This window comes from Gavia stellata, chromosome 11 (assembly GCF_030936135.1).
Source record: "Gavia stellata isolate bGavSte3 chromosome 11, bGavSte3.hap2, whole genome shotgun sequence".
Lineage (NCBI taxonomy): Eukaryota > Metazoa > Chordata > Aves > Gaviiformes > Gaviidae > Gavia > Gavia stellata.
Window position 1 is genome coordinate 1918330 of NC_082604.1, and position 60948 is coordinate 1979277.

General features: G+C 51.4%; 2 protein-coding genes across 6 annotated transcripts; one reads left to right on the forward strand and one right to left on the reverse strand.

The window, feature by feature from the left end:
* The first annotated feature begins 11661 nt into the window (after window positions 1–11661).
* Window positions 11662–29826, forward strand: SENP2 (SUMO specific peptidase 2). The gene is made up of 16 exons (XM_059822746.1): window positions 11662–11703; window positions 13365–13498; window positions 14345–14420; window positions 14950–15028; window positions 17051–17195; window positions 18116–18219; window positions 20062–20159; window positions 21388–21445; window positions 23151–23214; window positions 23933–24082; window positions 25448–25579; window positions 25986–26189; window positions 26317–26396; window positions 27705–27789; window positions 28521–28616; window positions 29160–29826. The coding sequence occupies exons 3-16, from the start codon at window positions 14408–14410 to the stop codon at window positions 29220–29222; spliced, it is 1371 nt and encodes a 456-aa protein (XP_059678729.1). The 5' UTR covers window positions 11662–11703; window positions 13365–13498; window positions 14345–14407; the 3' UTR covers window positions 29223–29826.
* Window positions 29827–34022: 4196 nt separating this feature from the next.
* Window positions 34023–59735, reverse strand: IGF2BP2 (insulin like growth factor 2 mRNA binding protein 2). 5 transcript variants are annotated; one of them, XM_059822942.1, is made up of 17 exons: window positions 59545–59735; window positions 58922–58982; window positions 48853–48901; window positions 48424–48475; window positions 47823–47886; window positions 44622–44894; window positions 40387–40521; window positions 39827–39949; window positions 39410–39545; window positions 39088–39216; window positions 38133–38153; window positions 36472–36540; window positions 36189–36305; window positions 35840–35914; window positions 35471–35602; window positions 35051–35164; window positions 34023–34456 (listed from the first exon to the last, which is right to left on the reverse strand). In XM_059822942.1, exons 1-17 carry the CDS (start codon window positions 59732–59734, stop codon window positions 34361–34363), a joined length of 1836 nt encoding a protein of 611 aa, XP_059678925.1. In that variant the 5' UTR covers window position 59735; the 3' UTR covers window positions 34023–34360. The 5 variants fall into 5 exon arrangements, with proteins under 5 accessions (XP_059678925.1, XP_059678924.1, XP_059678928.1 ...); XM_059822941.1 differs by having other exon boundaries at window positions 38133–38156; XM_059822945.1 differs by lacking the exon at window positions 36472–36540 and having other exon boundaries at window positions 36189–36298; window positions 38147–38156.
* Window positions 59736–60948: the final 1213 nt, after the last annotated feature.

Here is a 60948-nt window from a genome sequence, read left to right on the forward strand (position 1 = left end):
GGAGACCTTTCGACAGCTAGCTCACGGCTGGGACATGAACGCATCCTTCAGAAACTGGTTTCGTCCCAGTAAATAGGATTGGCTTTAACGCGTGGCTCTGCATTTCTTCGGCGATCGCATGTGTCAGCGTCTGTGCCCTTCCATCTAGCAGCGGAGTTTACCCCTGCTTCCATGTCAGCTTTCCCAGCAGCATCCTCCCAACACAGCCACGGCTGTGCTGAGCGTGCAGTCCCTTCCCAGGCACCCACCAGCATCTTCCCTTTCCAAGGGCTTTTGCAAGTCCTCTGAGGCTTCTAGCTGGGCAATTTGCATCTGCAAAATTCAGTATCTGCTTAAAAAAAAAAAGCTGGCTGTGTCTAGGAAGTTTAACGTGGCATCGCAGGGACATGAGTCATCATCACCAGCGCTGTTTTCTGCGCCACGGTATTTTTGTTTGCCCTCGACCACAGAAGAATGACACAACTCAGCTCGCCAGACGCCTGCGGCACCTGGCCCACTAGTTGCAGCCCCATTTTGTTAGGAAAAGGTAAATAAAAGTCACACCGTGCAGTCGAGGAGCCTTCCCAAGGGAGAGTGGCTGCTGCTCAGCATCTTGCAGGGACCAGAGGGTCCATGAATCCAGCACTTGCTGATGAAACGTGATAAAGAGTGGTGGATCCGGGAAGCAAGGGCTCAAGTATAATCGCTCACTTGCGCTAGAGAGGGTCAGGGGTAGAGCCCGGGGAGTGCCGCGGTCAGGAGGCCTGGTGTCAGGGGGACCGCTGCTGTCACCCACGACAGACGCTGGGCAGGCTGGAGGCCTCGGCTAAGCACGCTGTCTTCACACCAAGACTATCCCAGGTCTCGGTTTGCAGCCCTTTTCCAAACGCGGCTCGGAGCAGAGACGCCTCTGGGCTCTCCCAAAGGCCTCCAGCGCCGGGCTGCCCGCCCTGGGCATCACTGCTGCCCCTCCGGGGCCCGTTTCCTGGCTGGGAACCCATGGGGGTGAGAGGCGGGGAAATATTAGGGCAGGTGGGGCTTCCCATCCTGACCTCAAAATGCGGTTGGGAGACCTGGCCAGGGCGCTTTGGGTGCCCTCTGCCCCGCCTTGCCTGTCTTTACTTTGCCTTCCCATCCCTTGCCTTGCTCTTCCACTTCCCTTAGGCAACATTAAGCACCCGCCCCGAAGACGCGGCAGGATGTGGTTGAGAAGGTCCTATGGCCACCACACCACCAGCTGTGGAGAGCCGAGATCAGACGTGGGCTGGACGCCGGGCCGTTACGCAGCTGGGGTTCGGTGAGATGATGTGCCGCCTCCACGCAAGCCCCTGCCATGGTAACGGTGAGGGAGCCCTTCCCTGCACCTTCTCGGTCCACAAAGTGGTGGAGATGGTGGTGTCCCTTCCAAGCTGAGTGACAAATGACACCACGACAGCCCGTGGGGAAGGAGGAATGTCTGGGAGGTGTCGGTGGGCAGGTGAGAAGATGGGCATGAATTCAGATCTGCCCTTCTCAGCTCAGGCAGGAGCTGAGTTCATGCTCTGCAATTTTATGTCCTGAGTAAGACTGCCCAGACCGACGCTTGGGTGTCTGCCTCCTGGAGAGGCCATTTTAGGGTGGGAAGCAGGGACAAGGCATGAGGTCCTCAAAGGAAAGCCACCTCTGCTCCCACGACGTGCTGTTAGGCGCCACGTTCGCATCTGCGTGAGGTTACCCAGCCAGGCACGCTGGAGACGCGGGCGCTTGGGTGAAATATGCCCCACCAGCTACGATGCTCCATAAACAAGGGCTTAAACGGGCTGCTGGACCGAGATGTGCTGAGAACTATTCCTGTCCCCAGCAGGAAACTGAAAGGGATCATACACCGCGAAGCCATGAACTTAACCTTCAGCTATGTAAATTACAGGGAATGAAAAATGCAACCGATGCGAACCAGTATTATAAATGCACCTCAACTACAGGCACTGCATTATAACGCGTAACCTTGCTGAACTGGGGCAGTGGGAAAGAGTGAGCAAGTTTCAGCCTCAGAGCTATCCGAGGTGAAATTTAAGCTATTTTTTCCAACCGCTTCTGCTGTCGCATGCGAACCCGCTTGATAGAGAGTGACTGTACAAAATGGGCTGACCGGCTAAACACACACGAGTCATAAGGCAGCTATGTTGACAAATTGAATCGTATTTAGTGGGATGATACCCAAGGCAAAGAATCGCGAAGATTAGCGAGCGAGCGATGTGAAAGCATCGGCAAACGCGCGCCGCTGAGACTCGTGGTGCTGGTTTGGGAGCGCTGAGCTCCAAACCCCCAGGCCAAGCCCCTGTCTGTAGGCAGTAAGCGGCAGCTTTTGCAGGCTGCAGTGCCCAGGGCCGCGCGACCACAAGGATTGTAGCCGCTGAGCGAACCTGGGCCCTCTTGGTGTGAGACCGGGGCTGCGGTGGGGGGGGAACGGGGAAACATCTGTTTGGCAAACACCTCTTTGGTATAGCGCTGTGCCACCTGGACATCATCCTGAACATGTGTAAAATAAAGAGATTTAAATGACAAATTAAGTATATTATGCTTTATATACCTAAAATTTAGGTGTATACCTAAAATTAGCAATCATTCCTCTAGCCCCCAAATTAATTATTCAGTGGAATTACTTTGTTATCCCACTAATTTGAAACACGCTGCTTTAGCATCCAGGTACGTGAACAACATTGCTTTCACGCTGAAGCTGCTCTAAAGGGAGAGAGCCTTTGGGTAATGCACAATTAATGAGCCCGGATTCTGTGATTATCTGCATTCGCTATCGGATCGGAGATGGGACACAGGTAATCCAGGTGTATTTAAATGGCCAGTAACAGGATTCTGGATTTACATGCACCAAATGTCATAATTTTGAGTCATTACACATCAATGTACTGAGCAAGAAGCTCAAAGGCATAGTAAGGAATTAAGTCATGAAGTTAACCATCAGCTGCATAAATTACAGGGATTGAGAAATGTAACCGAAGTAAAACTGCACTGTAAAGACACGCCAGGAGTTACAACATATAGCCTCTTGTACATGTAGCTATTGTTATATTTTCCTTTACGGAAAAAAAAAAGGAAATTTTTGCCCTATACATGAGAGAGATTGAAAATAAAGCATTTCATGTAAGTTATGACAAGACACCCAACTCCAGGAAGAAAGATTCTCAGTCTGGTGGCATTCATTTAATGAAATTCTAATTTATTTATGTATTTGGTTATTGATGTTTTAGAGATCGCAGTATTCTTCATACCAAACACCGTGTAAAAAAAGAATCAGATCACGTAACTCCACATTAACCGTCCTCCCATGCCTGGGACAAAACCTTCAGGCTGCACGGGATGTCAGATAGGCACTGCACTCGCTCTGACACGGCTGTCACAGTCAGGTTCTTCTCCAGCACACGCAAAGCCATTCACACAGACATTTTAAAATCATTTAACAGCACTAAAATTACTGTCCTGGTGAGGACGAGGAAACGGTGTTAGGGAGACACAGAGGAGCTTGTTTAAAATATCAAACGTAAACACCAAGATTTCTCTTTTTTTTTTCTGAGCCCTAAGATTTCTCCTGTGGTGGGTTATACTATGGGGTGGAGGAAACTGCAGCTGGGGGGACATGCCTGTTGCAGGAATCCTGCAGCCCCAGGTCTGGGTCCACACCTGCGCTTGGGGTGGGGGTCCCAGGGCAGGAGACAAGCCTCAGCACCGTCCCTGCTCCCGGCACAGCACCCGCTGACAGAGGAGCGAGGGGTGCAGGGGAACTGTACGAGCCTCATGTGTGCTACATCTGCCTTATGGGCAGAGTAGACCCCTTCCCCAAAAGGCCGTAATTCTTCCTTTCCTAGTTTATAGGATATCATCCGTTGGGTTCAGCGTTCTCGCTCTCTCTCCGTGGATTTAGCCGTGGATGGAAACAGCAGGAGCGTTGCAGATACTGAGAAAACCCTTGCATCTTTCCTCACACAGGAATTCAAACAAACACCCCACTCCCCCCTCCAGCTCCCGGTTGCAGGATTGAGTTAAAAGACGCGGGATGGGGAGATCCCGGTTGCAGGACTGAGTTAAAAGACGCGGGATGGGGAGAACCCGGTTGCAGGACTGAGTTAAAAGACGCGGGATGGGGAGAACCCGGTTGCAGGACTGAGTTAAAAGACGCGGGACGGGGAGATCCCAGTTGCAGGATTGAGTTAAAAGACGCGGGACGGGGAGATCCCAGTTGCGGGATTGAGTTAAAAGACGCGGGACGGGGAGATCCCGGTTGCGGGACTGAGTTAAAAGACGCGGGACGGGGAGATCCCGGTTGCGGGACTGAGTTAAAAGACGCGGGACGGGGAGATCCCGGTTGCGGGACTGAGTTAAAAGACGCGGGACGGGGAGATCCCGGTTGCGGGATTGAGTTAAAAGACGCGGGACGGGGAGATCCCGGTTGCGGGATTGAGTTAAAAGACGCGGGACGGGGAGATCCTGGTTGCAGGATTGAGTTAAAAGACGCGGGACGGGGAGATCCCGGTTGCGGGACTGAGTTAAAAGACGCGGGATGGGGAGATCCCGGTTGCGGGACTGAGTTAAAAGACGCGGGATGGGGAGATCCCGGTTGCGGGACTGAGTTAAAAGACGCGGGATGGGGAGATCCCGGTTGCGGGACTGAGTTAAAAGACGCGGGATGGGGAGATCCCGGTTGCAGGATTGAGTTAAAAGACGCAGGACGGGGAGATCCCGGTTGCAGGATTGAGTTAAAAGACGCGGGACGGGGAGATCCCGGTTGCGGGATTGAGTTAAAAGACGCGGGACGGGGAGATCCCGGTTGCGGGATTGAGTTAAAAGACGCGGGACGGGGAGATCCCGGTTGCAGGACTGAGTTAAAAGACGCGGGACGGGGAGATCCCGGTTGCGGGACTGAGTTAAAAGACGCGGGACGGGGAGATCCCGGTTGCGGGATTGAGTTAAAAGACGCGGGATGGGGAGATCCCGGTTGCAGGACTGAGTTAAAAGACGCGGGACGGGGAGATCCCGGTTGCAGGATTGAGTTAAAAGACGCGGGATGGGGAGATCCCCGTTGCGGGATTGAGTTAAAAGACGCGGGACGGGGAGATCCCGGTTGCAGGATTGAGTTAAAAGACGCGGGACGGGGAGATCCCGGTTGCGGGATTGAGTTAAAAGACGCGGGACGGGGAGATCCCGGTTGCGGGATTGAGTTAAAAGACGCGGGACGGGGAGATCCCGGTTGCGGGATTGAGTTAAAAGACGCGGGACGGGGAGATCCCGGTTGCGGGATTGAGTTAAAAGACGCGGGACGGGGAGATCCCGGTTGCGGGACTGAGTTAAAAGACACGGGACGGGGAGATCCCGGTTGCGGGATTGAGTTAAAAGACACGGGACGGGGAGATCCCGGTTGCGGGACTGAGTTAAAAGACGCGGGACGGGGAGATCCCAGTTGCAGGACTGAGTTAAAAGACGCGGGATGGGGAGATCCCGGTTGCGGGATTGAGTTAAAAGACGCGGGACGGGGAGATCCCGGTTGCGGGATTGAGTTAAAAGACGCGGGACGGGGAGATCCCGGTTGCGGGATTGAGTTAAAAGACGCGGGACGGGGAGATCCTGGTTGCAGGATTGAGTTAAAAGACGCGGGACGGGGAGATCCCGGTTGCGGGACTGAGTTAAAAGACGCGGGATGGGGAGATCCCGGTTGCGGGACTGAGTTAAAAGACGCGGGATGGGGAGATCCCGGTTGCGGGACTGAGTTAAAAGACGCGGGATGGGGAGATCCCGGTTGCAGGATTGAGTTAAAAGACGCAGGACGGGGAGATCCCGGTTGCAGGATTGAGTTAAAAGACGCGGGATGGGGAGATCCCGGTTGCAGGATTGAGTTAAAAGACGCGGGACGGGAAGATCCCGGTTGCGGGATTGAGTTAAAAGACGCGGGACGGGGAGATCCCGGTTGCAGGACTGAGTTAAAAGACGCGGGACGGGGAGATCCCGGTTGCGGGACTGAGTTAAAAGACGCGGGACGGGGAGATCCCGGTTGCGGGATTGAGTTAAAAGACGCGGGATGGGGAGATCCCGGTTGCAGGACTGAGTTAAAAGACGCGGGACGGGGAGATCCCGGTTGCAGGATTGAGTTAAAAGACGCGGGACGGGGAGATCCCCGTTGCGGGATTGAGTTAAAAGACGCGGGACGGGGAGATCCCGGTTGCGGGATTGAGTTAAAAGACGCGGGACGGGGAGATCCCGGTTGCGGGACTGAGTTAAAAGACGCGGGATGGGGAGATCCCGGTTGCAGGACTGAGTTAAAAGACGCGGGACGGGGAGATCCCAGTTGCAGGACTGAGTTAAAAGACGCGGGATGGGGAGATCCCGGTTGCGGGATTGAGTTAAAAGACGCGGGATGGGGAGATCCCGGTTGCGGGACTGAGTTAAAAGACGCGGGACGGGGAGATCCCGGTTGCGGGATTGAGTTAAAAGACGCGGGATGGGGAGATCCCGGTTGCAGGACTGAGTTAAAAGATGTGGGATGGGGAGATCCCGGTTGCAGGACTGAGTTAAAAGACGCGGGATGGGGAGAACCCAGTTGCGGGATTGAGTTAAAAGATGTGGGATGGGGAGATCCCGGTTGCAGGACTGAGTTAAAAGACGCGGGACGGGGAGATCCCGGTTGCGGGACTGAGTTAAAAGACGCGGGACGGGGAGATCCCGGTTGCGGGACTGAGTTAAAAGTCGCGGGACGGGGAGATCCCGGTTGCGGGATTGAGTTAAAAGACGCGGGACGGGGAGATCCCGGTTGCGGGACTGAGTTAAAAGACGCGGGACGGGGAGATCCCGGTTGCGGGACTGAGTTAAAAGACGCGGGACGGGGAGATCCCGGTTGCGGGATTGAGTTAAAAGACGCGGGATGGGGAGACAAAGGGAGAAGGCGGCTGGAGGAGCCGCAGGCTCTGCGCGGGGCTGCCGTGCCCTCTGCCGGGCTACTGCCCCATCCCAGGCCTGGGTCCAGGGCTCAGGCACCTTCCTCAGCCAAAGCCCTAAAGCGCAGGTAGAGTGGTAATTAAGTTTCGAAAGTAAGGAGGAAGGTCGTTTTAATTAACCAAGACACCACCGTCATTTAGCGCGAAAAGCTAGCGGGGCCTCCTGCGACAAGGGCTGCCCCAAAGGGCAATTTCTGCCCCCAGCGCTTTAATCCGTCCGCTTTGCCCCCCGGCTTCCTTCTTCGCCTACCTTCCACTTAATAAAAAAATAAAAAAATAAATGATTTTCACTCCTCCCGCGGTAAAGTCTCTCCAAGGACGCGGCTGCAGCAACACCTGCAGCTTCCCCTGCCGATCCCCACCCCAGAGCTAACAGCTGCTAAAGGATGGTATTAAAAAACCCTCTTAATGGTGGGGCAGGGTGAGGGATTCCCCTCAGCAGCCAGCCAAACCCCGCAGGAGACACACTGCTTCGCCAGCCCCGCAGCAGTCGGTTAAGCGGAGCCGTCCGGTGGGTTTCCTGAGGCGCGCGGTCGGGCGCTCCCGCATCCCGGCTGAAGTCAGAATGGTGGAACGCTGGGCCGACCCGCCCCCCCCCCCCCCGCATTCGAACTCCAGCCATGGCGCAGGCGGCCGCTGCGGAGGGAGCGCTCCGGTGGCGGGGTGGAAAATACCGGTCGCTGAAGCAGGGAAGGGCTTGGTAAGCCCGGGATTTGCATTGCCTCCACACCTGAGGGGAGAGGAAGCAGGAAAGGGCGGGCCAGCGGCCTGAGCCGCCGGTCGGTCTCGCCTGCCTCAGTCACTCGGGACGCGGAGAGGTTTCTCCGGCCCCAGGGGCTTCTCCCGCAGGGGAGAGCGGCCTCTCCCCGTCAGCCAGCCCCGGGGAGGGCCCAGCAGCTCCCCGCCTCCAAGCAGGGCCGGCCCAGCCGGGCGCTCGGCGACGAGCTGCCTACTCGCAGCCCCGCTCGGGCTTTTCTGAGGGGGAAAGCGCCCAGCCCAGCCGCGGGAGGGTGCGGAGGGAGGGCCCGGAGGGAGGGCCGGCCGGGGTGGGTGGGAGGGACGGGGCGGAACGGGGCCGGCCCGGCACGGTGGGGAAGACAGGGACAGGGCGGACCGTTAACGCCCCCCTCAGGTAACGGAAAGATGGCGGTGCGCATGCGCGCGCTGTGCTTCTCCCCCTGCATTTTATGGGCGGTGGGCGGTCCCCAGGCCGACGGCGGCGGGAGCCAATGGGAAGGCGGGGCTGCGCGCGCGCCTGGGCGGGGCGGGCAGGCGTCGCTCGGGATGGGCGCACTTCCGCCGCCGCCGCCGGCGGCCGGGGCCTATGTACCAATGGCTGCTGGGGGCCCTCGGCGCCCTCTTCACCGCCGCCCGCCGCCCCGCGCCGCCCCCGGCCCCGCCGCCGCGCAAGAGGCCGCCCCCCAGGTCAGCGAGCCGCCCCGCCGCCTCACGGCCGCCCGAGGGCCTCGCCCCATCACCAGCCCCCGCGGCCTCCCGGGTTGGGGCCTGCGGGACCCCCAGGGCCTGCTTGCCGGGAGCGGGAGCCCGCCCAGCGCCTCGGCCGCCTTTCCTCGGCCTGAGGTGTTTGAGCCGAGGGCGGGAGCGGCCTTAGTCGCTCTGTTGCATCGTGGGCTCGGGTGCAGAGTGGTGTCTTGCCCTGGGGTTCCCCTCGCTCCGGCTGCCCGCCCCTGGGCTGGGCTCGGCCCCTCTGCCCGCCCAGAACCCCTCTCCAGGGCGGTAGGGCTCGGCATGGGCTTCCCAGGAGATCCGTGCCATCCACCACCCTTGCCCACTTTGGCACGGGAGTGGGTGAAGCAGAGCAAGGCTGCGCCCCTCCTTTTGGCCCGGCTGCTGGCCTGTGTGGGTGGCCGTGGCTCACGCCGCTGTCGGGTCACCCTGAGCCTATGGTCACAGTTGTGATGCTGAGATGATTGTGGCTTCCAGATGCAAACCCACCCCTCGTTCGCTTTCCATCTGCACAGTGGGGGGGGGGGGGTTGAAAAGAAGAAAAGGGGTGGAGACTTGGAGTACATGTGTTGAAGGAGCAGAGAAGAGTATAAATACCTATAGGGATATATGGGATGGGGGAAAGTCATGGCATGGGGATATGGTATGTATGTGGAGTGAAAGAAAGGGGGTTGCCTTCCCAGGCATTAACCATTGCTGGTGCCCCAGAGCTCCCAGTGACAGATGGCTAAGCCATCAGCGAGCCTGTTGCTTCTGTCTCTCTGAAGAGAGGGAGCGTATGGATTACATGCCATGTTTTGGAGAATATGGTTACTCCCTCTGGGAGAAACTTGCTTCAGGAAGCTCTGGTTAGCGTCTCGTGTTCCAGAGTGAATGAGAAAAGTGAATGAGAAAAGTGAACATCTTCTGGAAAGAGCCAGTTGTTGCACAAGTAGTTGTTCACAGCTGCTGTGCAGAGCACAATCCCGAGCTGAAGAATGTGCCTTTGTAGACGCTGCAGGCTCTTGTGTCGTGGTCTGACCAAGAGACCCAGTTTTGCTAAGAGATCACTGGCAATGGCAGGCGAAGCAATTAGGATGAAATGCGAGTGAAACTGCGTTAGGTGGCTTTGGAAGCTGTCCTCCTGAAAATAAGTTTTCCAACAGCGCTCACTGAGATGTGCTGTAAAATGGCAAAGGTGTTCCCAGCTCCCCTGTGTGAGTCTCTTCAAGGAAATCTAAACCACAGGGTGGTTTTGATTTCTGCCACTGCAGGTTTTCCCATGGTAGAAAGATGAAAAACTCTGGGCATGGATGGTGAAACTGGTGGGGAAAGTAGATAAGCATTAGCTACTCTTCTGCTGCACCACTGAAGCGCAGTGTGCAATTTGGGGGAGGGGGGGATTAATCTGTGAAAACTTTACTTTTTTACAAATCTAAATGGTAAATCTTAATGAACTGCCCTCGACGCTGGTGGGGGAGGAAGTTTGGAAAAGAACAGGGCCTGAGCGTATATGGGTGTATGTGGAGTAACTAAGTTTTCCTAATACCTTAATTTTTTCCTGTTGCTGCTAGGAGGCAAGTAAAATGCTGGGCATAAATAGGTGCTGTCTTCTCTAGAGCGTGGAGAAGGGCATGAACGTATCTTTACATGGAGAGCGGTCTCAAATTGCTTTTATTTTCTGGCCCATTTTTTCACCGTGTTTCAAATATTACTCAAGAACCTGTGTGCTTACCTGTTTCTCCCAGGCCCTTGGTAAAACCCCAGTTGTAATGACACAGTTTAACCTTCTCACGGGGTTCTGTATTGCCATCAGAGACAGAGGTAGCTGAGCATAGATTCATTTTTTCCTTGCCTTTTGCCCATCCGTGTTCCCTGGCCGTGCCTGCTTCAGAATGTCAAAGACTTCCCGATTTATTTCTGAATTCCCAAGAAAGAATTCATCTTTTCTTGCAATCAAACTAACTCTAAACCTCCAAGTAGTTGGTAAAGTAAAGGACAAAACAACGCTCTTGCAGGTGTTGGGTGCTCTGCTAAAGCTGGAGAAAGAGGCACTTCTGTTCAAACGCAGTTATTTTAACCGCAGTCAGGTGTTTAAACTGTGCTTATCTCAGAACGTAGCCTTGAGGAGGTTGAATTTTGCTTTATCCCTGCAGAAGACGGGTGCTGGAAAAGTTTTCACTGAAGAGCAGCTCAGAATGAGTTAGCTCTTGTTAAAAGTTCAGCAGGAGGATACAAATATTTTGCCTTCTTCAGTTTTACCTTCTGAAATATCAAATACGCTGAGTAAGAATGCATTTTTATAGGAATGTATTTGCCTTTAACATCTACCCCCCAATATTTTCTGCCTGACTTTAATAGCATAGTACTAGCAAACATTCTTTATATTGTATGAAAGGTGCGTTAAGGATATCAGTTACTTTTTGTGCTCCTGATACAGACAGAAGATAGTCCAGAAGTGATGATAGCAGCAGGGCTTGGGATTGTAACAGTTTAAAAGAAATTATTTTGTGTCAGAAAGACCAAAGAATTCTTCAAAGAACCCTTGCCGTCTGTCATGGCATTTTTGGAGGCAAACAGAAAAAGAAAGAAAAAAAAAATAGGAGCAGCCTTCGCGCTCTGTTCCCAAAGTAAAAATTTTTGCTAGATTTTATCATTGTTATCAACTGATATAATACTTGGACTTACGCTTCGTAAGGAAGGGTGCAGCTAAGAATTATTTCAAGAACTAGTTCACGAGCACTGATTTAGCAGTAAGTTATTTAAGTGGGTGTATGCATGAGTTGCTTTCCCACCTTTTATTTCCTGTCCTACTTAGACTTTTCTTTGCCACTCAGTGTAGCAATTCACGAATTTAGATGGTTTAGTAACCTCCGGTATGCTGCTTTCCTTGGGGAAAGAGGAAAACTTTACATATTAACTTAAGCAATTTTTTGGTGATAGGAACAAATGTAAAACATTAGGAACCATTAACAGAACGAGAAAAAAAGGCCTAATATGCTTTAGTGGGATAATTAGCTCTCTGTGAGCGGTCCGTTGACTGGGCGAGGTGGGGGGTGTTGATGAGAGATGCTCAGCAGTGGCACTTGGGTGGGTGTGTCTGACATGATCCCAGGAGCGCTTGGAGGGGGAGGCCTTTGGGATATGAAAACTAACTTCGGCAGTTTGGGCCCTGTGAAGGGAAGTCAGCCTGTTAGAAGCTTACCCGTGGTTGAAAAACACTGTTCTGTGTGTTCTTTCCTCAGTGTTTGGGCACCTGTGGAGAATGCTGACCAGATTCTACGAAAAAAGCCAAGATCAGGTATTGACATTACAGAAGTATTTAGTATGCCTGATTTTTCTTAGGTTTCACATACCTTAGAAAACTCTGGCTTTTGAACTTTATTAGCATTATTACTGAAACTGCAGCTTTTCAAGCTGTTCTTTCCTTGTGGCCATCTGTGTAGCCAGCGGCCTGAGGGAGTATCATGGGGCCCAGCCCTATATATGATGTTATCTTTGTTGACTGTGGCAGGGCACAATACTTTTAGTGCCAGCAGAAGATATCCCAGGTCTCTCTGGTGGTGAGCCCATGCCTGTCAGCAGAAAGAGTATTTTAAATCAAAGCTGTGTGCTCCCTCCTATCTGTATTCGTGATGTATCTCTGTAGGTTCAAAATACCCCTATGTCTTATGAGAAATCACTTAGAATCTGGGATGTGAAAGAAAGTAACTTTAAACTGATGGCAGGCAGAGAAAGATGGTATTTCTGTGAGCTAGGGAATTTGGTGGGGCGGAGGGGGGGAAAGCTGAATTGAAAACAGGAGAGTCAGTTTAATCTGATTCTGAAAACTTTGGCATGTGCGTTTTGAAAAGATAGAGGAAGGATGAGTAAAGAAGGATGGAGATGCAGCAGAGGCTAAGCATAGGAGAGAACAGCGGGGTAGAGAAGTACTCTCTTCTGTGAGGCTTTCTCTGATACCCCCTTCACAAAGTGTTTGAGGGTAAAATTATGCAGCTGCCTGCAGCCACCTCGGTGCCTCTGGATGCCAGCTGCATTAGTCATGATTTGAGATGGACATTTCCCCTTTTCCATCTTTACTGATAAAGAGGGAGAGATGATGCTTTTTAGGTTGTATGACATTTCCTAGCACAAGTCCTACAGGGAGACGTGGCGCTTCCTAGTTACTGCTTGGCAAACGATGCTGCCCCTTATTTAAATGGTAGGGGCTGCTGAACTGTTAGTGTGCTTTTCAGGCTTAAGAGCATAAAACAATAGAAAAATATGTCAAATTGATATCTTGCTCCCCTATCCCTCCTCCTTTTAGCAACATGACTAGCTCTTGGTAGGAACAATTCCCACATCTTAGTAAGTAGGCCAAATCTGCTTCTAAGAACGTGGGTACCACCTATGCCCTAGTCTGCTAAAATGTCATTCTCTTATCTTCAAACAAATGCTGTTGTCTAATGTGATTTAATCTTTAACACAGCCCCTTATTAGGCAGCCCTGGCTTGTTGATGTTTGGAAATACTGTCTGAGGGCTTGCATGTCGCTGCTTCTTTAATACTGAAAAGAACAGGCATGGGTAGCTTTGGTTTCTAGACCTCAGCGAACAGCTTCTCTCGACTAGGCAAGAGTGACACGTAATAAACTGCAAGAGTACATGCATGTGTGGAGGGGGTGAGGAGGATCAATTGCACCCTGTGCTACTTCTTGGGAAACAGGGAATGTTCCCAAAAGCAGGGTGTTTTTGCAGATCTGGCTGGCAGACTCATGGGTTAGTCTTTGAGCTCCAGCTCCGAAGCACTGCTCAGTGAGCCAATTAATACAAAAATCGCCACTAACTGCTGTTGGCAGGAGAGTGTGTAACGTGAAATGAGTTACGCTGCGTTAGGTGGGATTAAGGAGATGGGCTTCAATGCAAATAGAAATCCTAATCCCCTTTTAAATCATGTTCTTATATAGCCTGTCTTTGTATTTTAGATCATACCATCTCTGAGCTTAAAGAGAAAGTTGAAGAAGTTTCTGCTGTGGTGAAGTTGCCAGCCAAGGCAACAAGTGAAGGCCTGAAGGCTTCAGTCAGCAATGCCGCTCCAATCACACAGTCTGCAGGAGAGGTTAGCAAGGATTTTGAAACTAGGTAGAATCTGTGCAAGATGAAAGAGTAAGCAGCTCTCCCTAATGCATCTTCAAGTTGGGCCTGCTCTGAGCCTGGTACTTCTTTTCCATTCATAGCAGGCAGCTCTTGTGTGCTGGGTTTGCCTTACTCAAGTTTGGCAGACTCTGCTCTAGCACTTGCAGCTGAGGAAGAAACTAGATGTTTGTTGTCTTCCAGATACTTTACCGTTGTTCATGTTTATAGTTTTAGTGTGTTTGTAAACTGTTACTCTTTCTCAAGCTTGTCGTTAGGGAGTCAAAATACATTACCTTACAAGAAAAACTGCATGCTTCCTCCAGATAAACCTCTTTCTGCCAGGTTCGTTATCCACCAGTCCAGGAGAGGACTCCTGTACGACTTTGGCTCTGTAAAAATGAGTCATGAACTGCTCCATAGTTTGGTTCAAAAGTGTAGTGTTATTTTTCTTACTGCCCCATAGGATAAGAGGAATAAGAAACTGTCGTGCTCTAATTATTCGTTCCTGAGAGAGTCATTAACTCTTATTTGTAGAAAACGTATTTTTCAAGGACTAAACTATCACACTTTGGAATGTTTAGGAGCTGACTGAGGAGAACTCTGTGATAAGCTTGTATTGTTTTAATCACTGAACATATGAGAGCCTGTATTAAAAAACTGAAGTATACTTGTCAGAGATCCTGCAAAGATTTACATTCTGCTGCAATCTGAACCAGCAAATCATGGTCCCCAGGTCATAATAGAGCTGACTAAATTTCAGGAAGTTTATGTTTGCTTGATTCACGCTCAGGTTATACTCACGTTGGTATTTTTTTTGTTTTTATTTAAGACTTGGTTCACTTCTTCTAACCGTTCATCTAAAAGACCAGCAGGTTCTGCGCTAGAAACAGAAATGCTACAAATTGGTAAGGCTGACATCAAGTTATGAACTTGTTTCTTTTTCACCCTACCTTGTGTACTGTGCAACTCTACCCCTAGGCTTATGTACAGATTATTGCAGGCACAATATCTAGGTAGCATCTAGGAATACTTGAGTATGAACTCTGTTTCTTCCCTGCATCCTTGTGTGGCTCCTGGACTGGGGCCAGGCATTTATCTTGCCATCTCAGTACAAGAGCTGCTTTGGATGCAGTCCTTCAGTTCTGATATGTCCACCGTTAGCTTGCCAGAAGTAAATTGTTTTAAACGCTAACTTTAGGTGGTAGTTCCCGATAACACTTTTTTATTTCAGCTTTAGGCTGGCAATACCTTGTGTGCACAACTTTCTGTAGTTGCCAATATGAAAATATCCTAAAGTAACATAACACAAATAGTATTACGATGTAAGAGAGAAAATGAAAATCATTTATCTTTGGTGAAGCTCTTTACTGTAAACTCATAAAACTCTTCAGTTTCCTTTCATAGTTACTGATGGCTTATGCTCTTCTCTTGTAGATAAAATGCCTTGTGGAACCTACACTTCCTTGAATAAGGAAACACTACCCCTTTCTCATATGACAATTCCACGCCTGAGGTAAAAATCCTTCCATTTTCTTTGACTTCTCTGAATGGTTTGCTGTCTTTCACTTTCATTCTTGAACTTACTCTGTGTTGCCTAGCATTTGTATTTGTGTCTGCATAGCAATATTTTTCCAAGGTATTCTGGAACTCCTCCAGGCTGCTATACTAAGGGAGGTCTCCAGCTGTGGGTTTTTCTTTTTTCTCCAACCAACTTTAAACTTTTTCTTTAAATCCAGATACTTCATAGACACAGGAGATTAGATAAAGAATAAAGGTCTGTGGTAGGAGGAAGTGTTGAACTTGAGAAGAAGCTGAGACCAGGAATGCTTGTGAAAAGGTCCTAAATAGTTAATTTGACAGGAAAAAAAAAAAGTTGTTATTTTAAAAAAACAAAAATAACCCAACAACCTTCTCTCAAAAAAACCCCTCCTTGATGTTTGGCATAAAATAGTTCCTGATTTGATAAAAGGACTAGCCTTTATATTGCATTTGTTTTGAATTATTGTTTGGGGGCTTGCTGAGGCACTGTTTGTACACTTACCTCCGAGTCAGAAATAGCTGGAAGAAGGAGGGGAAAGGGTCATGACGTGATTTGATGCTACTGTTTGGCTTCCCGTGTCAAAATCGAATTGATAGTCTGGTATGTACCGCAGCTTGGAGGTGCTATGGTGGCCAAGTTACAAAGTCCAGTTGGAGGCCAGTCAGTAGTGGTGTACCCCAGGGATCAGTACTGGGGCCAACACTATTTAAAGTCTTCATTAATGACCTGGACGATGGGACAGAGTGCACCTTCAGCAAGTTCACAGGTGATACAAAACTGGGAGGAGTGGCTGATGCACCCGATGGGTGTGCTGCCATCCAGAGGGACCCGGGGAGCTGGGCAGAGAGTTCATGAAGTTCAATAAGCAGAAATGCAAAGCCCTACAAGTGGGGAGGAACAACTCCAGGCAGCAGTACGTGCTGGGGGCCGACCGACTGGAAAGCAGCTCCGCAGAGAAGGAGGTCCTGATGGGACAACAAGCTGACCATGAACCGGTGATACATCCTCGTGGCAAAGGCCAGCAGCGTCCTGGGCTGCGGTAGGAATGGTGTTGCCAGCTGGTCGAGGGAGGTCATCCATCCTTTCTACTCAGGCCTCCGTTGGAATGCTGTGTCCAGTGCTGGGCTCCCCCCACAAGGAAGATTTGGACTTACTGGAGCGAGTCCAGCAAAGAGCCACGAAGATGATTAAGGGAGTGAAGCATCTTTCATATGAGGAGAGGCTGATAGAGCTGGGACTGTTCAGCCTGGAGAAGAGAAGGCTCAGAGGGGGTTTCATCAATGTGGATAAACATCTGAAGGGAGGGAATGAAGAGGAGGGAGCCAGACTCTTTTCAGCGGTGCTCACTGACAGGACAAGAGGCAATGGGCGCAAATTGAAAACCAGAAAATTCCATCTGAACATCAGGAAACACTTTTTCACTCTGAGGGTGGTCAGGTACTGGCACAGGTTGCCTAGAGAGGTTGTGGAGTCTCTGTCCTTGGAGATGTTTGAAAACCCGACGGGGCACAGTCCTGGGCAGCCTGCTGTGGGTGACCCTGCTTGAGCAGAGGTTTGGACCAGATGGTATCCAGAGGTCTCTACCAGAATGATTCTGTGAGGAAAACAGCAGCTACATTTCGGTGCCAGTGCACTAGATTTTAGAAGGGCTGGGGGCTGGATGGTATGAATAAAACACTTGCATCGTTCTTTAATCTTCTTTATTGGCTCAGGGCTTGGACTGCCATGTCCCTCTGAGCGCAGTTGTGACGTGCAGATCGAACAACAGTGTATATACGAGGCAATCATTCTGATTTTCACTTTTACTTCTCCGTACTTCCCCATTAGCCAGTTGAAGACAGCAGGTCTTCATCTGAAAGTCGTAAACATCTCCTGTCTGTCTCCATCACCATCGGTGTACATGTTTTACAAAACAGTTGGTGGCAGACCTTGAATCAGGAGGTGCATATCTGAATGTTCTCTTGATACTATTTCTTTTGTCGTTGATGTTTTTAGCACAAGCAGGAATGGCAAACACCACATCAAACCAGCTCCAGACAGCATCTTAACACTGAGGCCACCCATTAAGGAGCATGCTGTGCCAGAATCCACAGCTTCTGAAGTCAGCAAAATGGGGAGGCTTTTCTGTGCTGCTGAAGAGGTACGCTGGGTGAGAAAGGTATCTTTTGAAAATAAACAATTTAGCAGTTAGAACAAAGCTGTATGCAAATGCTGAAGTGGCAGTTTAACAGCACAGTGCACGTAGTTAATATTAAGTTGAAGCGATGCTTCTGGAAAATCAGCGTGTAGCGTTTTATTTGCCTTTACACACATCGAGTCTTGGAACAGAGCGGTGCTTTGTTGCCAAAAGATGGAATTTTAAACTATTTTCATGGAAATGGTGTACTGGGGGAGGACCAGCCAGTTTCACTTGTAAGTGGAGCAGTACTGCCTTGTCACTAAGTGTGTATTTGTTGCAGAGTTGTTTCACTTTTTTGTCCTTAACCTAGCTCAACTGTGATCTTTACACAGCAACTTTAAAAGGATAATGTAGGCAAAAACCCACTCAGTTGCTGATAGTCCTGTAAGGAAGGATTATCTGAGAGGTCTTTCTCTGTCCTTTCCTTCCGATATCTGAAGCAACTATTGGAAAATTCCTGATAAACCTACCTTACGTGGGAGAAGAACTTACACCAAAGTACTGGAGAAGCAGGCCATGGCAAGCTGTGGAGTATGATTAAGATACCCTGGGGACTTGTAGCACCCAATCATTATGTATATTGACAGGAATGCATGTTAGCCTGAATTATTATGAAAGAGGTGCAGACCACAGCTGAAGAGAAGAGGCCCTCATTTGAGGAAACAGTTGCAGAAAGAATTTTGAGGTTTATAGTGGGACACAAGTTCCTAGAGCAGGGCTAGCGCAAAATGAAGGTGTAGGAATTCCTGCTAAAGTAAACTCGAATAATGTGCCGGTATTTTTGGGAGCAGCCTGTGCAGTCCGCACTATATCCAGTTTACAAACATTTGCTTCATATGCAGTGGTTCTGATCTGTTTATTTTTTTCCTCCATTCTGCTAGGATGTTCAGCGAGGAGAAAAGGAGAAGTACAAACAGCTCTTGCAACTGGTAAAGGGAAAATATCCTAGAAGCTGCCCTAATCCACCACCCGCGAGCTTCTGCAGGTAATTGTAGGAAAATAACCATTAACTTTTTGGTGATAACTTTGTAGCTGTTGTACATGGAAGAGGAGGGGAATTAATCTTCCCTACTTTCAGGGTTCTGGACAGTGTCCCAGGGCAGGTGTTGGGGCAAACTAATTCTTAAAAGACTGACAGCCCCCTTCAGCTCCCTGCAATGAAGCATGAATATGCTCTGAATGTATACTCTAAAGGTGAAGATGTTCCTCTTTCTGATACTCCTTTCTCATCTCTGTGTTAAGAAAGGTAGTACCTAGTTCTAGTGCTGGCAGTGTAACTGCTAGTATAAAAATCCACAGCACTGGTTATTCTGTAGCACCATTAAAAACAATTTATCTTCTTGTTTGCAATTGATGAGTTTTTCCTTGGTCAGGAATCCTGTTTTATCTGAGAAGGTGAAACTTATGGTAAACACAGGGAATGCCAGAATTTTCTCTGTGCCTTTTCACCTCCCTAAGTTCTTCTCATACAAATTATAGGAGGTTTTCTCTTTGCGGTACACTAAGTTGACAAAATCCCACTTGTGTGTAGAATTCCAGTTCCTAAAGCAACCTGCGAAGGGGAACTTGTGTGTAATTCTGATTCATATACTGCCAGTGATGAGTATATTTGATATCTTATAACTGTGTCAGGAGATTGCATGGAGTTAATGACACAAGTCAAAACCACAAAAATATTAGAAGCCATTATCTTAGTGGAATAGTTACGCTTCAAAGCAGAAGGGGCCTAATTCTTGTAAAATAGTTATGCCAAGATGGTGCTGAAGTCCCAGCATGCCTTTCTATACAGTAAGACTGTAGAAAGTGCCATGCTTTCTTCCAATTTCCTTTAAATGCCGTGAAACATGGGTTGTTACCAAGGCTTAGAAAAATCCCAATCTCTGCTTGGTGGTTCACAGCCAGAAAACGTGTAAACACACGACTTCAAAACAGCGTATCATGTTTAAACATTCTGGTGCATGAAAATGATATGGAAAACAATATCTCATGTAATTTTAGGTGCAGTGGCAATAGCGTTTTAGGGTGGGTCGAGACTCTGCTTTCAGCATCTAATCTCCCAGCCATTGATTATTGTGGTTTGGCTCATATCTCGGAGCAGACCTGGAGCATGTGAAACAGATTCCTTTCAGATGAAGCTACACCAGAGAGTGTTCCTGTGGAATGTGTCTAATGCGCTCCAACTGCTAATGAGCATGTAGTCCCTGAGGTCAGAGTAGAGCAGGTCTGAAGTAAAATGTCCCAAAAGTATGTTTGTTGTGGACATTGCATTCTCAGTGTCAGCAGAATCTTTAATAAATAGATTGAAAAGAATTGGTCAAGGATGGTTGTAATGAATGCTGTCTTGTCCCATAAGATAAAGTGGTCTCTTCAGATAAATCCAGATATTTGTAGGATGTGCAAAAAATACTTTTTCTTTTTAAAGAAAAAACAAAAAAGCCACTGATTTGCTGGTGAAAAGGTAAAGGAATCAAATTTCAGCATTGATTAGTCTCTCAAAATTCTGGAGAAAGAAAATTTGACTCCTGTGTCTTCAGTATGCCCGAGTTGAGAGTAGCCAAGCTGCTGAATGTAAACTCCCTCCTCATGGAAGTGCCCTTTGCATTTTGTCATGAAACCAGTGCAGGAGGCAGGATGCTTCTGTCAAGGGATTAAACAGCCTAATTTCACTTTACATATTTCTATTGCTTTAACTATGGCTTCCAACTCTAATGTAGACAGTTGTGTACAAATAAACTGTATCCTTTCTCGTGAATTTGTATGTACTGACAACAAATACCGTACATACAAAAAATGTGATTCTTCTCCGTTGTTTTTTGCTGCACCAAAGTGTTCAAGCCTACTCCAAGGAACCAGTGATGACTGTGAGTCACCTGGAAGAAGAAAAATACGGAGGAGATGTCTATCCATGTATGACACTAAGGACCAGTGAGTATCCCCGTGATTCATATCTGTTCCACTTTGTAGGTAGACTTCAAATCAAAATAGGTATTTCCTTAAGTCTCGAGGGTATAGATTATGCTAAAAAGATTTGTCAGTGCTAGTGTGTCATTAATCTGTGTCGATTTATAAGGAAATCTAAATCAGCCAGCGTGTTTACGCTAGTATAGCTTACATCAGCTCTTAGAATGAAATGAGCTGTCTCTGGAAAGAAAGGGGGGGGGGGGGGGAAAGAGGGGGGAAACACCACCACCCCCCAAACCGTAGCTAGTTACTGGCTAAAATGGCTTTGTAAGGTTTTTGTTGAAGTGAAAAAGTTTGTTTAAAAGTGGTACTTGAGAGACATTACTGTACCAGTCATGCTTGTAGCTGCAGACGTAACTCTGCACTATACAGGAGAACATTGTAGTATCCCGCTGTTTGTACTAGTGGAGGGTGATACGTTACCGCACGCCCTTAGGCACCCGTTACTTCACTCAGAGTTGCGGTTATGCTTTACGCTTTAATCCCTTTTTCATGCTATACATGACTATTTCTGTGATAGCAGAGCTTTGAAACCAAGTAAGCTAATTGCACAGTACCACTGTTGATATCAAGTTGTCTTCTTTTGTAGATCGTCTTTAGCGAGTTGAAGATAGGTAACTGCCGAAGATGACCTTAGTTGTCTTCTGCAGAGTGGGCTAGTTAAACTGGTTTGCTGACAACCTATTTTCTTTTATACCAGCAGTGTGTTATCATACCACGTGTTCATGAGTATACATTTAATATTGTCCCAGTAATTTTTTTTCCCCCTGTTTATTACTTAAATACTGTTTCATCAATACTTCTTTTTACATACCTGTGACTTTATTATGCAATCATCGTATAGGTTTCGAAATTATTTCTGAGCAGCTGCTAGAATTTGGGGAAAGCTTGTTTTGTCATGGAAAACGACAAGCTATTCTTCTGAGCCTGGAGGAGCATCTGGTTTTGCAAAAATCATTTGTTTAGTCATGTGCAATCTAGGATTTAAAACTTAATAAATGCCCTTATTCAGCTCTCATACACTCGCACATGATATTCAAAGTTCAAACTGTTTGCCAGAGTTCGAACTTCCTAACCGTACAGTTGTCATTGAAAGCTTTTTTGTATTATCACCCAGAAACCGAGAGCTACGTACACCTGATGGTAATTGAAAATCAACTTCTTGTTTTCATATTACTGCTTTTCTATGCAGGTATCAAATGTGCAGATGTTTGCAGCCCACAGTGGTCTCAGAGAAGTGATGTGATCAGGTAGAGTCTCTTTGAATCATGGTTCTTGTTTCTTTTGGCTCTGCGTGCATGTTTCTTTCAGCCTCCAGTAGTGTCCAGAAGAAGACAAATCATATTTATCGTCTCTGTGCTGTGGAAGAGGAGTAGCTAGCTTGTGGCTCTGGAATTGCTCGCAAGCCAGTTGCATCTCAGATACAGCTCCCATGCTAGAGCCGTGCTGTGTGACAAACAGGGTTGTGCTGGTGTGGTGTTTGCTGGGTCCTTTGCTGTGGGAAGAAAGCCAGTGAGGGTGAGAGTGGTGGCCGTACCAAGTTGTCCTTGGATTTGCAGAATCCATTTTTGCTTGTGAGTGTTTTTCTGCCAAACCATTAATGAGCTGACATGTCGTTTCTTTCGCTTTGAAACTAGGATCCTAAGCACAAAGATTAGAGAGCTTGTAAAGCCTGGTGGAACTGAGGCATTTTTTGTGACTTACAGGATGCCTTGGGTTTCAATATGAGACCAAAAAGGAAGCAAGCTGTTGGGTTGACTGCCTGTTTGAGAGGCCAGTGGACTCGTTTGTATTAGCTGTCTGAGCTGGCAGGACTGTGAGTTCAGATGGTTTTGTGTTGTTGAGGGAAATAGGGTTTTGGTTGCAGTAAGTGCAGCTACAGGGGGAGATTTTGTATGACAAGCATCTTTCTGCAGTGACCTGCCCTTAAATGAGAGACGAGAAAGTGTAGATGGGAGCAGAGAGAGATTCAGTTGTGGCAGTCTTGTTTTCTAGCTAATTCTATCTCTATTCTTCTCCCCACTTTAAACACTAGCGCTATATTTAGCTGTGCAGACCTGTGCTTAAATTGTCACTGGTTCCCCTAAGCTCGAGGGGAGAGAAGGAAATAAAATAACTGATAGAGTAAGATGAGTTCAAGTAAAAGGAACATTTTCTTGCCTTTTTTTGCAGATTTAGCTACTAACTAAAGTCATTTGACAAGGCTTGTGATGATATCTACTCTTACCATGCTGGATTGAAAGCCTTTAAAGCACAATGAGTATAGGATACCATGAGAGTCTGTTGTAGATCTCCTTCCTGAAAAAGGGGACTTTTGGTGACAATGCAAATTCTTGTTTTTGAAGAAGGGACATATATATATGGACAACTTCAATGTCTGTGTATTTGTTTGCTCTTTAGAGTCTGTGTGGTTTTAATGATAATCCTCTCCAAATGGGGATAGTCACTCTCTTGACTAGCCTGTAGAAGGCAAGTAAACATCCTGTAGCTGTCCCATTTTTAATTCAATGTGCCGGTCTTAGTTGCCGTAAGTTAACTATATTTGGATGCAAGTATAGTTGCAAATGTTCATTTCATACCTTGCAGTATAACACCTAGCGTGTAGTATTTATCTTCAGTAGATCACAAAGCACTTGATAGAGGAAGTGCTGGTTGCTTCCCTGTTTCCCAAATAGTGAAACTGATAAAGAGAAACAAAAGGAGTCTTGCACATGTAGAGGGAAGAAGGTTTGCAAAGCTCCCAGCTCTTCATTCTCTCCCAGTCTTGCTGCTACGAAAGAATGGTGTTGGAAGCTGAGACGATGTTGTCACATGTTCATGCGTGCCACTGAGGCTCTAGTCAGAATAAGCCTTGAAAAAGCATTTCTCATCCAGAAGGTGAATTCTTGAGAATTACATGGGACAGTACGGATACACAGCTCACTTCTCTCTCTTTCTCTCTCCCTCTCCTCGCAGGTACTACACACCATCAGAAAACTCTCGTGAACAGGGAAGACCAGTGAAACAAGGCATTGCAGGGGTAAGCTTGCGTTACTCCTTATTTCAGTTTTTAGGAAAACATAGCTATTTGTGATCAGAAGTTTTGGCACCCTTCACTTAAATACATTACTTATTCATCAATATACATGGCCCAGTTGTTTTTCCCAGGGAAAGTGGGAGCACTGTTTGATGAGCAGTGCTATCACAGAGGGTTTCCTACTGCCATTAATTTTGGTTTTGGACTATTATAAGCACACTACACTATATTATTTTTATTCTTCCCCTTTAATGTGTTGGGTATAGCTTCAAAATCTTTAGTGCACAGACTTAGTTGACTTGCAAAGCTGGACTGCAGTATCTTCAGTCTTCTCTTGTTCCGTGAGATAGGAAGTACATCTCTTTGACTTTCATCTCTGGTCAGGATTGAGATCAAAAATAAAATTTTAATCATGGAAATCAGAAATATTAATCTCAATCTCAACTTGATACCTACATGTGGAGGCTTTGCTGGGGTTGTTAATGCTAGTCCAAGCCAAACTAACTTTCTGCCTCTCTTGCCTCCGTTTAGTTTTGAGTGCAGCACTACATGGGTGCGCAATTGGAATGTGGTCACCAATAAAAAGTAACTTTGGAGTTTGCTGGCTGGGTGTGTGTACAAAAACCCTTCCAGCTTTATACATGAGCAAGATTTTCTGCCCTATCCCCTAACAAAAAAAATCTGTTCTTGCTTGCTAGCTTAATGTGCTTTTGTCTAACAGAGACAGTATGGAGCTGAAATCTCAGAAGAGGTGTTATTCCAAATACATCTAGCACCTGTTCTGTCCAGAAAGTCATCTGTCCTTGGTGTGGAAGAAAAGAAATTCCCAAGCTTGGAAAAACCAGTAGAACACTTTTCTCCGCTCACAGAGGTACCATGGTTGACAGTCTGTTAGACAAAACAGAAGGCTGTGGAACAGCTGCCTGAAACTCCGTTTATTACAAGTGGTTCTTAAGGCTTTCTGAAATCTTAAGAACTTGCATTTAACCTGTTAGCAAGCGTCTGCAGCTGTGACTTCACAGTGCAAGGGTCAGCAACAAAGCTGGTTTTAAGGATTTAATATGCTCCACACACTCCTTCAGTTGTGCTAACCTAAGGGTTTGTGGGGCTTCTGCTACCAGGACAAAAATTAGTCCAGGTTTAACAACAGTCTCCCAGAGCAGTGCTAACCTGATTCATACGCTTATATTGGCTCTGCCTCTTAACCTGTCCTACCATGGTGACAGAACCTGAAAAATAAGCTTTTGCTGATCCATGGTGTTGCATTGCTTGGGGGCACCTGAGCATCTTGCATACGTCCTCAGGATCTCGCAGAGTCATGTATGTGCGCTGGGCATGGTTGCACTGCATCTAACAGTGTTAACAGCGTTAACAGGAGTTAACTTAGTTACACTGTTCAACAGGCTGTGGGAGTTCAGGTTCCCCTACTATGAATTTTTGGCTGCTTTTATTCTTCGGAGTTGCAGTCGTGCTGATCTAATTGAGCACCTCCTTTTTTTGCTCATTGAGGATTGACTTGGAAAGGACTAGCAAATCCAGAGTTTACAAAGTCTGCAGAGTGATGCTCAGCACAAGGAGAACCGAGTGGTTTTCTTATTTTGCTAGCCCAGATTCAACCAAGAAGGAGATGCTATTGCAGATCAGAGTATTTTATACTAGCAGATCTAGTGATTTATTTGCATTCCTTAAGACGACGTAGATGGAAACATCCATGTTACAACCAGTTGCATGCACAGCCCGGACTCCTGATTGCCTGACTGCGGTGTAGCTGCCTCCATTTCCCCCTTCGCTGTTACTTCTGTTCCCTTTGAAGTCCCCCACCTTCAAATTCTTTCAGGCCCCTGACTTAGCTGCCTTGGCATGGAGAATGCCTACTGTGGCTGGCTTAAACCCCAGTACTGCGAGGGCTGCAGCATCACGTGGGAAAGGTGTTTGCTGTACTTCTGTTCATTTTTCAGCTGCTTCAGTGTGTTTGCTAGTCCACGTGTTTTATTTCAGCTTCCTTGCGAAAAGAAATTGAAGCAAACCTGGGCTCTAAAGTTCAAAGTTAGGATGCTGAAAGAAACAAGCAAACAAAAAAGTGCTATTGCTAACTTCGCAAAAAAAAGCCTGGCAAAGCCAGTTGCTGTCACCTGAGCTTAATTTACAGGCCTTGTTTCAGCTGAAAGCTGCCCACAGGTTAGCGTGTTCAAAACTCTGTTTCACAAGTCCTTCCCCATTTAATTGTTCATTTCAGGCCATGGAGAGAGAGGTCATTGACGCATTTGGCAAAGGTGAGCCAGATGAGATCATGAGCAGTGCCTTCAAACTAAAGGTCACTCGTGAGGACATCCACACTCTAAGGAACCTTCGCTGGCTAAATGATGAGGTAAAACTAGCTGCAGCATAGTGATACTGTAATTCAGCATTTATTTAAAAATACCCCTTCGCTGTGTACAGAAGTCTTTTCAGAGTTATTTGATGACCTCCACTGCAGAGCCTAGAAATATCTGTGCAGTTCTTATTTTAGGTACTTAAGGGTCTAGTGTTTCTGGAAGTTCCTTCTAGTATTGTGCAGCTTCCAGGAGTTACTCTGTTATTGGAGTGGGTGGCAGGTGTTTTTATCGAACTGCAAAAGTAACCAAGTGTGAATCTCTGACCAAAAGCTGACAGCTGAGGCTGGAGTCCTCTCAGCTGCCTACTTAAGGGTGGCCAGCAAAGCCATGTTGCTGTATTTTTCATTTGGTTAAGCTAGTGTCTTATTTTACATCTCAAGTTTACTCTTTGTGGTATAGGTCATTAACTTCTACATGAGCCTTCTGGTGGAAAGAAATAAGAAGGAAGGATATCCAACAGTCCATGCTTTTAGTACTTTCTTTTATCCCAAACTAATTTCTGGGGGCTACCAAGCAGTAAGAAGATGGACCAGAGGTGTGGATCTCTTCAAGCAAGACCTCATCTTAGTACCCATTCACTTGAGAGTGCATTGGGCACTAGTGGTGAGTCAAACTGCCTTTTTAGTTAGAACTGGATGGGGAGAAAAAACTAGCAAGAAAAGCCATTTAGATTTTGGGGTGTGTGCAGCGCAAGATTGTGCTTTGTCTAACGGTCACCTTTTAATAACAGGTCATAGATGTCAGAAAGACGACCATCAAATACTTTGACTCAATGGGACAAAAAGGAGACAAGATTTGTGAAAATTTATTGTAAGTAACTGCTCAGTCACTGCTTTTATGTTGTGAATTATGAGAAGGTTTTGGGATTTTGTCCCTGTAACACGACTTCAAGTTCTTGCATTTCTCATAGATAACGACACAGAAATCTTTGATTCGCTTGCTGCGAGTTGTGTGACATTGACTACTTATCTAGCCCCACGTCGTCCCCTCCACCCAGGGTCTCGGGTGTTTACAGTCTTCCAAGAGCTTTTTAAGGCCCTCTTCTTTAAGAACTTTCAGACTGCAACTCAGTAATGGTGTCCTAGTGTATATACGCTCCTATTTGTGATCAGTTACACGTATACTTTTATTCTTTATTGCTTAGCTCTTATCCTTTTCTTGTATTGAGTCCTTTTTTTTCCCCCCTCACTTGTAGTGTTCATCCTTTCTACTGTAGTGAACTGTGTAACATGCTCCTTCTCAGTTTGTCTATACCTCTTCTATTCCGTTCAGCATTTTAAACAAAGCCGACGTATTTCCCTCCAGCTTACCCCAGCCAACTACCCTTGCGTCCTTACTGAGTGTTATTTGTATTTCTGACTTTCTCATTCAAGACTGATGTCTCGTAGCAAGCTTTTCCAGATGTATCAGCTGGCGTGGCATACATCTCAAATGTCACGGGTACAGTTTTTCATGGTGTGCAAGCCAGCATCCTTAGATGTCTTTGCCACTGATGCAGAAGTAGTAAAAACCCGTAATCCAACAGCTTTGCAGACCAAGAGCAGGAGAGCAGCCCCACAGAGACAAGCCAAGTGTTGGTTTAGTCTAGTGCTCTCCTGAACAGTTAACAGTAGGTGCCTGGGAAAGGGTGTAAGAACAGGTCTGCATCGAATAATGTTTTCCTCAAGAGTATTCTTCCAGCAGCTGGTGGCCTGGGAACTTCCTCAGCCAGAGATATTATCCCAAAAGTTTTGTATTTGTTCTTCCAGAGGTGCACCCAGTATGTGGGACTAAGGCACACGGTGGCATTATGGTTCCTTGCTTGGTTTTTCTGTTCCTCCTCCAATAACGTGCAATTTGGGGTTTTTTTTTGACCTCTACTAAGCAATGAGCTTACGCTTTTGTGGAAGTCCCTGGAATTGTTGGTCTCATTCCTGACCATTAGCTCGCAGCTTCTCACTGTGTGTGTAAATTTAAGATTTGGGGTTTTCCTCCAGTCACCTCCTATGAGGATCCTCTTGACATTTTACTGTCCTGCCATTCATCTTCCTGTGATCCTTCAGCAGCTCGTGTTTTTTTTTTGTTACTGTTGGCCTAAATTACAGAGCTGAAGAGTGTTTGTTGTTTTGTTTTAAACAGCCAATACCTGCAAGAAGAAAGCCGGGAAAAAAGAAATCTGGAGCTGACTTTGTCGGAGTGGACTCTTCACAGCATGGAGTCACATGTATGTGAGCACTATTTGGATCTGAAATGTGAACTGTAGCTCCTCGTCACGAAGGTCTTAACGCTTTCTAATAAATCCAAGCCTTTAGAGAATGGCCATAAGCATCTTGTGTTCTTACAGTACCACGTCAGGCTGCAAGTGGACCAGGAAACAATGCTGGGATGAAGTCTTTAAGCAGGGCCTCTCCTTGCTCACTGAATACGTTATTTTTTTTAATTAGTCTGCCACATTAAGGTGAATCTGGCTTTGCCCCCATTTCACAAGTCAAATTTAAGACTCTTTTTAGCTGTTGTCAGAGAACGTAGGCTTTGAAAATCAGGTTTGGATTTGGGATAATTATTCTTGTTTGGAGCGCAAATCCTGGCACGTGACAAAGCAGAGGGTTGAGCTGATGTTTCTCAACAAGTTAATAGTAAAAAGCAGTATCTAAAGACTCAGTTTAAGAAACACGACGCTGTGCAAACCTCAAGACACCTTGCAGGGAGGAAGGCTGCTATCCCCTTATCAGCCTGCCAAGGATTTAGCTTGTCACATCCGAGTAAAGGAAGCAGAGGGGAGGGATGATGTGCGGTTAATTGGGTCTATTCCTTGTGTTGGGAGGGGTGAATGGATTATGCAAGTAGGTTCCCGAGCGGTTGGTTAGTGTATTGCTGGTGTGGGTGATGTGTGCCGCTTCCAAATTGCTGCTCTTCTAAGACAGGAAAATTCTCCATTTTCTTTTCATTCATTAGGAAATCCCTCAGCAATTGAATGGAAGCGACTGCGGGGTTTTTATGTGCAAATACGCTGATTATATCGCCAGAGACAAACCGATAACTTTTACACAGGTGAGCGAAGGTTATAAACAGCTCCAGACTTTTTCGCACCGATACAAGAGCCAGGGAAGTTACGCAGCAGCTGTTACTTGTGTCTGGGGCAGGGGCTGAGGTTTTGTACCTCTCTCTGGTTTTGGTGCATGGTTGCTGGGGTTGGCCTCAGCGGGGCAGAGCCGTGTTCTCCATCCTTCCGTCTGGTATCTGCTTCCTGGCTGAATCAGTGCGACTCCTCTTGGGCAAGATACGCAGCCAGTGGGTTTGCGATCTTTGTATCTTCTGGAGAAATGGGCTTCACCCTTTGACCAGTTAAGAGACTGGTTATTTTCCAACGCAGAAGTCCTTGTAAGCTGTCGTGTAAAGTAAATCTGGTTTTCTTGGGTTGTCATGTCACCCTCGTAGGAGCTGTGTGGGTGAAACCCATGTCGTAGCCAAATGGCAAGTGTTGACAGTTCTTAAAAGGAACTTCGTGTTAAAGAATTAACTGGGCATTTATGCATATTTTCTGCCTCTTTCTGCCACGACTTCCTATTTAATGGATTTTTCTTTTCTTTTCAGAATCACATGCCTTACTTCCGCAAGAAGATGGTGTGGGAAATAATCCATCAGCAGCTGCTGTGAGACATGCACTGTTAGAGTAACACTGTGATCACCCTGGGGTGACTCTTACTTTAGTTACTTTTCTAATACCTTATTTGAAAAGGCAGCAGGCACACAAATTTTCTTCTTTAGGTTATGAAGTAGTGGTTAAGTTGGTTTTATTCCTGATTTTTTGGAGATAGATAGTAACTCTCTTTGAAATTAGCTAATGCACCTTAAGTGCAAGTCAGAAAGATTGCTGTGACCTCGCCAAGGGAACGGTTAAGAACAAATGCTGTGAACGTCCATCGTCGAGATAGATGCTCGTACCTCGCAGCACACATGGACAAACAGGACTCTCACCTGGAGGGAGTGGTAACAGTTATGTTAGCTGACTTTATCTTCCCAAGGACAATGTGCTTAGCTACTGTTCCCTCAAGGAGAGTTTTCGTCTGTTGCTGGAATATCTACAATCTACTTGATTCCTAAAACTGGATTTGTGATGACCATAGAAAGAAAACATTTACCATCTTTTGATTTGTAACAAATCCATAGTGAAGCCCCCGTCGTTGGGGTTGTTTTGTTGTTTTGTTTGTTTTCTGTATCCAGGGAGTTATCTAATGTGAAAAGAGAAGTATTTATTTCTTTTTATTAAAATAAATATGTAAATTATATAAAGAGCCTTACTGGAATGAAACTCTACCTGGTAATGAAATAGAGTGGGTTTTTTTATATAATGGAAAAAAAAAAGGTCGGACATAATCAATGTCGGTTTTAGCTCACTTACAGTCTACGAGGAGGATGACTCTAGCCAGGATGAGTATCAGAGCACAAAAGCCTCTAAGTGGCTGTCGCAAAATCCTGAAGGGACCATCGGGATGTCGTTCAGCAGCGAGATGAGCAAGGACAGTCCCGGTAATACTGAAGAAGGAGATCTCTCTTTAGGGTAACTCACGAGACTTCTCAGTAAGACAAACAAAGCCTGTGTGCGCGGCTTGGTGAACAGGGGCTGTCCAGTACTGTAATTTCTTTAAGGCTAATACGGGTGTCTCCACGCGGTATTACGGTGTACTGCTGTGGAAGGGGCATTAAATGTGCTCGCACCGATGTGCCGGGCTACAGACACGTGTCCTGCCAGCTTTGGTGGTGTTGCTGGAAGGCATTACTGCTTTATTGGCCCTCTACCATGCGTACTGCCTCCACGCGGCTGCCAAACGGAGAGCCTGTGTGAATTCTCACTCTGGTACTGTCAGTCTGAGCTGGATTAGTTTAAACATGGTGTTTCCCCCTTTCTTTCTTTTTTTTTTGTTTTTCATTTAGCTTACACTCCAGAACTGGAGTGGGGTCTCAGGTCTTCCATTTACTATTGCAGAGGAAAGATTGCCCCGTAGCTGGTTTGGAAGTGACACGGTCGAATGCCTGTATAAATAACCGTGTCCGATTGTTTCTGTAATGGTGTGGTTACCACAATGTAAGGTGATTCCTGCCTGGGGATGAGGTATCTCCTCTTCACACCTCTGGGGGGAAAGATGGTGGGTTTGGGGCCATCCTCTCCGTCATTGTGGGTTCGATCAGCCTTCAGGGTGCTGCTTCTGGCCTGGGAAAGCTGATAAGGTGATTTATCTGTGTTGCAGGTCAGCAGCTGCATCAGTCTTTGCTTTCAAACTGATTAGCCTAATCCCTCACAAAATCAGAGGAGCTTCTCCAACGAGAGAGCTATTACAAAGGCAATCTGTCGTGCTTTGTCCTTACGTGAGATACTTAATCTTCCCCGGATCCCTCAGGACTTGAAAGATTTTAGCCGTTTATTAACGCTAGGACCCAGGAGCTGAATGCTTTAAGTGTCCTTTCCCCTTTGCTTTGGTTTTCGCCGTTTGGGGGATGCGATTTTTGAGGCTGACCCTGCGGTCTGCTGATGACAAAAGCAGAATTTTTCTTTTGAAGGGAAAAAAAAAACACCCAACCCCTGTGGAGGGGCTAGTGGTGTAAGGACGCTTTCCAGGTCCTCCTTCTACATGCCCCTTAAGCAGAGGGGGCTCGGACGGTAGATGGAAGGAGCAGGGTGCTGCTGCTGTGAACAGCTTACCTAGACGCACAAACAGCCGGTGCCTTCCCCGTCTTCTACACAAACCAAAATGCGCTTCCATGGTGTAAACCCCTTAGGGGATACCTGCGCTGGTCACTGCTGGTCACCTAGATGTGCCTGCGGGGTTGTGGCTGCGGAAAGCCTCCGTGTACAAGATGGTGGGGAAATTGTACAGGTACCAGTCGCTGTCCCCTCTGTCTGCGAGGTCAGCGCAGGGGCTCTGGCCCTTCAGCTGGGGCTCGGTTCCTTATGCCCCTATAATGTGCTCTGAGAACACCCTATGGAGAGAAACAGGCTGTTAAGATTCGTGCTTTGGATGAAGGGTTGGGTGCAGGATCCGGACCTCACTACTTATTAATGGGCTTTTGGAGGTGATGAGCTTGCGCTTTCCCTGCTGAGGGGAGAACACGTGTGTGTACAGCGGGAGTAATGCCGCGGCCCCCAGCTGCTTGCCCTGGGCGGAGGGGGATGCTCGTCATCCGGCTTCGCACACTTCTGATGCCGTCTGCCCCGTGACGTCGTCCTTACTCACAGGAAGGACGTGGGGGGGCTCAGACAGCGAGTCTGGGTCACACCAAACCTTACGGTGCTGGTGAGCGTGGGTCTGCCTGGGGGTAGGAGCCGAGTCATTCCTCCCAGCCTGGGGCTGGGGATGGTGGGGTGACGGCAAACACGAAAAAACTGATGCTCTTTTCTTTGGGAGGGCTTGTGTGTAGGTGAGGAAAAGACTTTTTTTTTTTTTTTTTGGTTCCCTGTACCCTTCCAAAGCACGTGGGCAGAACAAGTGACACGGCGTGGTGCTCTGAGGTGTTACACCCAGTGGCACCAGAGTCTGCCCTCCCCATGGGTCACCTCTCCCGTGGCACTGTGTGCCTGGTGGGTGGGAGGGAAGGAGCACAGCTCTGGGGGTCGTGGTGGGGGGAGTTCCCTCGGCGCCTCATCCATCAGCACCTGAGGCACAGACCTGTCCCTGCCACCATTTCACGCAAGGGATGACCAAGTCCCCTTTTTGGTCCTTCCCATGTTCGGTGTTGCCCTTCTGCCCACCCCGGAGGTGGCCTCCTCCCTGCTGCGGGCAAGCCCAGCTTTTGGCTACCTAAAGAAGCAGCCATGGCAGAGGTGGCGGGTGGGGGCACCAGAGCTTGCCAGCTACACAGGCGTAATTAGTGCGCCGTTAATAACTGCAGCAGTGCCATGGCATCCTTTGGGTTTTGGTAACTAACTGGGGAGAGGCCCGACCCCCCCCACCCCCCGCAGGGAGATGGCTTCGTGATGGCTTTCCCAAGGCAACCCGGTAAAGCTGGGCCTGGCAATGCCTGCAACCACCCCACCCCTCCCAAAAAAATACACACACACATCCCCCCAATCATCCACCCCTTCTTCCCCAGCGGCGCAGCTCCGGCTGCCCAGTGCCAGAGGCAGGGAAATGGGGTGGCCATGGGGGAACCCTCCCCTTCCAAGCTCAGCTTGGCTGTGACCACCGCAAGGCACACAAAAGAAAGCAACGGATAGCAAGCTCAGGCTCTTGTTAGCTGGATATATTTCTCTTTTTTTTTTTTTGTTGGTGATGATGTTGGTGGGTTGGTTTTTCACAGAACGCTTTGCAGTAGAAGAAAACGTGGCTGCGCAGCCCCTGGGTCCGGCACTGGCACCGGCACTGCACCCCGGCACGCTGCTCCCGTCCCTCCTCTTGCCCGTCGGGTTTCACCGCTTTCATTTGTTGGGGTTTTTTTTTGTTTTCTTTCTACCATTTTTTCTCTTTTTTTTTTCTTTTTTTCTTTTTAAACATTTCTCAAGCTTTCTCCGAAGGAATGGCCACTGGCTCTCAGCTAGCAGAAGGAGACTACAGAAGAGCTCTGGGACACATGGGATGGTTTCCTTCTCCCGCCTCGCAGCTGACTTGGTCGAGATCGTTTTCCAACTCGTTTTTTATTAAAAAAATAAAAAAATGCTCCAACTATCAGTTTTACAAGGCATACAAAATCTCTAAAAGGGAAACACAAGCGCAAGGTGCTGAGGTACGAAAACCTGAGGTAGTTTTTGTGTGTGTATGCATGTGTCACGTCAGGTTGTTTTGTTTTTTGATTTTAAAAAAATTTTGCTAGTTGATTTTTCCAGCCCTGGGCCGACAACCTCTTGTAAATCTGATTTTCCCCCCTTCCACTTTCCTCTCCTCTCCCTGCAACAGGGCTCCTTCCCCGAAGACCCCTGCCCAAAGCGGGCAGGGCTGGCACTGCCCCTCGTTTTTCCGGGGCTGTCAGGGCCGAGCACGGCTGTGTCAGGCAGTGATGGAGAGAGAGAGGGGAGAGACGGACAGCTGGCAAGGGGGGACAGAATAGATGCACACCCCAGTTTTGGACTCTGTGAAGCAAAGAGGAAAGGGCGTGTAAAGGAGAGAGATTCCTCTTTTAGGAGACGGTATCCCTTCTGTTGGCTCATACAGGCACTGCTCTTCTCAAAGCCCTTAAGAAAGCGCTTTTTAACACTCATTTAGTGTATTATTCCCCCCCCCCCTTGCTGGCAATCCTACATCTCTGCTCTACTGTGCATTAGAGAACCAATGGACTAGCTCCTTTCCTTAAAACTCTAGAAAAGCCTGCTCTTGCTAAAAACAAACATCACCCTCCCCTGACCCCTCTGAAATTAAAAAAAAGAATTTAAAAAAAAAAAATTTCTTACAAAACTTAAAAATCGGCGTTAGTTCCATTCTCGATATATTAATTCTAAAATTGATGAGCGCCGCGCTGTGCGCCGCAGCCCCCCCACGCCGGGTGAGCTCCTTCAGCCGTGCCTGGATGAAACGGGCGGCTTTTAGGAAATTAAAAATTAAAAATAATAAAAAAAATTCTCTCTCTCTGCCTATGTTAGTCCAACTAAAGGGATAGCGTCAGGAGGCCACGGAGTAACGGGGAGGCTGTGGGATGGAGAGAGCCCTCCCCGTACCCCTCCACTGCGCATCCTCACAGCACCCCGGCCGCGGGGAGCGGGCTCGGGGTGGGGTCTTTGGTTTGCTCCCCTGACCTGCTGGGGGGTCCGGCGGCGGCGGCAGTGGGGTTACATTCATCAGGCGGTGCTGGCCGGCACGGCGGGAGCCTCACTTGCTGTGCTGCGAGGCCGGGGCTCCCTGAGCGTGTTTCTGCTCCTGCTGCTTCACCTGGTGTACGATTTCCCTGATCTTGCGCTGTGCAGTCTTGGGGGGGAAACAAGAGCCAGGGGTCAGGGCGGGCACCGCGAGCAGCCCGAGTAGTTGTCACGCCCCCCCCAGCCACTGCTCATCACCCTCCGAGCTTTTAATTACGGGACAAGCACGTGGTTCAGCACAGCCATAATAAAGGATGCGCTAAAGAAGGAGCCACTCCACTCCTGCACAGCTGCAAGCGGAGCACCGCAAGGGTTTTAACTTGTGCTTCCTCTATCGCTCCTCGAGAGCCTCAGTTTTGGGGTGCCGCCGTCCCGCTCGAGCTCTCAGGAGACAAGGTGGTGGGATGCGGGTGCCTGTGGGAGCTCCCTGCCGGCGCTGATGCCAAGGAGGAGCTGATTGACACCCTGGGTGCCACTACACATGGTGTCCAAGACATGTATTTTTAGCTAAATCAAGCCAATCTTTAATTTTAGTGCTCGCACAGCTGGGGAGAGCTGCCGAAACACCTTTAGTTCATCCTGCGTGCACAGGAACCACGCAAAACAGAGTGGGAGGATGCTCAGGGCCACCGGCCAGCCCAGCGGCTTTCCTTGGTGGGTGAAACCGGCTGGAAATGTTGGAAAAGCCACGGCTAAACCTCACCTGACTGGCAAAGAAATGCCCAATGATTTTAACGATGACCTCCTCGTTCTCATCCGGCGTTTGGTCTCGCGGCACAATGACTTCTGCGCTAGTTAAGTTTTGTAGCTCGTTCACCTGGAGCAAACGACAGAGCCCCAGGTGGGTTTTGGTGTGGAAGAGACAAAATCCTCCGCTACTGGTGTCACCCCTGTCTCCGAGCCAGCACACGGCACCAGGCTGCTGTGGGTCGCATCCTGTACCCGCCTTGGGACGGTCTCCACCCAACAAGAACCACCGCCAGGACATGGGACTGGGGTCAAGGCGTTGCTGCAACCACTGAGCACCCGGGCTTTGCCCCCCGGGGCGGGCAGGGGTGATGGGTGATGCCCAGTTCTGCAGCCCTGGGACAGGGGGAGCATCCCTGCACCCCCCCACACCTACCGTCTTGCCACCTTTGCCTATCACGCGGCCGGCGGCGAAGGAAGGCACCTTGATGTGGGCTTCAAGCTTCACTTCTTCTTTCGGGTTAAAGAAATTTTCCTCTTTCAGCTTCCCAAATATTCGCCCCTGGGCCTGGGAAGGAGATGTGAGGGAAGTAAAACCAGTGGGCAGTGGTCCTGGGCGCTGCCTGCTGGGCCCTCCCTCCCCAAGGGCGATGATGCGCCGATGTCCGGCAGCATCAAAACGATGGTACTGAGCAAAAAGCCGCCCCAGCACTCAGAGAGGCAAACCCGGGCTGGCAGCACAGCGGCGACCGAAGGGATGCTCTCAAGTTGCCCCTTAGCATCCCCCCAACCACAGCCCCCACACCTTGAACTGAGCCTCAGGTGGCCCCGTGATGATGACCATCCGCTCGCTGGCATCGGGACCTTCTGCCGGGGCAATCTGCGGAGGGATGGGGGAGAATGAATGTGAGTGTGGCCCTGCTTTGGCAAGACCTCCCCTATGTGGGACGTCCCCCCATGCAGGGGTATCCCCCCTAAGCAGGGCATTCCCCCCTCAAGCAAGCAGGGACAATAACCAGGGTGTTGCAGGACTGGGTTTCTACTAATTTGGGGAGCAAAACCGCTCCCCAAGGGCTCCCGTTCACTGGCCTCAGCAGTAGGAAGGAGAAACCGAGGCACAAAGCCCAGGACCGGCCCCGCAGCACCCTGCTCACCTTGATGGAAGCACCCGCAAACCGTGCCAGCTGCTTGATGTGTTGTCCCTTCTTCCCGATGATGGCCCCCACCGCCTGCGTCGGGATGAACAAGTTCACAACCTCCTGCTCTGGCAGCTGCGAGGGGACGGAAGAGCGAGACGGTCAGGGGACCAGCCGGACTCGGGGGTGGCTGCCCCCCTGCCAGCATCCCAGGGCAGCAGCTGCCTGCCCCGGCCCCATGCCCACCCTCCCAAGGCGCCCAAGCAAAGATCTCACGGACTGGGGGTGCCAGGGCACTTACAGGGTGCTGATGGGGGAAGGTGCCAGGTGGGGGGGTTCCGTACAGACCCGAGAGATACGCTGAGGAGCTCTACGGTGGGAGAGAAGACGAGGGTCAGTGACATCCCCAACGAATCAGCCCCTTCCCGGCCGCCCCCAGCCTGACGTGGAGCAGTGTGCCACCACCATGAGCCCGGCAGGGACACGGGGACAATGCCTCAGCCCCTGAAACCCCTCCCGGAGAGCATGGGTACACCTGAGGGCGCATCAGGGGTGAGCTGCAGCCCCAATCCTGTGCCTGCAGCACAGCGCAATGGGGCTGGGAAGGTGGATGGGAGCTCCCAGTTACCCCCAGTCCCTCCCCGCTGCTATTTTTCCAGCTGCATCCTGCCAGCATTTGCAGCAGAAAACTGGCCCCTACGGCCTTTTGGAGCAGTCGCAACCCTGGAAAGATGAAACTGTGTTGTAACCACCATCGGTCCCTAAGAGAGAAGGTGGAGTTCGGTGAGAACTAAGCAAAATTTGGTTTGGCTCCGATTTCCATCACCATTTCCCTTCTCCAGTTCCAGAGAAGAAAAAGCAAAGGCTGAAGAAGTCATTCCCCTGCGACCTGGGTGAGGGCATGGCCAGGCTGGGGACAGGGAGAAAGCAAGGGGTGTGTGCCAGCACCCCAACCCAACTCAATTCAACCCAACCCAACTCCTCTTCAACTCTTCTGTCTCTCAAATACATCAGACATTTCTCCTGGCAGCAGACACAACTCTCTCCCGCTCTGGATTTGGGCAAGTGCAACCAGATGCTACCTGCAAACCACTGTTACTCGGGCGGAGGAGACGACCCAGCTCCCCTGCCCACTCCCTTCTTGCTCCTAGTACTCTATTTAAACTCGCCACACTGAGGTTTTGTGCTCCTTCTTGCAGGAAGCTCATGCTCCCTATGTTCGCCCTTTCCTTCTGGCCATGGGCTGCTCCATGTCTCCTACACCAATGTGTCCTCTCCTGCCCGGATGGTCCTCACAGCTGGGGAGGGCACCTCACGTCCCCAGCTCCTCCTTTTCACCATGAGGCTCCTTCCCCATCCTCCCTCCTCACCAGGTCTCTAAAGCTCTGGTTTAAGCTGTTTTAACGTGTAGACGTGGCACTGCGGGACATGGTTTAGCGGGCATGGTGGTGTTGGGTTGATGGTTGGACTTGATGACCTTACAGGTCTTTTCCAACCTTAATAATGATTCTGTGAAAGCTACAGCCACCAGCCCCAGGTCCTGCTGAGGACACGGTCAGAAACGACCACTCTGAGGTGTGAAACACAGAGTACTTGGGGGGAAGGAGCCACCACAAAGCCTGGTTTCCTTTTTCCTCTTTTTTTTTTTTTTTGCCCGCTCCTTGTTTTACTATAAAAAACGACAGCAGAACCGATAGCTCCTCTTGGACTCACCAGGGTGGCTTGAAAAAGGCCACACAAAGCTTTGGGGGGAAGGAGCCCACACCAAACGCTGCCCTTCAAGAGACCTGCCCAGCTCCTCTCCATCACACCAACAAACTCAGGCGGCCAACGCAGGCAGAGCATCCTTCCCTCCGTGGGCTGGCAGTGCACAGACAGACCGACCGACCCTCTCCGTGCTCTCCAGGGCCATCAAACACATCACAATCATCCGCCCCTCCGCACCGCCAGCCCAGCACTCACCGTTCTCCTCCGACCGCTCTGCTGCTGGCGTCGCCAGGAAAAGAAAACAGCACAAGTAAATTAACCCACGTGCCGGTCGCCGTGCACCCAAAGCATCTCAGCAGATGTATTTAGAGAGACTAAGAGAGACAGACCACAGAGCCTGGCGCCATCCTAAGGGTGCTCTGCAGGTGCTAGTGGGTTGGGGATGGACCTTCCCCATCAGCACTTTGGCCGGGGTGTCTTCCCAATGCTGGACCGTCCCTGCCCGCGTGCAACCTGTCGCTTTGAAACTGCTCCCCAGGATTGCTTTGCCGCAGGTCTCAGCAGCCACAGCACCCCAAGAAAGAGGAAAACCCTTGCCTACAAAATCAGGTGAAGATCAACTCCCAGCAAGCACAACCCTTCGGGTGCCAGGGCAGGGATCAAGGCTGACGGCTGCACAGGGCGCGCTGCTCACCCCCTTTCATGCCACGCTCTGCGCGTCCTGCGGACGATGCCAGCGGGTTCAGGTGGCCACCGGGACTGGACCCGCAGGGCCCAACCGAGTCCACACCATCACAACCCAGTGGTGGGTTTGGGGTCAGGACTGAAGACCACCTACATGGTTTTTCCATTCCAGCATTGGCACAGGCTGCCCCCAGCCACCTTCAGAGAGCAGCACCCTTGGGACACGGCAAGTCCTTAAACACATGTGAGACCGAGCTCAACACAACACAGGGATGCCGCTGATCTTCTCAGGGAGCTAAATCCAAAGAGGGACAAGCCATGTTCATTCACTCTCTTCTCCACTTCACTGCTGTGATGAGCATCTTCCCCAAATAGCCAAGAGTTGGAGCTCTTGTTCACAGCTCCCCGTGAGATGGCTCCTATAGCTACAGTGTCTGCCCAAACCCAAGAGCTACAGCAGGACAGTCTACAGACCACTCTGCCCCCAGGAACGCATCCCCCGCACCCCAAAACCTCTTGCACTTACTGCAAATGGGTGGTACGGGGCGGCCGCCGCAGCCCCTCGGGCCCCCGGCGTGGATGGAAGCATGGACAGTCCCGTCGAGAAGATGCCCAAAGCACTGAGGTTCAGCCCAGGGATCAGGTTGGCTTGTTGCTGGGAAAGCAAAGACACGGAGAAGCGTGTAAAAGGCAGAGTGGGGTTCTGGAGTTCTCATCACATAGTGTGGACATGACGGGTGAGGGCCAACCCTTGCCGTAACAGATCGACAACCCTCCAATTTTCTTCTGGCCACCTCAGCAGTGGCTCTGAAGCAGGAGCACCTCAGGCAGGAGGGCTGGGAGCTTACATTGACGGCCACCACATCGTTCTCATAAGCCTCTCGCAACTTCTTCATGATCTCCACTTCGGCATTGGAGCACGCCTCTGTGCTGCCCTTCACCGTGATGGTCCGCTCGGGGTTATAAATGGTTAAATCCTGCAAACTAACCCACAAACAAAACCCGAGACATGGTTACATTTTTTCCAAGTCAAAAAAAAAAAAAAAAAGGAAAACTCGAATCACAAGATGAGGGTTCCTCCCCACAAGACAGCGTGGGACCACGTGCCCTCTCCCTGCCCAATGCCACCATCCACCCGGGATGGAGAACGCCCAACCAGGATGGGGAACGTGCATGGGAGGACGCCACTGCTCTGTTTTGTGGCTCCAGCGCTACCCGTACCGTGTTGGATGGAGGGGGATGGCTTGGTGTTCACCAGGACTTACGGGGAGATGGTGATCTTCGTGCCGGTGTCCTGCTCGATCTTCTTGAGGTTGCGGCCCTCCTTGCCAATCAACCTCCCCACCAGACTGTTGTGTGCTAAGATTTTCAAGGGAATCTCTTCTGCTCTAAAATGTATTAAAAAACAAGATCTAAAAGTCCATCTGGCCAGGAACCCGACCTCCAGCAAGGGCCAGTAGCGATGTGGTGGAAGGAGGAGAACCACCACTGTATCTCCTCAGCTTCTGGGGAATGGGAGCTCAGGGACTTCCCAAGCCTGACGGCACATCTGCATTTCACAGGGTTTTGTTCTCCAAGTGATCCTACAGGCTCTTTGGACCCACCTGGCCTCTATGGTGCTGTCAACCACACCATGGAGAAATTATTAAGTTGTAAGATATTAACTGACCAATGACTCTATCCTGAAACTCCGACTGCCAGCAGTTCCCTCAGGGGGTGGGTGGTGACAGAAGATTGGCTTCTTCTCCACCGATGGCTGAATTTACCTCCCTTCCACCAAACCTGCCCGTTTTGCTGAGCCAGGGGCACTGAACGTCATACTTACGATTTAGTTTCATCAGCCTCCTTCTGCATGATATCAAGGATCATGCGACACGCTTCGGAGCACCCCTCTGGTGTGGCATGGATGGTGATGGGCTTTTCAGCGGCACCAGCATTCTCCTTCCGATGGATGTCAACCCTACGGTGAAACAACCAGCAGAGAGGAGCCCCCTGAGATCCGTCTGGTGTCACACAAAGGCTTTCAAGAGCTCAGGAGCCGAGCTTGCTATTCACAGAAAAGCTCATTTCAACACCTGCTCAAGCTTTGGGGTGAACCTGGGTCTCGCTGACATACACCTACCATCACCTGGTTTCATGCAAGCCCGGGTAGTGCTTTGCTTTGGTTGGTTTAGATCAGGTTTGAGCTACGTTCGCCTTTATGACCTGAGGTCTGCCTGGGAGCTGAGGGACGTCAATCAACGTCAAACGATGCATCAAGAGAGGGCAGAACAAATCCTCAACTGGACAAAGCCCTGAGCAACCTGGTCTATCATCTTTGACACTAGTCCCGCTTGGAGCAGGAGACCAGATCAGAGGTCTCCGGAGGTCCCTTCCAACCTCAACCTCTCTCTGCACAACACCCGAGGCTGTCCAGCGACCAGCGGCTGCCACGACCGTTGCGTGTCCTTCAGGACAGAGAGACAACTTACCCGTAGGCAGCGTTTGTCACGACACGGAGGCACACGTCAACAACAGCGCTTGTACTCACGCCCTTCCACGGGAGACCAGAAAGCTCTCCCTTGCGCACCGGCAGGGACCGTGCTCTAGCTCCTCTGGTCCTCCCCTCAGCTCATGGCGGGGAGGAGGCACGTGCCTCCAGCTCGCTCCTCATCGCTCAACCGTACCTGGCAAAGGCCCTGAGAGAGAGGGAGAGAGGAAAGCAGGGTAGGAGACTCCCGCACGTCAACCATGTGTCTTGAAGAACAGGCGTAAGCAACCTTTCCATCTTCTCCATGTGAGTCCATGCACTTTTCCCACCGGAGGATGATGCCATGCAGCCATCCTGCCATCGACCACCACCTTGGCGTCCCTGTCACTGCCACAGCCAGGGCTGGGCTGCCCCAGATCTTCCGAGAAGGTGCAGTAATGGCCGCTCAGCCACTCAGTGAATGCCACCAGTGCTCAGCTCCAACATGGTGCCCTCCGGCCACATCTCTGTTTTCATAAGAGGTCCCCATCCTGACCAGGATCATTCATGGGTGCTGCTGTGCATGCAAGGCCAAGAGTTGTGCTACAGAGTCACCCCTAACCAGTGCCACATTTGGATGTTGCAGGGTCACGGTGGGTTTGCACAGATCAACTCTTCCAGGAGCTGGTGAACCAGTGTGTAGAAACAAGGACGCTTCATCTACAGGTAGAGGGGGAGCAGCTGGATGATCCTTCTCTGAGATAAGGGAAGAGCCTACCCCACCAGCTTCAAAAGGGACCACAGGGTTGTTTCATCCGAGCACTGAAGAGGAAATGAAGACAGAGTTTGATCCCCTTTGCAGGCTACATCTCTCCAGATCTCCTATGGCTTCAGCCAGAGTAGCTCAGGCAGGAGACCGGTCCTGCTTGGACTGTGCAAAGAGGTGCTGGAGACACCAGCACCGCCGAGCTCTCCCTGCCCTGTGGTTATGTCTACAGCACACAGTGACCCAGTTGCTTGCTGACAGCCTCTCAGGCGCTCCCAGCTGTGGAGCTCCATCAGGTTGACCTGGAGGATCTGTTCTTTCAGAGGCAGCACCCAGTAGGCACGGGGACACCCACTGCCACCCTCTCTGCCAGGGAGAAGGCAAACGCACCAAAACGTGCCACAAGAGGTGATGACAGGCCCATGCTCCAGAGCGGTGCTGCAATGTCACACCAGGTTGACGCTCCCAGCTAGGGGGAACCGATGAGGAATCCATGGCTGCCCCAACAAACCCCACAGACAGGAGTCAGGCAGCTTCTTGAACCCACGAGCAGTTGAGGCTGGTGGAGATGGGGCATGCAGCTGAGCCTTTGTACCGAAGAAGGGCCAAGAGCCACAGATGGGCTGAACGGACGCAGCGAAGTGACGAGTACCCAGGACAAGCCCAGGAGCGGGACATGGGCCAGGTTTCTGGCTGACCTCCAACCCATCCCAAACCTGGATGTGCAGCCATGAGCTCAATTTGCAGAGAGAAGATGGGGCACCAGGAAGGGGCCACTGCATTCAGGCATGTCCCACCCCGAAGAGCTGGAGGGTGGAGGAGGGCTCTGGACTTCCCAGCACGTCCCAGTGCTGCTGCTGCACAGCTCCAGTCCGACAGGAAGATGGAGAAGGGGATCTTCAGCCCCGTCACCCCATCAGCAGCTGCCTGGGACCCCAGAGTGCTGCAGGCAGGAAAGACTGGGGCAGCTGACAACAGGGATGGTGGGACAAGGACAGGGCAGTTTTTCCCATGGTGCAGCAGGAAGAACCTCCAAGACACCTTACGGGGTGGGAGGGCTGGGAATGCTTCAGAGAGCAGCGGCCATGAGGGACAGCCCTCTCAAGGTGGACGGTACGGTGCGCACATAGGGTTATCCTGGCCCCACGGCTGCTTGGTAGCAATGGTCCTCTCCTCATCATATCACAAGGGCTGCAATCACTGCGGAAGGTCATCTAGTGGGGTGGGCTCTTGGTCTGGGCTCCTCCTCAGCCAAGGAAGAAGATGGCTCGACCTGGGGACAGTTTTGTCCCCTAGAGCTCAGGAACATCTCTGGGCATCACTGTGTGGGGAGACAGGGGCGAAGTCCTATGTGGCCAGAGAAATCCAGGACCCAACATCGCTCTGGGTAGGAGCAGGGGCCGGGCAACAGGATGTCACCAGCACCCTCGTCCCCAGGATCATCACACCAGTGGGTGAGGGTGGCCTGAGCAGGGACAGAGCTACGGGCTGACACCCTAAAATGAAGGCAACGGTCTCCTGCGACTGCCCGGACCGAGTGCATGAGGTCCTCTTTGCCCAAGGCTGGAATGGAGGTGGTGGCCTGCCATGGCACATGGCCTCCTCAGGCAGGTCAGGAGAGGTGAGAGCATGGAGCACGGCCTTCCTCCACGGCACCAGGTCTTCGGGTCAGGTACAGGGAACCAACCCACAAGGAGGGATGGCTCGGTGGCAGAAACTGCCCCAGGCAGCAGCGTTTGGCCTCGTGGTTGGGAGAAAGCAGCAGCCAGTGCCTCCCACCTTCCTCGCCAGGCACAGGGCTTGCAAAGGGCAACCTTCCAGTCTTGAATGGCAAGAACACGGCTATACCCGCTGCTCATCACACCAGGGGACTCACCTGGAGAAGAAGGGCTTGCGGCCAACGGGGACCGGCTCACGGCTACTAGGTGGCCACACCCTAGGGCTAGCCGGGCTCGAAGAGCTCCTCTCCCTACATGTCTGCCCCCTTTCCGTACAAACCTCTTCCTGCAAACCCAGCGCTGGGGTTGGGCTCGCTCGGCTGCAGAGCAGCACGTCTTCCTACCTCCTGCTCAAGCGGACGTGCTATTACCAAATAATTTGCCTCTAATAGCTTCTCTGAGAACTAGGACTCCCTGGAGGATGTTCTGGTACAGGAGTCCTACGTCCTGTGGGACCACCGGGGTCAGGATGATGAGCATGGGAGAAGACAGCTTTGGGTTAAACACAAACAAATTCGGGCAGGAACAAACCATGCAGGAAAACCATGCAGAAAATCAGAGGTGAAATCAATGTGAACATTGACAAGAGAAACATGGAAAACTTTGGCAAGACAGTCCCCCCCGTTTTTTTTTTCTTCAAAAATCAAAACGTTAGATTGCAAAAAAAGGCTTCAAACAGTTACGAAAAGCCCATCCTTCTCAAGGCAGCGCTCCTACTGTGCCCCCTTTCCCCCTGCAACAGCTCTAGCCCATAAGGGGCACTGCGGGACAAGCAATCCCGAGGGCAAAGACCTCGAGGGCACCAGCCGCTGTACCTAGGATCCCCCTTCAGCATTTTAACCCCAAACTTGTCACTTCTCCTTAAAGCCTCATCCCCAGCCGTTCTTGTGATTAGGCTTTAGAAACCCGTTCCTGGCCATTTTTGGTGTACATCCCCCTCTTACCACACCCAGACCCCCCTGGCCAGCAGGAACGGTTTAGGACATGGGCTCTGCCGCCAACCCCTGAAGGCTGCACCCCAAAGAAACAGTGCTGGCCGGCACTCAAAAGCCCTGAGTGCATGGAGGACCCATGCTGGGGACCTACAGCGCCCTACGGAAGGAAACAAAACCATTCGAGGTACTTACTTGGACTGGGTTTGCTTAGTAAGGTTCTTTATGGTCAAGCCCTCCTTTCCTATGATCGCACCAACAAACTGCGTAGGCACCAGCATCCGCAGTGGGAAATCGAGCTGTTTGGGCTGTGAGGAGCCCCCCGGGGAGGAGCCCCGCTCCCTGGAAGAGTGGCCCCCGCGGCGGGATCGCTGAGGGGGCGGAGGGGAGCTCACCTCTTCATCCGGGATGTAGGAAATCTTGAAGGAATAGTTCTCAAACTGGTGGCCGCTCAGCTTCTCAATTGCTCTGCAAGGTAGGGAAAGGCGGGGGGCGGTGAGGGGCTCTCCAAGGACAGCACCCCCACCACTTGCCCTTGTAGACCGTGGTCGATGGGCACCCCTCCAGTACCCCCAGCACTTGCCCTTGTAGACTATGGTCCCAGCCCTGCATCTTCCTCCCTCCCTAGTCTGGACAAGGTCGCCACAGGAAGCCAGAGCCCCCCACTTTCCCCATGTGGAAAAAGCCCCATAGTGTGGTGGGACGATGTCCCCTCCCACGTGGGTGATGCCAGGGCTGGCACATGGCTTGTCCCCCCAGCAGAGGTGGGATGCCAGCCTGGGGATCTGCCAGTTTACTCAGGGAAAGCACAGCCTGGATGCTAGCCAGAGGCTATCGCACAGCATGGAAACGCTCTCGTGGGCTTTTTAGACACAGAAAAGGTGACAGAGGGGCTCCGACTAAGAGCCACCACTCCAAGGAGAAGGACATGGCACATGGTGCCCCTCTATAGGAACCCCAACTCCCTTTCCAGCTTGGTGATGGGTGGGGGTGCAGCACCTAGGCTCTTCGTCCCCCCAAGCCCCTCCTCAGCGGGGTTATGCTCAGCTGTGCCAGAGCCTGCAATGACTTCTGTGAGCAGTGATGGCTTCAGCTGTACTTCTTTCCTCTTCCTACTGCATCTCGCTTTGACTATTTTCAGGCAGGCATATGAATGCACCACTGCAAGCAGCTGCTTGCCAGGCCTGAACATCACATCCAACGAGGACTTCTGCAGCTTTGCCGTCCCTTTCCGAAATCAGCACAGTGCCCCGCCATCTGATGTCTCTGCCGAAGTCTTCCTTTAAACTGTTCCTATTGCAACGTGCTCTAACGTACCCATGAACCACCCTGGCCTTTCCTTCCATCACTTGCTTCTGCATCAAGCTGCTGAGCAACACTTAAGACAGGCATCACTCCAGCTGGATGCAACCGATCACATCTTCGCTAATCCTGAAGACTCTTACACTGAAGCATCAAGCACTGCTGTGTTGGTGAGACTCTTCGCCTTCCTTTCTTGCCACACATCCCAAGACACAGCAGCTCACGCCACGTTTATCTGTGGTCCACAGCACCTTCCTCTGACCAGCCGAGGCTGGAGTGCATTCAGCACGGCCACCCCAACAGGCACAAGGAAGACTCTCCTCTGGCCTCCTGGACCAGCAAATGATTCTCCCCATCTCTGTTCTCACAAGTCCAACCTCGTGATGGGTCAACGCAGATGGGAAGTTGCTGGAACATCCACCAGCAAAGGGACTCAAAGTAGGACATGGCCCATGGCCCATGTCCCATGGCCTTGGGACATCTATCTCTGCCACCATCCTGTACCGCTACGGCTTTCTGTCCCATGCTGTTCCCACCATGCAGCACCCTCCCAAAAACAGAACAAGGCTCATATTCCATTTTGCACTGGAAAATCCTGCTTTTGATGCACATCGACTCAGCATCAACAAAAACCTCCGCTACGAGAGCTTCTCCGTCACAATCCCATTCCTGCACTGCAGTGCCCTGCAGTTAAGCAACAGGACATGGAGCTGCTCCCAACTTGGTAACACTTGCACTTGGGAACCAGCCTGACTATCCATGGCTTTTTCCTGCATGGGGTCTGCGTGGACGTGACTCTTGGTCACATCAAAACCACCCTGGCTGCTAAGTACGAGATGCGCTCAGTGCTTACTCATAGCTAACAGTGCTGGTCTCTAGCACAGGGCTGAAGTCTCTACAAGCTTGTAACAAAGTGTTTTGCTTGAAATAGTCCTTGCATTTCTGAAATAACCCCTAATTTGTAGGTTTTTTCCTCTGCTGGCTATGATAAAACTTTAGGCATGTCTTCACACAGCCCTACTGCACTGATGCACAGCCTCATCGGGTTCTTCCATCCTCGTAAAGTTTTTCTTGATGGGTGGCATTTCTTTATGACTCCTCTGCACAACATGCAGGTGATTTACCCTCTGCTACTCTCCCTCCCCTGCAGAAACCAGCCACGGACCCCTCGCCTCCCTCTCACCTCCTCTAACCAGTTACTCATCCACCCAAGGGCCCTCTCTCTTGTCCACGGCAGAACTTTCCGAAAACCTTTTAGAAGTCGATCAGGTGGTTTCTCTGGGCTTCAGGAAGCAGGAGGTGACAGTCCCTGAACATTCTGGCCTCCAGCTTGAATTTTCTGCAAATGGCGGGGGGTACTTACACCTCCCATCATCGCAGCATTTCTTTACCATCCCTCCCACCTCCTTCACCATATTCCACCTCTTCAGCAGCTCGGGCTGGGTGGTCTGACTGGTGATTTATCCGGTGCATTTCCAGTCTACGTCTGGACTTCCAACCTGGGAAGATGACTCCTTGATAAACCGCTTATCTGACCTGACCCTCAGCTTTCTAGAATGCTTTGCTCCCCGAAGACAAGGCCACTGCAACCCTGGAGAGGACCCTGTAGGAAGGACGGTGTTCAAAGAGAACTGCAAGATGGCACATCTGGGAGCACTCTGGAGACAAGAGGAGAAGGCACAGAGGAAGAGGGGACAACCACATGGCTGATGGCCCCAAGCTGGTCCAGCGGTCCCTGTGCATGTATGATGTGGCACCACAAGAAACCCCATCTCCCATGTGAGGGGAGAAGGCAAGAGACCACCCAGCAGTGGGGCGAAGAGGAGAAGGTAGAGCTGACTGCTGGCAGAAGACATGGGAGGTGACACAGCACAAGATAATACCAACATCTGCCTGCTGTACCTCAAGAAGATACACAGACAGCCCTTAAGGCACTTGAAGCTTACACTGTAAGAGCTTAGAAACAACCCAAGGAGGCTTAGGAAGAAGACAAGAAGAAGCCTGGAAAAACAGCCAGGGGAAAATACCTGGGATTCTTTGGGAAAAGTTTGGGTGGTGTGAAAACATGGACAAAACAAAATAAAACCCACTTACACTTTTGCTTCTTCTTTAGTTGCATACGTTACGTTGACAACGGCTGTTTCTGTGTCTGTGTTGACTGGGGGAAAAATAAGAGGAGGAGTGTTAAAGCAGGGAGGAGAGAGACATCACCGCTGCTCCCGGCCCCCCGGTATGCCCCGGAGCGGGGATGCAGGTGGGGACAGTGGGAGGGTAATGCCTGTATTTTCCCCCGGCAAAAGGATGGGTCTGGGCTGACAAAGGACCAGAAGGTGCAGAGGCCGGATCCAGCCACCCTCGCCAAGGAAGATTCAGAGCCGGACATCACCGATCCACTAGCGGACCCCAAACAACATCTGGATCATTTTTACTTGCAGGGACAATTAGATTTTCATTTGCCAGCAACCAGGAGAAGCTCTGGGGATAGAGGACTGATGGCCACCACCATCCCACCACTGATGGGTGGCCCCACCTCTGCCAACAGGGCCTGCGTCCACCGGGAAAACCATTTTAGCCCAGGACCCATGACCAGGAAAACCAGGTTTCACCCCACCGGGTTTTCTCCGGCATGGGCAGAGCTGAGGGGCCGCACTAGGTCTTTTGCACAGATGGAGACCACCACGTTGGACCATCTTACCTTGCTCTACGTTCTCCACCGTCCCATACTGAGCTAACAGGCCATCCAGCACCTGGGGGATAGAGCAGCAAACAGGGCAGGTGAAGCAGGCAGGAGAGGCTGCCAGACAGGCAGGGAGCAGGCAGGGGCAGAGTCTGCTTCACCCACAGACACCCTCCAAAGAGCCAGCGTCACCCAACTGCCTTCACCCACCTGCATCCCATTATCCCAATGATGGCCCATTGCTCAAAGCTGCCCCAGAGATCCGTGACCCATAAGCAGGCAGGAGATGGAGCCCAGTTCACACCCCACCTCCCTCCTGGGATTACTGGGAAGGCAAAGGGTGGCCCATGTGCAGACCACACGCTCTGGCAGCACAGCTCATGCTGCTCAGCACGACTGACGGAAGAGGAGATGAGCGGGATGTTTTTAGGATCGTCCACTTCTTACCTCCCACTGCAGGTGGGGGGGGATGTTTCGGATCTGGATCTTCCTGCTCCTGCAAAGACAAAGCCCCGGGTTAGGGTCTGCAGGCACACCGCAGCAGCAAGGCAAAGGCTTTATGGAAATCAGACGGCAGCCAGTGAGAGCTTGCCGAAGCATCCCGCTTCCCCGCGCTGAGGTGGAGCAGCTCATCCCCAGAGAAAGCCCTTTCTCCCAGCCTTGCCCCGGTCACCGCCCGCCTGGGCCGAAGCTGTCTCAGGAACGCTCCCTCCTTGTGCTGGCTGCTGGGTTTCCAAGGAAACCTCCTGAAATGAGCCTCTGCAGAGTCACGGCTGCACAGACACGGCTGGGATGCACGCACACCCCTGACTGCACTGCCCCAGGCTGGCCGGGGACACGGGGACAGGACCTCGAGACCCACCACGGCCAGCCCTGCTATCCCTTGAGGGGGACTCTCCAAAAATGCATCCTCCTGATGTCCACCACTTCCCAGCAACATGGGGCTGCTTTCCATGGGGAAACCTAAATACATATGCTCGAAGGCCTGCCTTTGGAGATGGCCAACACGTCCAACCTCGCTGTGGTTGCACTCCCAACCTCGCCGCGGTGCAGCCTTGGAGCATGGATGCACAAGAAGCATTGCAAAGGCTTCCCAAGAGGTAATGACGACCAAACACCTCCCCAGCCTGGCTGCAAGCAGACGTCCTTGGGCAGCGGGGAGTTTTGAGTCACCCGAGTCCATGGAGGATCCAGCCAAGCCATGAACTCATCCACTGTTCACCCAGACCAGCATTCATGAACCTGCTTGTAGTCAATCAGCTCCAACCAAAGCAGTGTCCTGTGTTCTCACCTTGTCCAGCTCCAACATTCTGACCAGAGCAGAGCTGGACCACCTCTCCCCAACATCAGGGATGGCTTTTCTGACCGAGCCACCCCACGCACACATCTGGGTTTTGGGAGCCAACCTGCAGCTGGAAGCTGGTTTTGTGAAGCTTTGCCCTTCCTTAGGATGAGGGCAAGGAGGATGCTTGGAAGGACTGGTACCACCAGCCTGAACACTACCTGGGGGCATCCAAGCAGCCACCAGCTGACAACCAGCAACACCCAGGGGCTTTACACCAAATCCTGCAGGACGAGCCCTGCAGGAGAAGGCGGGAGGAGCTCTGGTCGCCTGCAAACCAGCAACGCCCAACACCCTGATTCCACCAGCCATCTTCAACAGCGGGAAAACGAGACCTTCAAACTTCGGCCCAAGCGGCAAGGCTGGTCCTGGCACTCGCTGCTGATTGCACAGGTGCACCCCGAGGCCCTGCAAACCATTTTGGCAGATAAAGCGTTTCTCAAGTAGTTTGGGGCTAGACACCAGGGACAGGGAGGAAACGTGGGGCATAGCGAGAACCAGAGGAAAGGCTGGCTTTCATGCAGACCCAAAGCAGCCAGGGCTGGGGAGAGCTGTGCACAGCCGGGACTGGAGGCTGGCGTGCTCCAGACATGATCCTTCTGCCTCTACAGCAGTGGCACGCTCCGCTTGCTCCTGGTTTAATAGCGCAGGATAACCAGAACCTTGTGATGGACAACCATCTGCCTTGTGAAACATGAATTCAGGGTGCAACATGAGCAACACAACTATAAGGATGCTGGCAAATATATGCAGCAATCTGGGGTGTACGCCCCACACATGGCAGACAAAATGCAGGCTCCAAGAGAGAAAGGGATGGCAGGGATCCTGCGTACGGCCGTCCTTGCTGAAGAACCATGACCAAGAACCCTGCCCAGTTCGCGACCTGCCCCTCGTGCCGCGTGTCTCTGCCCATTGAAAGAAATCGGTCACTGCAAAAAAGTGGGGAAGCCAGAGCTGGAGAAAATGGTGCTCTCCCGCAGCGTTACTAAACCCCTCTCCTCCAGCAGCCATGGACTCCTTCTGTCCCCAGCTGCCACCAGGGATTTCAGGGCTGGGCATGCAGCTGCAAGATCATTGCGAGGCAAGGAGCAAGATTCATCCCATCCCATCCGACACCACCCCATCCTATCCCCAAGCTATTCCCACCCCACGCCAGGACGGAGGCAGCGAGGAGGACCTGGCCCAAGCGGGACCACAGCCATGACAATCCTGCGCTCCTCACTGACAGCCTAAACTCTTCTGCTGCCTCTCCTTGTCACCCGCCTGTGGCTGACCCCACACCTCCACTCCCTGTACAAACACTCTGGAGGGCCCAGAAAACAGGACACGTTTCATGATTAAAACCCACAAACATCTCCCAGAGGGGCCATTTTAAGGCATCCAGGTCCAGTCCCGCAAGGTGCCACATGCTCAGCTCCCAGGGAGAACAGTCCTGCCCGCTCCGAGTGACACGTCCTGCTCCCGAGCCAGGCGGTGGCACACGGTGAGGCCAGTTTGCCTAAGCAAATCCCAGCCCAAGTGCCAGTGAGTCTCAAACCATCAGCACCTGAAAGCTTTCCAGGGAAAAGCCCTTTCTCAGCTCCAAAAGCCCAACTGAAGCCCAGGACTGGCCTCTCCCCGCTGGCAGAGAGAGCTGGACGTGCTGCCCAGTTACTTCTACCACCCCTCCAGCCCCAAAACAGAACGGGTGGCACCTTCACCTGCCTTATCCCAAGATCCCACCGCTCAGCTGCCAGCCAACACATCACTACAACCATCCTCCTCCCCCAGCCTGGGAACCATCTGTGCCCGTGGATGCTACAGGCTGGACCACGCAGAAGCCACCCTCCTTTGGGGTTCATTTAGCTCGGCTCGCCCCGTCACCGAAGCCCAGCAGCCCGGGGGACGTGGTACATTTCGAAGCAGCTCATCCAGGCAAAACCAGCCCACCGGCCAGCCGTGGCCCCCTCGCCACAGTGTCAGCAGCAACTCTAGAAAAGCCTCTGCCTTGAATTGAATTGCACCGGGGCCATCGTCTCCCTACACCTCTGCCAAGGGAGATGCCAGGGCAGCCACGGTCCCCCAAGGTGCTGCCTCACCCCTCCGTGGCGCTCTCCCGCCTTCCAAAACACCCAAAGAGAAGGACCACAGCAAAGCATCATGTAATCCCGCTTCTCAACAGGACACTACAGCACATTCCCACTTCCAACGTCCATCTGAGCTGCTGCAGAGCATCTAAAGACACCCAAATGGTGGTCAAGGCTTCACCCCCACCACCTGGCAGGTCTCCCAGCAGCTCATTATCACCACTCAGCATTTAAAATAATGTTATTATTCTTACTGGGTATATTTTTTTATAGCTCTCATAATTCCCCACCTGGCTGAAGCGGTGCTGGACCACATGCGGTCATCACTGATAGAGTGATGGATGTATATCCGGGGCCACGACGGATGGATGTGTTATTCCCAGGGCTGGGACATGGACCACGTGTGGTCCTCGCGAGACAGGGCAGCAGAACTCAAGGCCACCCTCCTCCACCACCACTCCTGGGAGGACTTTGGGGCAGAAAACACCTTTATTTTCATTTTCCTCGCTCCTCCCAAAACCTGGGAGACAGGGGATTGATTTCAGCGCACACAGACAACTCCCAGCCCAGGACCTCGTGACGAAGGCAGCAGCCACGTTTCACCCAACTTGTTTTGCAGCAGGCTGGTAGGAATTTAAAAAAAAAATAATAATAATAAATCATAATAACCAGTAACGACGAGCATGGAGTTTGTGGAAAAATACTTAATTATGTGGTGCCACTAGCCCTGCTGTAGCGAGCTGCCCTCAGATAACCACGGGAGCTGTATCTTTCTGCATCACCCTCCTGCTCTTCCCTACCTGCACACTCCCACCATTTCGGTGCCCAGCCCAGGATAAAATGCCCGGTGGCAACCAAGCATCAGCCTCAAGTGCTAAAGAAACCAGATTTATATAGGTTCACCTGCTTTTTTGCCCTGCTAAATTCAACCAAAAATGGTCCTGCGTGCTAGCAGCTGTTCCAGCTAGAGGAGGAAACATCTCCTCCACCCCAGAGCTGGGTTTCGGGTACCGCATGCTGGCCGGCATCACACGGAGGAGCCAGCTTGCTAATCAAGCGAGGCTGTAAGCTGGGTTCATGAAATAATCCACAACGGAGCTGTGCTGTATTTCATGCATCGGTTAGACCAAAATCGTGATGTCAACGTAGCAACCGTGCGGGGAAAGGGGATGGAAAACCCACAGCCACCCGTGCCCCGCCAGCGTCCCTGGCTGATGTCCGTGAACAAGAGCTTCACATGCCACATGTCGGCTATCTGTACTTGTTGAAATCAAGCAATAAAACAGAAAATGCCTTAAAACTTGTGGTTTATTCCCCAGAATCAGGTGGATTGGGGGTTTTTTAGCACGTGTCTCCCCCTTCCAGCAGCCCAGGTAAGTCGCAGTGCTCACCCGGCTTCATGACTACCCCTCCCGCAGCTCCCAGGGAAATAACGGGTAACAGCCAACCCCGAAATCCAGGGACACAGAGGAAGAAAAATAAAGAGGAGACGAAACTGTGAAATGAAAACAAGCCACTAGACCCCCTGCCCAACCTCCACGAGCCCTCCCCGTGTCTGCCCATCCATCCCCTGCCCATCGGGCTGCAGCTCCATGGACCACCCACCATCCCCTGGTCTCCTGCTCCAGAGGGGCTTCACCTCCACCTCCCCTCCCACAAGTGTTTGGGAACCAGAAACTCGATTTCACTGAGCTGGCTTAAATATAAACCGTACAATGGTACGTAAGGGATGGCTTCACCACTCTGCCCTAAAAGATTATTTTCTATCCAAGCTCTGTAGTATCTTACGATAATAAAGCCATAAAGGGATTTTACCACCTTCCACCTCAGACCGGTACTGAGGGCAGAGAAAACACTGTCTGGCAGCTCCTGCTTTCAATAAAAATCAGTTTTCAAGAGAACTGGGGGAAAAAAACAGGGGAAACATGCTGGAAACCAACCACCTCCCGGGTGGCCCTGCCCGCTTTATGAAATATTTGTCCCAGGCAAGAAAAGGTCTACCAAAAATGACGCTCATCATCAGGTGGGGACCGAACTCAGTCCCACCTGAATTTTTCAGACCCAGCAGCTCAGAGCCGGAGATGGGCACACTCCCCTAACCGGGCAGGGAAGAAAGCGGCTGTTGGTTTTGCCTCTCTTGATTATTATACACAATTTTTCGGTCTATCGGGGTCATCCTCGACAGGTTTTGCTCTCACCCAACCCAATCCAGCAGCAGATCTTAACGAGCAACAGCTCTGTCAGCACCGGGCTGGATAAGCATTAAAGAGCTGCCCCAGTTTCAACCAGTTGCCAAGAGCATCGCAGATGCGTCTGCTCCAGTTCCCCTCCCAGCCCGGGGGCTTTGCCTTGACGCTCTTAAGGAATTAAAATCTGTTCACGGTAAAGCCCTGTCCTCTTTCGCAGGACGAACAACCTGCCCAGGGACGGAGCGGGGGGGACGGCGAGGACGGCACGTGATTGATACATCCCCGTGAGCTGGGGATGTATTAACGATAGGGATGAATGGGAAATAACGTCCCATCTGTCACAGCTTTTCAAGATTAAGGCAGGGGGAAAAAAAAAAAAGAGGGGCAAAAACCCCAAAAAAGAGGGGCAAAAACCCAAAAAAGAGCCAGCCCCTGCATTCCCATTCAGCATCAGGATGAAGGGGAAAACCAAGCCCGGTGCAGGAGCAGGGCTGCCAGCCCGGCACGCTGCGAGCCCCAGGGATGCACAGAGCTGCTGTGAGGGGCGGTCAGCCACACTGTGCTCCTGTCCTCTGCCACCCAAAGCCACCCCAGCATCCCCCCCCAGCCCCAGCACCCAGGGAGGGCTGACGGACAGTGAGCCGGTGTAGGCAGGGCATCAATGCAATGGCCAACGGGACAGAAGGGCAAGTTCACACCACTGGAAGAACCACAAACTGACAAAAATAAGGTAATTAACGACAAATATTCATGTATTATTTTCCTTTTGGCTTTGGTCTCTCCCCAGTGCCTTCAAACCCAGGTAGGCTTCACGGTGGTACCAAGAAGCATCCTGGCACACTACGGCATGGATGGCGTGGCCTTGGTCACCCTCCTGCATCCTCTGTGCCCGTGCCCCGTCCCGCATCCCCGATGCCACCCCGCTGCCATCCCCGCACGCTGGCGGGAGGCAAAGAGCCAAGCGAAAATGCGGCTAAAGAAAAAGAAAACAACTCCAATGCCACCAGCTCCCAGTTTACCCACACCTGAAAGAAAACAGATAAAATTAAACACGCGACGGTGTCACACCTAGCTCTAACAAGCGCCGGAGTCTATCTAGGAAAGGATTGGCTCGACGGGGTTTCTCCTGGCCAGTTCCATAGGGAACAGCATTCGAGACCTACGGGAAACCTGCCGCGCACCCAGCGGGCAGCAGGAGGGGCTTTCTCCATCCCTGATGTGACCAGCATCGCTCTGGCAATGTCTATATATGTCTATAGATAAATATATATATATAAAAAAGTATCTCTTTTAATAAATACATATATTTTAAAGTATCTTTTTTATATATAGTAGAAGTATATATATAAAGTATCTTTTTTATATACAGTATCTTTACATATATAGTAGGTTTTATTTATATATATATAAAAAAGTTACTAAGTACTTCAAATATGAAAAGATACGTCCTTAATTTATATAAATATAAAAGCTACTACAGGATATTAAATATATATATTTAAAACCTGGACCAGGACTGAGAGCAGCCCCACTTCTAGCACTCTGAATTCGATTTTAAATCCAGCGTAACCCAACACACCATATAAAAGTTTAATTCTCTTGGCGAAGCGACGCAAACCCTCCCCATGCTGCGACCGGAGAAAATCTCTTCTTGTTCTTTAGGTTTCTCTAATTTTTATTTTTTTTTTAAATCAGAGATTTTTTTTTAAATTAGAGATATTAGGACCAGAGAGGGTTTTCTTCTGCTCCTCGTGCGTATTTACAGACGCGCGCGCAAATAGGTGCTGGTGGCTTCTCCTGGCAAAGCAACTGGTTTGCACGAGGATTTTCCTCTCCCCTAATTAATCATCTCATTGACGACAAGCAATTAAGAATAAGGAAAGAAAAGATGGGCTGCCCATGGGGAGACAAAAGGGCTCGTACATTTATTCCGAGCCTTAACGTCACCGGCATTTTGAGTTTCAAAACAAGGGGGTGGGGAAAAATAAGTAAATAAATAAATAAAGCCAGAATACGCAGAAAGGAGAATTGAACTGATGCTCAAGAGAGTAAACTTATTTAAGGATAATTCCTTTTGAAACAGGAGAAAAGCCTGCGGATCCCATAAAATCACCCCCAGCAAAGCTGCTCGGGCAGGCATTTTCATCGCTACCCCTCCAGCGACTGCTGTCCGGGGCAAAACCACCCAAGTTTTGCCATTTACTAAAATAGCAAAAAGTATTATTTTTAATATTATAGAGATTTCCAGCCCAAGTTCTCTCCGACGGCCTCCCCCTCCGCGCTGTTCAGACGTCCCTTGTGCTTTTATTTCTCATAGCTGAAAATTATGGCAGAAGCAGAAATTAAAAGGCACCTTCGCTGTTGGGAACCCAAAAATTTCACTGGTTTGGAGACATTAAATGGGGCTTCGCTACATCCCCGCTACTTATAAAACTCCTCATTTTTACCCAATCCTTGTATAACGGTCAGCATTGGGGGGGTTGGGTTTTACTTTCCATATTTCACAAACAATCCTGATTTTTTTTTTTATGACTTTCTTTCCCATTAACAGGATTTTCAAGGATTTCAGAGATGTACAACCTATCCGTAAGGGGCAAGATGCTGATGCTTCCCTCACTGCCACACTCTGGATACAAAATACTCTTGAAGCGGGATTGCATCGCCTCGCTTTAAGCAAATAAAAGTATTCGCTGCTCCTGCTGAATTTAAAAATCAATTTAAAAATTAATTTAGAATTTTTACATGTTGATTAAAAGAAAAATACGGTGGGTTTTTTTTTTCCTTTCATTTTCCAAGGCACAATAGAGCATATACAAGGGAAAAAAGAAAACAACACAACAACAATCGAGACGCTGTTGGATCCTTCCTATAGGAGCCCAAAGCATTTGCATGGCAGCAGAACGGCGGATTTTTAACTCGTGAGAGGCAGATCGGCGGGGCGGGCAGGATCCACGCTCCTTCCCACCACCGTCGATTTTAATTCGTGCCTTCGCAGAACCAGAAACGAGCCCCCGCCAGCAACTCCCGGCGGCACCTCGAGGAAATCCCTTCCCTACCTACAGATGTCGGAGGTGTTTTCCGGCCCGTTTCTTATCGAACCGTATTTATAGACACGTAAATACACCGGTAGAAAGATATCTCTATTAGATTTGGTTATAAAAATCAAGCATTCCAGGTGAACGCGGCGGGCATCGGCACCCCCCGGTTCCCACCCCCGTGACGCAGAAACGCCGGGGGACGAGGGCCAAGAGGGACTCGGGTTCCCCAAACCCAAATAAAGCACAAACGTATTTAAATAACCGGGGGCTTTTGGTCGTTTGAGCCCCCCTGAAATCCCAGCGCCTCTCTGGGACTCGACTGCAACTACAAAAATTGGATTTTCTACAAATTTAAAGGCGGGGGGGGGGCGGACGACACACTAAAACATCACCACGTGAGGCTCTGCTCCCTGCCAAGAATCACGTTGTAAAAATAAAATCTATAATCTACCGAGGCAAAGGCACGGCCCCCCTAACTGGATATATTAATATAGAGCAATATATATTTTTTTAGCCATGGAAAAAAAGATATCTGCTTAAATTAAACCTCAATAACCTGAGGAAGCTGGGGAGCCGAGCTGGAACAGAAAACTTGGAGCCAGCCGAAAACAGACTGATGCAAAATAAATCAGTATTTATTTCTGGGCTGTTTAAACATCTTTTTTTCTTTTAAAACTCGGAAGGAAAAGTAGCGGCACCCCAGCCCGACGGAGAATTTAGGTAGAGGTGAATTCCTTGTTTACATCCCCTTCGTACATGATAAAGGTCGTGTGTCCCAGGTCCAGACTATCTTCCCAAACTCCCAATTTCTGGCTCCATCACTCTTAAAAAGTCACCGGTGGGCCAGCCTAAGGCTGCTGCAGAGATTTAGCTTGGAAACACGACAGGTGGGATTTTTTTTAACTTCTTTTTTTTTACCGCCTTGTTTTTTTGAAGATTTGTTAAGGTAAGAGAGCGTGCGATCCCTGCCGAAGAAGAAATCCCGCTCCGGCACACGTGATGCCGGGCACGAGCCGTTCCCCCACCGAGCCTCAATTACACAACAGCATTTTCCCCCCCCTCCCTCTCCTTAATTTCAAAATTAATACTCCAACATCAACCGCGGGCCAAACCTCCACGCCAAGCAACGGCAAAGGACCGGCCCGTGGGGGTTTGTTTTCCGGCGCGTGGACCTTTTATCCCCGCGCGTATCGGGGTTGGGGGGGGGGAACCCCGCAATCTTGCGAGGCGGCAGCTACGCAACGCGCTCCCCGGTTTTATTTCCTCTGTGAAACGCGCCTGTCCCCATCCGTCCGGCCTCCGCGCTCCCCTACGCCTGGCCAAAATCGGAAGGCGCGTTTCGACGCCCTACCTCACCTGCCGTAGAGTTTGGGGATCCTCTGGTAAAAGAGGCGGGTGGAAAGAGCGAATTGACGGATTACTTATTAAAAACAACATATCCCCCCCTCACCACCCCCCTGAGAGCGCGGGCAGCCCCGCTGCCCTGCGCCACCTCCCCGGCTGTAAATCGCAGCCCACCCCGCCGCCCCCCCAGGAAAAACTGAGGGAAAAAAGGGGGTTTTCTTGCTTCCCCCCCCAAAAAAAGAGGCTGTTTTCCCCTCGCAGCGGCGGGGAGCGCCCGCCCGCCTTCCCCAGCCCCGCACCGGGGGGACACGGGACCCGCTGCCCCCCCCCGGCCCCGCGGCCGGGCCCCCGCCGTGGGAGTCGATGCCGGCCCGTGGGCCGGGAGCTCCCTTCCCCCGCCTCCGCTTTCCGGAGCGAAAGTAAAACCCGGCGGGGCTCCCGCCTTTCCAACCCCCCCCCCCCGCCGCTCCCGGAGCTCCCCCCCACCCCTCCCGGTGGGATGAGGGGCGAGGGGGGGGGTGATGGCGCGGGGTTTACCTCAGCTTTTTGGGCACGGAGTAATCCACCTCCATCACTTTGCCGTGCAGCTCCACTTTCCCTGCGGAGACAGCGGGGCGCTCAGCATCACCCCGCGGCAGCCCACCCCCCTATCCCCCCCTCTCTGCCCCCCACACCGGCCCCCCCCGGCCCCCGCCGCCCCGGCCTGCCCGCGCCCGCCCCGCCGGTGCTCTGCCTGCGCCTCCCGGGCCGCCGCCGCCGCCGGCCCCCAGCCGCCCCTTCGGCCGCCCTTTGCTCCGCGCCCCCGCCGAGTTGGGGCAGGGCACCTCGTAAAATGGTTCCCGAGGGGGAGCGGGTGCCGGGGGGGCGGCGGGTCGGGGGGTTCGGCGCCCGGTCGCCTCTTAATAAAATCGAAGAAAAAAATCAGCGAAAAATACCCGAGGTTGGAAAGAGCCGGGGCGGCCGCGGGAAGGAGCGGGGGGCGGAGGGGGGACACAGACACGCCGGGGGCGGGGGGGGGGATGCCGGGGGAGGGGGGTCAGCGGGATGGGGGAGCCCCGGCGGGGGGGGGGGGGGAGCCCCGGGGGGGCGGCGGGCGGGGAGCCGGGGGGATGCCGGCGGGGGGGGGGGGGGGGGGAGCCGGGCTGCGGCGCCTGGCTTACCCGAGAGGGTCTCGATCGCCCGGATGGCCCAGTTTTGGTCCGGGTAATCCACGAAGGCGTAGCCCGACTTGAGCAGGACCTGGCCGGCCAGGGGCAGCTTCCTCTCCCCGAAAAGCTGCTTGAGGTCGTCGGCGGTGGCGGCGGGGCTGAGGTTCCCGATGTACAGCTTGTTCATCCTCCGTCGCTTCATGGGGAGCTCCCCCCGGCTCCTCCCCGCCCTCGGCGGCCGGTCGAGACGCGGGGACGGGAGGGTACGGCTCTGCGCCACCCGCCCTGCCCCAGCCCCAGCCCCAGCCCGGCAGGAGCCTGCAAACAGCGGCGGGCAGCGGGCGGAGCCGCGCCGAGCCGAGCCCAGCCCGCCGCCGCCCCCGCCCGCCGGGACGGGGCGCCCGGCGCCGGGGCCTCCCCGTCGGGTCGCGGAGCTCGGGAGCAGGTGGAGCCGCAAGACCCCCGCCGCGGGGCCGGGCCGGGATGTCCCCGCCTCGGGGAGCGTGTGTGTGTGTGTGTGTAGGGGGGGAACCGGCGGCCGGAGCCTGCTGCCCTCCCCCGGGGTGGCGGGGGTGGGGGGGGGGTTTGCCGGGCACCGGCTTCCAGCGGGGGCCAGCGACCCCCCGGAGCCATTTCGGGGGATTGCTTCGCGGTGGCGGAGGGGGTCGGGCCCTGCCCGCGCACCCCAACACCTCTGCCCTTAGAGCCGTCACCCCCCAGCTCCCAGGGTTTGCCCAAGCTCCGGCTGTCCCGCTGGCAGATCCCGCTCTGTCCTCGCTGGAAACCTCTTGAGGAATTCCTTCAGGGAGAGAGGGAAACCGCCTCGCTCGGGAACCAAGGTAAAAAAACCCAATCAATAAATAAAAGCCTGTATTAAATGCGCTTTTTCGGAAAGCGCGAGTGCGCAAACCCGCCCCAACCGAGGTCCGGTTTGGCCGTCGCCACATGCGAGCCCGTCATCCAAAAGGCTTCCAGAAACGGCGAGGCGGTGCTCTGACATCCCGGCGCTGAGTTTTGCGTGTTCTCAGCCCGGTGGTAGACGGCTGCTGGAGCTTTTGGGGCACGTGGCTCACAGGGGCTCCGCTGAAGGATGGCCTCAAGTGACCGAGAGTTAGTGTCGCCGCTGAGGGCTGGACGCTGCAGGTTAAACGACTTTTTTCTCTCTCTTCTTGAGAATACAAAGCCAAATCTTTACGGAAGCGCGTCCGGCCCGTGACCGGAGACTAAAATAAGGCGCAGAAGTAATACCGGCTGACAGGAGGGGACGGGTGTCCTTGGAGCGGAACGTTGTGCCCTAGGGCCAGTCGCCCTTTGCTGGGGGGGGCTGAAGGGCGGTCATCGAATTCCCCAGATTTTAAGCTGCGCGGCGGGACAATTAAAAGCGACGCTCCCTTCTGCCGCGCTCCATCCCGCTGC

Coding starts and splice junctions, on each gene's coding strand:
- SENP2 (XM_059822746.1), top strand. Junction 20,160..21,387: donor ATGTATGACACTAAGGACCA/GTGAGTATCCCC, acceptor TTTTCTATGCAG/GTATCAAATGTGCAGATGTT. Junction 26,397..27,704: donor AAGATTTGTGAAAATTTATT/GTAAGTAACTGC, acceptor TGTTTTAAACAG/CCAATACCTGCAAGAAGAAA.
- IGF2BP2 (XM_059822941.1), bottom strand. CDS start 59,734: ATGAAGCGACGGAGGATGAACAAGCTGTACATCGGGAACCTCAGCCCC. Junction 39,546..39,826: donor ACGAAGATCACCATCTCCCC/GTAAGTCCTGGT, acceptor TTTGTGGGTTAG/TTTGCAGGATTTAACCATTT. Junction 36,306..36,471: donor CCTTCCCCCATCAGCACCCT/GTAAGTGCCCTG, acceptor GTCCCCTCGCAG/CTGCCAGAGCAGGAGGTTGT.